At 33.7% G+C, this 62,575-nt stretch overlaps 5 protein-coding genes, 2 non-coding genes and 1 pseudogene across 11 annotated transcripts; 6 read left to right on the top strand and 2 right to left on the bottom strand.

Annotated features, from left to right (window-relative positions):
• Positions 1-2,068: 2,068 nt before the first annotated feature.
• On the bottom strand, positions 2,069-8,971 carry LOC146923521 (ATP-dependent zinc metalloprotease FTSH 4, mitochondrial-like). Of its 2 annotated transcripts, XM_085708676.1 has the most exons (8): positions 8,879-8,971; positions 8,678-8,758; positions 7,443-7,539; positions 6,959-7,210; positions 5,967-6,209; positions 5,729-5,835; positions 4,396-4,872; positions 2,069-4,057 (listed from the first exon to the last, which is right to left on the bottom strand). In XM_085708676.1, exons 2-8 carry the CDS (start codon positions 8,741-8,743, stop codon positions 2,468-2,470), a joined length of 2,832 nt encoding a protein of 943 aa, XP_085564802.1. In that variant the 5' UTR covers positions 8,744-8,758; positions 8,879-8,971; the 3' UTR covers positions 2,069-2,467. The 2 variants fall into 2 exon arrangements, with proteins under 2 accessions (XP_085564802.1, XP_085564801.1); XM_085708675.1 differs by having other exon boundaries at positions 8,678-8,957.
• Positions 8,972-11,169: 2,198 nt separating this feature from the next.
• LOC146923520 (uncharacterized) lies at positions 11,170-14,084 on the top strand. 2 transcript variants are annotated; one of them, XM_085708672.1, is made up of 4 exons: positions 11,170-11,293; positions 11,939-12,029; positions 12,690-12,858; positions 13,751-14,084. In XM_085708672.1, exons 2-4 carry the CDS (start codon positions 11,970-11,972, stop codon positions 13,945-13,947), a joined length of 426 nt encoding a protein of 141 aa, XP_085564798.1. In that variant the 5' UTR covers positions 11,170-11,293; positions 11,939-11,969; the 3' UTR covers positions 13,948-14,084. The 2 variants fall into 2 exon arrangements, with proteins under 2 accessions (XP_085564798.1, XP_085564799.1); XM_085708673.1 differs by having other exon boundaries at positions 11,173-11,293; positions 11,948-12,029.
• A 4,634-nt stretch (positions 14,085-18,718) lies between these two features.
• Positions 18,719-21,443, top strand: LOC146923519 (expansin-A8-like). The gene is made up of 3 exons (XM_085708671.1): positions 18,719-19,086; positions 19,791-20,103; positions 20,785-21,443. Exons 1-3 carry the CDS (start codon positions 18,948-18,950, stop codon positions 21,086-21,088), a joined length of 756 nt encoding a protein of 251 aa, XP_085564797.1. The 5' UTR covers positions 18,719-18,947; the 3' UTR covers positions 21,089-21,443.
• A 253-nt stretch (positions 21,444-21,696) lies between these two features.
• Positions 21,697-26,085, bottom strand: LOC146923518 (pre-mRNA-splicing factor ATP-dependent RNA helicase DEAH1-like; annotated as a pseudogene). Its single transcript, XR_015009740.1, has 4 exons — positions 23,472-26,085; positions 22,964-22,996; positions 22,395-22,588; positions 21,697-21,969 (listed from the first exon to the last, which is right to left on the bottom strand). The product of XR_015009740.1 is annotated as a pre-mRNA-splicing factor ATP-dependent RNA helicase DEAH1-like (transcript).
• Positions 26,086-32,671: 6,586 nt separating this feature from the next.
• On the top strand, positions 32,672-35,612 carry LOC146923517 (putative polyol transporter 6). The gene is made up of 2 exons (XM_085708670.1): positions 32,672-33,364; positions 33,992-35,612. The coding sequence occupies exons 1-2, from the start codon at positions 33,259-33,261 to the stop codon at positions 35,386-35,388; spliced, it is 1,503 nt and encodes a 500-aa protein (XP_085564796.1). The 5' UTR covers positions 32,672-33,258; the 3' UTR covers positions 35,389-35,612.
• Positions 35,613-43,662: 8,050 nt separating this feature from the next.
• On the top strand, positions 43,663-55,184 carry LOC146923516 (PAP/OAS1 substrate-binding domain superfamily). Of its 2 annotated transcripts, none has more exons than XM_085708669.1 (9): positions 43,663-44,087; positions 46,694-46,879; positions 47,540-47,632; positions 47,899-48,081; positions 48,210-48,312; positions 48,388-48,570; positions 52,298-53,241; positions 53,347-53,783; positions 54,991-55,184. In XM_085708669.1, the coding sequence occupies exons 1-9, from the start codon at positions 43,839-43,841 to the stop codon at positions 55,031-55,033; spliced, it is 2,421 nt and encodes an 806-aa protein (XP_085564795.1). In that variant the 5' UTR covers positions 43,663-43,838; the 3' UTR covers positions 55,034-55,184. The 2 variants fall into 2 exon arrangements, with proteins under 2 accessions (XP_085564795.1, XP_085564794.1); XM_085708668.1 differs by lacking the exon at positions 54,991-55,184 and adding an exon at positions 53,943-54,595.
• A 4,695-nt stretch (positions 55,185-59,879) lies between these two features.
• TRNAG-GCC (transfer RNA glycine (anticodon GCC)) lies at positions 59,880-59,950 on the top strand. Its single transcript has one exon. It is a non-coding gene; the product is annotated as a tRNA-Gly (tRNA).
• Positions 59,951-59,957: 7 nt separating this feature from the next.
• Positions 59,958-60,049, top strand: LOC146923514 (small nucleolar RNA snoR114). Its single transcript, XR_015013081.1, has one exon. It is a non-coding gene; the product is annotated as a small nucleolar RNA snoR114 (small nucleolar RNA).
• The last annotated feature ends 2,526 nt before the right edge of the window (positions 60,050-62,575 follow it).

Below are 62,575 nucleotides of genomic sequence, written 5' to 3'. Positions count from 1 at the left end.
CTCTTAATCTTACTAATTCGCGTATAAAAAATAATAATAGAAACAATACATGCTTTTCACGGATAACTACAAAATCAATTTATTTGTTTTTAAAAAATGACTTAAAAACAACTACTATGGAACTATCAACGGATATAACAAATTTTCACGCATATTTGTTTTTTGGGATGCAAAATTAACAAGTCTTTGGAATACTTTTAAAACATTTTTCGTTTTTTTTTGGTAGTGGCCGCGGTTTGAACCCGGGACCTTACATATTTTTATGCACTGTCCAACCAACTGAGCTAAGCTCACGAGGACACATTTTTCGTTTTTTAATTAAAAACAAAAAGGTGTAGCCAATTTTTTCTCTACAAAAAAATTGTAACTAATTTGCACTTCCACTAATAGGTGGATATAACAATTTTATTTGTTTTTTGGATGCAACATTAATAAGGTTTTGGAATACTTTTAATTTTAAAATATTTTTTTTAATCTACTAAGAATACATAAAAAAATTATTTAAAAAAAAAACAATATATGAAAATCGAAATCCAATCAAATTTCATAATTTTTCTTTTTAAAAGTCAATATATTATCATGATAATTACGGACGACTATCTTATATTACACCGAAAAATAACTAAACCATCAAAAACCTCATTCTTCGCGTGAAAAAAGAAAAATTGATTCTAACAAATTCGATTTTCCGACATGGAAATTTATAATATGGATTGCATTTATAAGTGGTCCGCCATGGATTACTACATCAAAAATATTTAAAATACAATGACGTGACATATTTCATTTCATTGAAGTAGAAGTTAGAAGCCTCCTCATTTTTACGATTGAGATAGTGAGTTAATTGATATAAGTTTGATTAAAACAAAAAATAAATACATAATTTGTATTAAATTGACAACAGTTAGCTAACTATCTTAACTACAAAGACGATGAGGTTCATATGTTCTTACTTGTGGAGAGTACCATCAACCGTCGTTAGAATATATGATAATTTGCACTGGTGTGAGAGTAAAAGATACTTAGATTAGACTGACATACGGACAAAGTCAAGCTATATTACGAGCGACTCTATTAACTTGGCTACAAAGTGAAACTAGCATCTGCCTAGAAGGGTACAATCAGAGACTAAAAAAAAAAAAAGAAGGGTACAATCAGAGACTAAAGTGCCATGTTCTCTCTAGCATGAAATAGTTATTTGATTTACATGTGTCCTAAGCTATTCCAATTTCGTTGATTGCTTATTTGATACCACAAGAAGTTTTGTTATTCTTTGGGCGTTGATATGTTGATACAAAGTTATTAAATAGTGATCATTCTTTTGTTGACGAGAAAAATGCCGTTTTAATGCAAACAGAAAAAAGTAACGGTTGTTGAGAAATCAGTTCTATTGCTCTGGATAATAATTCTAAACAAATTGAATATACATAGCACATTCATCATCATAGTTACAAACATAAGTATCGCATTTGCAACCAAATAGTTGTCACTTTCAAAATTAGCAAACTAAGCCCATGTCTAACAGAAGGGAAGAGGACAGTGAGCGCTTGAACAAACAATGCTAAGATATCACGAAAATCTGTTAACTTCACAATTGTTGGAGGCAGTGCAGTTTTCCTTTATTCTACCCTAAGACTGTGATTAAGCTTAATGTATGTTCGGTGAAGTAAAAGTACTGTGTTAAAAATACCTAGAAAGATATTCACAAAATGATTAAGCTTAATTGGTTAAGTATTCAAACCATTTTAACAAAGGTCAATGAGCAAAATATCTAACCAGATCAACACCAATGATTAGCTCAATCCAAATAGGAAATAACAGAAACCATAAGAATATGCATCCTTCACACTCTGATGCAAATATAATGTAACAAGTCCTGTTATTGATCTCTGTATCTAGTGCAGAAGCTCAACTCTGCTCATAAAAGTCTTGTTAAGTCCTGTTATATTATACTTAAGTGTTTATTAAAATTGCTGGTCATTTTTCTAATTGTTTTTAGTCAGTAAAAAATTTGTAGATTTTCACTTGTCAAACACAAGAATAAATGAGAAAGAATGAAAATCCCATATTAAAGTAACAAAGGAATTTACTTGATCCTATGAACAAGGTAATTACTATCTTTCTCTAATGTTCTAACATGATCCCATTCCAAACCTTACATTAATTCATAACATGAACTTCGAACTCCAACACATCTAAAACGTCCTATTCAGTCCAGATTTATTAGTGGAATTCTTTTTCCTTTCTCAAGAGAGTTGAATTTTTTCATTTGAATCATTTTAACTGGTGTCAATTCGTTTCTATTTCCAATTCTTTTTCTAAAAGGTGAATGGTAATGGTTTGCATACAAACAAATGAGATGGTGTTTGCAACTATAAATGATTCTGTGTATTGTTACTTTACTGTTGAAGAACATTGCCACTCCACTCATACCTAAAGTATTATGTATTGGGGGTAAATTCATTTCTTAAGAAGGCTGGAGGGGAGGGAGTCCCTGCTGGTCACTGTGTACCTCCTCCCCTGCTACAGTGGCAATTCCTTGAGCCTTTGCAGAAGCAGAAGGTGCACCTGCATTGGTGGCGGCATCCGAAGCTGCAGCTGCATTGGTAGCGGCATCCGCAGCAGCAGAAGGTGCAGCTGCATTGGTTGCGGCATTTGCAGCGGCAGAAGGTGCAGCTGCTTTGCTCGCGGAATCCAAAGGTGCAGCTGCATTGGTTGCGGCATTTGCAGCGGCAGAAGGTGCAGATGCTTTGCTCGCGGCATCCGAAGGTGCAGCTACATTGGTAGCGGCATCCGCAGCAGCAGAAGGTGCAGCTGCATTGGTCGCGGCATCCGAAGCTGCAGCTGCATTGGTAGTGGCATCCGTAGTAGCAGAAGGTGCAGCTGCATTGGTCGCGGCATCCGAAGCTGCAACTGCATTGGTAGTGGCATCCGTAGCAGCAGAAGGTGCACCTGCATTGGTAGCAGCATCCGCAGAAGCACAAGGTGCAGCTGCATTGGTTGTGGCATTTGCAGTGGCAGAAGGTGCAGCTGCATTGGTTGCAGCATTTGCAGTGGCTGAAGGTGCAGATGCTTTGCTTGCATCATCCGAAGGTGCAGCTACATTGGTAGCGGCATCCGCAGCAGCAGAAGGTGCAACTGCATTGGTCGCGGCATCCAAAGCTGCATCTGCATTGGTAGTGGCATCCGTAGCAGCAGAACGTGCAGCTGCAGCTGCATTGGTCATGGGATCCGCAGCCTTATCAGTAGCTGGATTGGACCGAGAACTTCCCTGAGGACGTGACTGCTGTTGTTTCTGCTGGGATTTGACCTTTGCAAGTAAATCTTTAATCTGTCTTCCTGTAAGTGTCTCATGCTTTAAAAGAGCTTTTGCAAGCACATGAAGCTCCTTTTGATGGGTGGTTAGAATAGTTTTTGCATTGTTGTAAGCTCTCTCAAGCAAATTCTTCACTTCTTTCTCAATAAGCAGCCTAGTTTCTGAGCTCATACTTCTCCCGTTATCAAAGTAATTGTGACTGACGGGTCCAACTTCAGTACTCATACCATATCTAGTAACCATTTGCCTGGCCAGAGAAGTTGCCTTAAAAAGATCTGAGGATGCACCGGAAGTAACTCCACTTTGTCCGAAAATTAGCTCTTCAGCAACCCGACCTCCCATGCAAATATCAAGCCTGGCAAGCATCTGTTTACGAGAGAGACTGGTCTGATCGTTGTGGGGAGGCAGTTGAGAAACCATGCCAAGAGCCATCCCACGAGGAACAATGGTTGCCTTGTGAACAGGATTCGCACCATCAGTATAAATTGCAACTAAGGCATGGCCACACTCATGGAAAGCAGTCTTTTTTCTTGACTCCTCAGATATAACAGCTGACTTGCGCTGACTTCCCATTATAATCTTCTCCCGAGCAAACTCTAAATCATGTGTGCTCACGGCTTTGGCACCATCCTTTGCAGCCCTCAGGGCAGCAACATCAACCAAGTTTGCAAGGTCAGCACCAGAGAACCCAGGTGTACACCGAGCAATGATCATCAGATCAACATTGTCTGCCTTCAGAACCTGTATTGTATTGGAGTAAGAAACACACACGTTCAGAGATTCCTTCTAAGTTCTAACATTTCTATATTACACAACCTTACTACATCTCAAAATTGTGCATAATCACAATTAAATTAAAAAACTTGAATATAAATACACATAATTCAAAAACTATCGCAGGTGTTAGGCAGTTAGCTCGTGTGAAGTATCCAGCACACACCTGAACATAGCTGAAGGAAATCATACTACACAATGTTTTGGACCAATACAGTGCAAGCAGTGAACACGTGCCTCAAAAAAATTTTAAGCCATCCAATCCAAGATACAAAATAAAATATTTTTCAAGAGTAAAAGCATACCTTTGACATGTGAGATTCCAAAATCTCTCGCCGTCCTTTTACATCTGGATTGGGAACAACAACATGGCGATCAAATCGCCCATGTCTCAACAAAGCCTTATCTATTGACTCGGGAGAGTTAGTAGCACCAATCACAATTATGCCTTCATTTTGTTTGAAACCATCTAACTCAACAAGCAACTGATTTAAAGTCAACTTCGTGAACATTTGGTCATTTGAATTTGGTTTTCCGCCAATAGCATCAATCTCATCAATAAAGATTATACAAGGCGCACGCTTTTTTGCAGCAGCAAAAAGATCTCTCACCCTTTGTGCACCAACACCAACAATCGTCTCTTCAAATTCACGTCCATTGCTTGAGAAGAAAGGAACCCCAGCCTCTCCAGCAATAGCGCTCGCCAACATTGTTTTACCGGTGCCAGGCGGGCCATAAAGCAAAACGCCTTTTGGGAGTTTGCCACCAAGACAAGTAAGGCGCTGTGACAAGGGAAAAGTGTTATCTTAAGATAGTACAGAACTAAACAGGCCAGAATGTGGTCTTGAAAAAAAGTATATATAATATAACTTGAAAAGTAGGAAAGAAAATAAATACATCATAGATTTCAAAGGTGATTAATATACAGCATTAGCAAAAGAGAGAGAAAATAACAGCATAAAAAATAAAAAGGAGAGCAGAACATATTATTGTGAAATAAAGATATAAACAAAAGAATTAAAAGAAAAGAGAACAGAAAAAAAATAAGGAAAAATAAATACATATAAAAAAAAGAATTAATTAACATACTACGTGAGAAGAAATAGAGAACAGAAGCAGCATTTGAAAGTTTGAAGGAAAAAAAAAGAGAAAAAGAAATGAGAGTCCGGCAGAATTTGTTTTGGGTTTTAAGTTTTTACCACTTTTCTGTCACAGCCGCCACTACACTCTCCTTACGTTTATTAGCAATAAGCTTTATTTCTGCTTACTTATTCAGTCCAACTAAGGTAAAATGACAAGGAGACATATAGAAAACCTAAGGATAAGTGTCTGTGCTATATATATTCAATTTGTTTAGAAATTATTATCCAGAGCAATAGAACTGATTACCCAACAACTTTTACTTATTTCTGTTTGGATTAAAACTTCATTTTTCTCGTCAACAAAGAATGAACACTATTTCATAACTTTGGATCAACATCTCCACGCCCAAAGAATAATAAAACTTCTCGTGGCATCAAATAAGTAATCAACGAGATTGGAATAGCTTAGGACACATGTAAATCAAGTAACTATTTCATGCAAGAGTGCGAGAAATACACGCAAGAGAGAGCATGGATTAATGCTGGAAAAGTCTACCTTAGGATCTTTTAGGTAATCAACAATTTCTTCAAGTTCAGCCTTCGCCTCATCTACACCTTTCACATCGCTAAATTTAGTACTTGTCTCTACACTGGGCTGCAGTTCTTCGTACATAAAGTATTATAGAAAGAAAAAAAAAGGTGAAAAACAAAACAGAGAATGTGCAAATCAAACTCAGATTGAATATTGAATTAAACTCAGCGATTTGTAAGTTACAATGAGACAGTAATAATACCTGTGTTAATTCCTTTATACACGATGTGAGCTCCTACACCACATATCAAGAGGAAGGCCCCTGCAACAAACCAAATTGTATGCCATAGTTGCTCTTTGAAATTTTCACCTTCTAATGCAGCAACCTTATCGACAGGAGCACTTGTAGTTCCAAGAATCCCATCTTTTGTTGGTTCTCCGACATTTATAAGAGCTGCAACACCACTTATACTACTCTCTTCCTTTCTCGCTGAATGAGAAATAGCTGAAAATTCATATGCCTCAGGTTATAACTTGAGATCGGTAAAATGTGCAAAAGAAATGAATGTTCAAAAAGCTGATTGAAAAGAAGAAGAATAACAAATTTTGACAAGTGCACAGTTGCAATGCCAAGTTTTGAATTCTGCAGACTCCAACTTAGATCTATATAAGATTATGGATTTCGCACATCCATCATTTAATTATCCCATCCTTGAAATGCAAGTTTTATGATTAAAAGTGTAAGATTTTAATCAAACTTCATAATCCCCAACAAAATATTACGATCAATGCTACCACATAAATGGCCTGTAGCCATTTGGCAATATGCAAATGAAATAATTTACCATATACCCAGAGACTTCCACTGGTTTTTGGGAAATGAGAGAAGATAGCAAAGTATTAATATTCAAATCATTATAAAAAAGACTATGTTAATTACATTTTGTAGAAATGTTGAACCTCAAATAATAACACTCAGCATGTAAGATTCTAAATGTAATGCAAATAGATCCGTGCCTTCAGTCTTTTTACTTGGGGCACAACCATGATTAGGCAGAGTAGCAATTACCTCAGCTTTCTAATCAAATCAAATTATAAACAATTCAAGCATGTGTCTAGTTTCCTGATCAGGGGGGAAAATCTTAATTCCTTGAACAGAATTAGAATGTCCGCAAAATATGGTCAAACAGAGCAAAGCACAATCACATGCAAACACAGTCAAGAGAAAACGAGCTATTCTAGCAAGATAATTACCTCTTAGTAGAGTGTTCAGAAATTCACTTTCAGAAAGCCTGCCAACTTTTACTAATGCTTTAACATATTCAGAAAATGCCACAGAATTCTTATGCAGAGATGGGTTGCTTTCATATGCTCTAATCACGGCTTCAGGATCAATTTCATCGTAAAGTTCTTTAAGAGAAGAGGCTTCCTCTGCTTCAGATGAATCGCGTAGTGGTCGTGCCAGATTTCCTAGATATCTGGACTGGGAGAATAAAAGCCTATTCCCTACATAAATTTGAGAGTAAGTGCCACAAGAAATATCTAAAATCAATAATAGTTTGCTAGGTACATGAAACACATGGTGAAAATAGGCATAATTAATTCAAAACAAAGTATATCTATAGAATTGAAATAATTCAGAAAGACAGTATTGACAAACAAGAGAAACAAAAACAAAGGCTTATATTTCAGAAACATAACATGCAGTAAATGCGGTAAGGGAACAAAAGTTTCGTACTTGTACAGCCTTCAAACTTTTCAAACTTATGACGAGATACATAGTTTCTACTCAATAATTCTTTGACCTTCACAAATTCAGATTGACGCCTTTCAACCTGCGAAAATAACTTATAAGATCATATGACAAATAAAAAGAATACAAGATACAACGCAGAGATAGAAATTGGCAAAATATAAAAAGAGAATTTGCAGTCCAATTATGATACCAGTACCGAAATGTCGAGTTAACATGCCTGCCTGATTAGTATACCAAGAATATTCAAAATTGACGCAAAAGATTAAACTCTGTTTAATATGATACCGAAACAATTGATACTATTTAATAGTCAATTCCACTATGGTCCTGTTTGGATTGACTTATTTGAGTTTATCTAGTGACATAAGTTTTGTAAGACTGTTTGGGAGAACTTATGAAAACAGCTTGTGATAATTTTCACCAGCTTTTTTCAGCTTATTTTCATAAGCTCTCCAATATAGCTTATAAAAACAACTTATAGCCAATGAAGCACGGACACTCCTCGGATTAGGCGTGTCCCGGTGTCGGACATGTGTCGTGTCCGACACCAACACTTGTAATTACACTGAAGTATGTGATTTTTTCAAATTATTAGCTGTGTCGGCGTGTCAGTGTCCGTGTCAGTGTTCGTGTCCGTATCCGTGCTTCATAGCTTATAGCATATACAAAAAACAGTTTGAGGTTCTTTTATCTTTTTCTATAAAAAATAGTTCATGCAAGCCTATGCATAAGTGTTTATCATGATAAGCACTTGTACTATATAAGCTTGAAATAAGCTATTTATCCAAATAGGCCATATATATGGTTTGTTTGGATTGACTTATATGAGTTTATCTACTGACATATGTTAGTTTTCCGAGACTATTTGAAAAAACATATGAAAACAGTTTATGACAATTTCCACAAAACTTTTTTCAACTTATTTTCATAATATACAAAAACAATTCAACTTCATTTTATCTTTTTCTATAAAAATAAGCCGTATGAGCTTATAAGCCGCAAATAAGTTGTTTATCAAAACAGAACAGACCCTATATGTATTGAAATTTGCTCATTACAACCAGAAACTGAAACAGTAGTGATGCATGGTCGTTGATGAAAGAAATTGTAATCTACAATAGACATACTAAGTCACTAAATATTATTCGAACAAAAGTTTTCCTTAGTGCATGATCGAATTCAAGAAAAAAGAAAAGAAAATGTAATGAAGTACAAACCTGCATTCGAGCTTGATGGATTGAAGAAGTGAGGTGGTGTGTAATGAAACGCCTCCAAGCAGCCATGAAAGAATGTGGTGACTGGCGTTGTTGAAATGAAAATGAATATGGAAGAAGATGAAATGAGAAATATTATGTATATAAAGGAAATAGCCAATCCTAACAGAAATGAATTTCAGTCTAACTGACTAACAAACTCACTGCGAAACAAACAAAGGACTCCCGTACATGTCTTTGGGATACCTCCTTCGCCACCTTCACACTGCCTTTTTACATGACCAAAGTTGTTGACTTATTTTTATTATTAGTATTAGAGAAGACTAAAAGGAAGTTTTGTCTGGCATTCAACATATTAAAAATTTTAAAATTAATTTTTTTAACATAAAATTTATAAATTATTCATTTTTTTTTTATTTTTAATAAATGTTCTTAAGGCAGTTGTTAGTAATATTCTTATTATTATAAAAATAAGGTGAGACTCTTCTTTTTGGGCTTTGACTCTATTTTGTAAAAAAAAAAAAATATTGGTGAGACTCTTTTTAAACTTTTATAATACTCGCTCTTTTATTAAATGATATTGTTTGGGTCCCTGTGAGCTTAGCTCAGTTGGTAAGGACAATGCATAATATATGCAAGGTCGGGGGTTCGAACTCCAGACACCTCAAAAAAAAGATATTGTTTGGATGAAATTTGTGTAGGTCTTATACTTTATAGAGGAATCCAATGTAAAGTGAAACCGTGAATGTTTTTTTGAACAAGTCCAAGTAGATTGAATGTTAATCGTATGTTTATCTAGTATCAATTATAAGTAACTAAGTTTATTGAATAAATGGTGTATCAGATCTATATTATATACCACATGCATCATTTATTCAATTAATCTAAAAAGTTAAAGGCCTAAATGCACTTTTCACCCCCTATGTTTCAGAAAGTTGCGATTTTGGCCCCCTATAAAAAAATGGATATTTTGACCCTCTAACTTTTGGCCCTCTTTTGATTAGCTGATTTTATGTCAATTTCTTAGTCTCTGATGGTGTAAAATGACATGGGGATAGAAGGATGCTGATAAGTGGAGTCCAAACTTGCATGGTGTCCAAACTGACATGATAAGTGGAGTCCAAACTGATAAGTAAATCCTTCTTTAGGGGGGCCAAATGTTACACCATGCAAGTTTGGACTCCACTTATCAGCATCATTCTATCCCCATGCCACTTTACACCATCAGAGACTGAGAAATTGTCATAATCTCCATCAAAATCAACTAATCAAAAGAGGGCCAAAAGTTTGGGGGTCAAAATATTCATTTTTTTTTATAGGGGGCTAAAATCGCAACTTTTTGAAACATAGGGGGTGAAAAGTGCATTTAAGCCAAAGTTAAAAGTTATTTATAATTGAGACGAGGGAGTAAGGAGAAAATCTTGTGTGGACCAGGACCAAGAATTTTGGTTTGGTCACACACACAAGAATTTGTCTTCTCTCTCTTCTCTTCTCTCTTCTCTCTTCTCCATTTTCTCTCTCTTCTCTCTTCTCTCTCTTCTCTATTCTCTCTTTGTGTGTGACCAAACCAAAATTTTTGGTCCTGGTCCACACAAGTGTTTCTCGGGAGTAAGAGATTAGACAACTTTTTTGTATGCAGTTTGATTTATAATCATGAGATTGTTAGACCATAAAAAACATGAATTCGTGTCATTAACTAAACCATGAAACAACTTTTTGTCTACTAAAATACCATTTTTCTTCAACATAGAAATATTATATACGTACCTCTCTGGTAAAGTTTTGTTTGTCTCGTTGTTTTCATGATGAACTTAAAAGAGCAATCTAGAACTCAAGTTACACTTTAGAAATTCAAAAAATTTATACACTTATTATTTAGGGTTAATTATGTTTTTGGTCCTTACAAAATTGCGACCTTGTAAGTTTAGTCCTTACTTAATTTTAATAGCATTTTTATGCAGTATTATTGTTTAACGTATGAGTTAATTTGAATTTGTATTGGAATTAGCTTGAAGTTGAATTGTGCTGCAGTTAAGAAATTAACTTACAGTTGTGAATACAAATTTTTTAATGTACGAACTTTAAATATAAAAAAATGATAGGATATTTTTTATCAAAATTTCATCATAATGTAATTTTTGGTCATAAATATTTTTATATAGACCGGGTCAATAGTCATGCGGTCCGACCAGTGACCCACTAATTCGACCAGTAGCCCAGTGACCTAGTGCCTTGACCGGGTCGGTCACCGGTCCGAGTTTTAAAACATTTGGATCTAATGGTTGGTTTGAGATTTTAGAGTTTCCTCATCTCAAGGTTTGATTCCCCTAATGTCAATTTTAATGGACAAATTTGCTCTGACTTTAAATGAGATTTTCACAAATGGACTATCAAATTAGTCGATTATGGGATCGGATAGAGTCTTTTTTTTTTTTTTTTAAATACATATAAGAAAAAACCGGTCAAAATGTACATAATAGATTAAATTCATTGATATTTTTTCCTTAAAAAAAAACCTCTTTCCCGTATAACCAAAGTTCTCTTGGGGGGTATTACAACACAACAGGAGGACAATAGAAACGAGATTCATTGACAGGGAAGCCGATTGAAGTTTGGCTGGTAATCATCCTTCTTTCTCTCTTCTAACAATTTCGTTCATTCTATTCTAAATTGCAATCATACTTCGATGCATTTCTTCGTTTTTATTCGCATCTCTGATTCCCAAATGCTGCTGCGTTTTCATAGAAGCTCAGGTTCCTAATTGCATTTAGTTGTGCTAATTTTATCTTTATTTTACTTAGTGTGATTGAAAATTGTATTCATTGTCTTCTCGAAGGTGTAGTCCAGTTATATGAGTTGGGACACTGAAAGAGTATTATGTAGGTGGTTCAGTATCCGATCCGATCCATGTAATGTTGTCAATTAGTCGTTATAGCGGCGATGTACTGCTATAGCGTGGTGGAATTTGAACATTTAGTACAAAGTGTTGTTAAATGGTGATTATTCAACCAGTTTAGATCTGTAGCATAGTGGAATATGAACAAATTGAAATCCCTATTTTGCAATTAACTACATTTTTGGGTAGTAATCATCAGAGTATCTTTTTCTTGCTTGCATCTATAAATGTGATGTAGCTGAAGCAGGGCCAAATGTTCTCTAAGTTGTCAATATTATTACACATGATGTTTTCAACTCAAGTTTTTCTTGCTTTGTCTCATCAAGTTTTGCACCAGAGTTTTAATGAAGTTCAATTGTTTAAACTAGGGTTTTCAGATTCTGGCAAAAGGCTTTTGGAATGGCAGCGATTTACAGTCTTTACATTATCAATAAGTCTGGTGGATTGATCTACTATAAGGTTACATTACTCGTTACTGTCAGCTTGTAATTCTTTTTATTTTGTTTTCTAAAAGATATATTCTACTCTAAATTGGTATCTTCGCTTCATGAGCATGTTGGGTTGTTAATTGGAGTGAGTTTCGGCTGATCAGTTTTATTAAAGATGACCATGATTCAATCTAAAAAAATTTACGTGCCTTTGTATTTTATCCCGTTGTTTTTTAGTATATAAGTTTTGTTAAGTTAGGTGCCTTTTTTTGAGATTTCAGTATATGTAAGAAATTTTTTGAATCATAGTATGATAATTAGGATATGACTTCAGTTGGCAAGGTGGAAATAATAATGATTCAATCTTCCTAAATTTTGTATTGAACATTATAACAGTAATTTTAGATTTTTAGTTATATGCGCAGATTTGCAGCAATTTTTTGAGTTGTATTTGCGAAGCTTAGGGAAGATTTGAAAAAATTCTACTAAGGATCATTAAATGAAACCTTGAAATCTTGATTAATATTAGCAGTTTAAGAAACCACAATGGCATCATTTAATCCATATCTGTTAGAACCAGTATCATCTAATACAAAAAATAGTTTGCTGCTGTTGCACTATTGAGTTAGAGCAATGTGTTTTGGTAAATGAAAACTATGATTTAGAATTTGTTAAACTTTTTGATATTCAGGATTATGGGTCGGCTGGACGAATGGATACAAATGATACCTTACGAGTGGCTAGCTTATGGCATTCAATGCATGCCATCTCTCAGCAGTTATCACCTGTTTCAGGTTGTTCAGGAATTGAACTACTCCAAGCTGACACATTTGATCTTCATTGCTTCCAATCGCTAACAGGTATTACTTTAAATTAAATAACCCATCGTTAAGTTAGGCTTTCAGACTCACATGGTGAATAAAATGAAGAATTAACGCCAAACATCATGTGCATACTGATGATTGATATATCATATGTCTAATACCATCATTTGATTTTCATCCACACTGGTAGATATGAAGCCCTGCGAGTACTTGGTCTGGCCAGGTTTTAATGAAAGATGGTTTAGAATATAATTTTTTTTGAAAGATGGGACATAAAACTTAAGAATGAAAAGTTTTATTTGATTATGTACTAGGAAGGAGGCTTGAGATTGTTGGAAATTCTACCTTTATTGTGGTCCGCCCCTAGTCGCGTAATTGTGGCATTTGGGTTGCCTTCATTTGCAGCCTCCAACACCTTCATTGTTGGCTTTGAGGGGGTGGATTTAGTCCCACATCAGATAGATAAGACTCTTGATAAGAGTTTATAAAGACGGGGCACTCCTCATCTTACAAGCCGGTTTTGCAAGGATGAGTTAGGCCCAATAGAAAATCTAAGAGAAATAAATAATTTTCTATTGACTGTTATTTATTGGATATTAAGCACCCACTGCTCAGTATAAATTTTTTGAATTCCTTTTTGAGGCAAAGGAAAATAATTTTTTTTACATAATATATGACTTTCCTAATGTATGTAAAGGTTGCAGGCATATGCTTCTTTTGATTTAATTGATGATGAACTTGATAGTTTAGATATTTCTGGATGCTGTCATCTACTCATCTTAGTTGCCACTTTGCATTCATTGTGTGGATGTATTTGGTTTAATATCTGTGGAAAATTGAAGCGCTGTTTAATAATTTCCTACCCATACCCTTGTTTAAATTTTAGGTTTTGATATAACATCAGGTCATTAATTCTTCTCTGCAACAGGGACAAAGTTCTTTGCAGTGTGTGAGCCTGGCACTCAACAAATAGAAAGTTTATTGAAATACGTATATGAATTGTATACGGATTACGTTTTGAAGAACCCTTTCTATGAGATAGAGATGCCTATTCGATGTGAGCTCTTTGATATCAATCTAACTCAGTCAGTACAAAAGGATCGTGTTGCATTGTTGGGTCAATAAGTTGCTGACCAAGGCCAAGTTTTGTTAATCACTGTCTTGTAAGAGGTGCTGCTACTATGTTTTATTGTACCTGGTCTATGTATTTGCTCACAGAAAAACAATTTAAGATTCAAATATATGAGAGTCTTCATTTTCTACCATGTTTTTCCAATTCAAATGAGATATGTCTCTATATCTAGTTCGTTACTTACTTGGCCATATTTTTCTAACCCATATGCAATTTGTTGTAGATATGATGGTAATGATACATATTAGGAGAATAGTAGTTTGTTAGTCAGTTAGTTAATTACAAGTTTGTAATAGGTGGTTAGATTGTTGTTCTCTATAGTGAATTAAGTTGGTAAATGTTGTAGATATGATGGTAATGATACATATTAGGAGAATAGTAGTTTGTTAGTCAGTTAGTTAATTACAAATTTGTAATAGGTGGTTAGATTGTTGTTCTCTATAGTGAATTAAGTTGGTAAAAGTAGTTTGGCAGTCAATTAGTTAGTAATTGAACCCAAAGATTATTAGGAGTGTGAATTAAGTTCCAAACATCCGTACCAAGAAGAGAAATATTGGTGGCTCTAGCAGAATGAATACAAAGACCACCCTGATTTCTACGAGTAATTATTTACCGATTCTCCCAATGGCTAGACTTGCTACCCGAAATAAACTGTCTCACACTTCTGTCAATCTGATCACAGACACATGTTGGCAGCCATAATTTCTGCATAGGATATACTGGCATAGAGGTGATGATAGACTTAGCAAGGGCGACTCTGTCAGCTGTATTAAGAAGTTCACTCTTCCAACCTGCAAGTCAGCCATTAACTGTATCGAGAATGTAGGCAAGATCATGTTTCTTAACCTGGTTAGACAGAAAAGGAAAGCCTAAATACTTGTCTAGTTTGTAAGTATGATGGAATTCAACAATAGAAGCATATTTAGCAACCTTAACATTAGTTAAATTTGAGGAGGGAAGAAACCTGGATTTATGCAGAAGTGTTGGAGAATCTAGACAAAAGTGTTGGAGAATCTCCTTGACACGCTTGGCTTGCAAAGCTTTAGCCTTAGTAAAGAAGGCAATCATTTGCAAAAATAACTGAGACTTTTATTCAAAATAAAAGCTTACAAAAATTAAAATCATAAACTATTGAAAAACTAACAAAATGAATGCAATTTTATTATTTCAAAATGATAAATCTGGTAGTCTATGAAGTCTATTCTGAGATGGTTCGAATTGGTCTCTGGGCTTAGAGTTAACTTATCTAAGAGTAGTCTTATTACGGTGAACGTGGATGACTCATCCCTCACTATGTCATTTACTTTTCTGAACCGAAAGATAGGTGACCTGCCTTTCAAGTACTCAGGAGACCTAGTTGGTGTTAATTCACAGAAGGGATCTACTTGGAAGCCAATGCTAGATGTTCTCCTATCAAAGCTGGATTCATGGCATAATCGGTATGTTAGTCACTTAGTCTTGGGGGGAGAATAGTCTTAACTTAATTCTGTCACTAATTATCTACATATCTTCTTTTGTCAAAAAAAAAAAAAAAATTATCTACATATCTTCTGCCTTTGTTTGTTCAAATTGTTGGATGAGGTTCTCAAAATGATATTTCATATCCAAAGGGGGTTCTTCTTGGGATCGAAGGGGGGGGAAAATGTTGTGTGGGTTTAAGTGGTATGTGGTGTGTAAGTAAAAAAGAGATTGGGATCTTGGTGTGAGAGATCTCAAGGTATTTAACCTTAGGCCTATTAGCTAAGTAAGGTGGCGAGTTTTGGTAGATACGTCTTCCTTATGAAAGGACGTGTTGATGGTCAATCATGGTTTAGGGATTGCAGGTGAGAGTTATCACTGTTTAGGCATTTCTATATCTCCTCTGTTTGATGGGAATTTTTTTTGGGTTGGGATTGGCTCTATGTGGGGAGGCGGGTTGGTTATCTGGGCATATATCCAAGAAGGTTTGAAATGGTGACTATTTCTTTTCGGCAAGATGTGTGATCGGGTGGCAGCCCACTAAAAGTTGCTCTCCGAAGATTAAATATTTGTGCTTTATGAGCAGGGGGATTGTTTGGTGGTGCCTCTCTGTTTGCGAATATGCGCTAGTTGACAGTTTCCTCCTTTTGTTGTCTTCGACCCATATATCTTGAGTAGAGGATGTCTGGTGTCGTTGTTGTAAGGTTGAGAATGTTTTTAAGTTAAATATATGTTCGTCATCCTGTTTGATAAACTCCCTGGTTTGAGGGTCACACCCTTTTATGGGATAGTTTTGCTCCCTCAAAGGTGATTGCCTTTTGCTAAAAACTATTATCGAAGAGATTACCTACTCGTTTTAATTTGGTATGAAGAAAGGCAATCTTTGCCTGTCATTGTGCGGGGTCACCAAGAATCAGAAATCCATTTGTTTGCCTAGTGCAATTTATCTTCCTTTTTCTTGTCTAAGAAACAATCTACTATCTAGATCGTTTAGTGTGCATATGCAGAAAGAAGTTTTGGGTGTCCTTTATTAGGGGTATTGTTTAATTTTTTTGGATACTTATAATCTGGTTGTAGCTCTTATACTTGAGTTATGGTATCTCTTTTTTTTTTTTTTTTTTTTTGACGGTATGAGTTATAGCGATATATATATTTTGTTATCTTAGAAGTAAATATCCCCTGTTTAAATTATCTTAAAAGTAACTTGCTGGATTTTTGTAACAGAATGAATACAAATTTCGATAATTCTCAGCTTAAAGTGGTATGGGAATACAATTTACTAACTTTTTGGTTACTGAAATACAAGTTTTTTATTTTTTGACAGTTACTAAAATACATGTTACTAACTACTAATATATATTTATTGTACTAGCTTATGAAAAAGCGGATTCGGATTGGCTGACTTTGTCGGCGAAAGGCACGGTACCTTTGGTTCAGCCTAGTCCGTTGGATAAATCCTATGTCTCAGATCAAGCACTCACACACACGAGAACTGAACCATCTTGCCATTCAACTTCTGCACGCCATCGAATCTCAGCACACCGTCGAAGATCTACACGTTGTCGACCCGCCACTGTGAACCTACAGCTTGTTGCTTTTTCAAGGGTTGAAACGTGAAAAACTGAAAATTGACTATTGGTAGTCTAGCACCTAGACACAGGAGAAGAAATAAAAAAGAGCAATGTGGTTGTCAATGAAAGTGCACCCAAGTCCATGAGAGTGATTTTTGGGTTTGATGATTTCATTATATCCTTATTTTCTGGTGCTGTTTCAGCCTGGTCAATATAGTTATTGGTGCTGGAACTATTGCCTTGACTGCAACCTTGAAACAATTACGGTTGGTTCTTGGTCTTGCTGCTTTTGTTTTCATTTCATGGTCTTACAGACCTCTATGGCAAGGTTACAGTGTCAAAACATTTGAACGGTGAGTCTGCAGCGTTGGTAGGGTGACACAGGCAGTGCTCGATGACCGGCGCAACACCAACGGAGAGGTGGAAAAAGGTTGTCGCCATGCATGCCTTTTATTTTTGCGATCACTGATACAACAAGTGGCTTGATCCGAGACATAGGATTTATCCATTATCCAACATACTAGACTGACCCAAAGACACCATGCCTTTCGTGCGCGGTCAAAGTTAGACAATCCGAATCCAAAAATAGTTATTTTACCCTCTTTGTTTAGCATATGTAATAATTTATTTCAAGGTTTATGTATTATATTTCTAAGACAACAAATTATATGACCCCATTCCATTATGATCCACACGCATTCTGGTTGTCAAATACATGAGTAGCAATCGAGTGTGATATCATGCAACAACTAATTTCCACATTATCTAATTAACAAAAAGATTAGTTAATAAGCAATGATTAATTTTTCACACGCGTGGTAAAACCATAGGGCCACAGTGCCAAATTCATCTTTTCAACATACACAGTCTGGATGCATTAAATTATTATTATGATTCCCCAGCACTTTACTTATATCCAAAAATCAAACACATAGTTAATAAGCATGCTCTTGGAATCTTGTCTACGTGCCAAATTGGAGAAGACATAAAAGATATTATGCTCCTTTACATTACGTGTTGAAAAAGTTGAGCATATGTGACGCAAATGCTGCTCCTGTTTTGATTGCACAGATAGATATAGATACTCTTTTAGAAAAGATATTTTGATATCAAATATCGTATTCTTTGTTTTTTATGTGTCTGCGTATTTCAAATGTGTATAAATTATAGAAGATGGACATGAGATAGATATAAACATATATGGTGTCTTATTTTGATGTTTAAATAACATAACTCTAAATTTATATATCATTTTATTAATTAAGACATTCTCAAATACAATATTGAGCACAATTTTAAAATAACCAGCACCGGATTTGGATTCAAATCATTCACACAATCTTGCAAGGGTCGCTCAAGATTGTCGGATTAACAGTTCGAACATATGTTTCACCTTTGTATTTTACCTTTTTGCCAAAACGAGAATGTGAACAATTTCATATTGATTAGCGCAATTCTTCAGATGCTTATCATGATCCTCGAATTAAGATTTCACAACTCATGTTCTGACTTTGTACAATTTACTCATTAACCAAAATAAAAATGTCAGCCGTGTGATTTTGATTCAACGGGTCTAGATCGTCAAATGCATCAAAATCCCACCTAATGATACCTAGGTTCTTAACAAAAAAATATGAAGAAAAAGAAGATAGAGATAAGATAAGATAAACTCCTAAAGTAGAGATTACCCAAATATGCTTTTATTTAAGAAGTTGGTATGTCTATAAAGTAAACGAACAATGATGGTTGTATACGCATGTGCAAGGGTCTAGACTAAAAGATTTTCGGTTAGGAATCCCAACAAAAACCAGTGCATGTGCAGTTTGATTTGTCACTTGTTCTGTTCCTTTAAGGAAAAAAGCCCCACCAATGTATGTCCATGTTAGTCATTAAACAATGCTTATAAATAGAGACACTTCAATTGCATTCAACATCACATCAGAGCAAACAAAACTGCACATTCAATGGCATCTTCTACTTTGATAGCTATTATGTTCTTTCTCGTCATTGAAATACATTTCCATGGTGTCATTGCTAACTATGGCGGTTGGCAGAGTGGTCATGCCACTTTCTATGGTGGTGGTGATGCTGCTGCCACAATGGGTGAGTTTAGCTTCTATCTTAGTTAACAAAAAGTAAAGATTTTAATCACATGGTGTAGTAGTAATAGCAATAGTGTCACCATAGTTTAAAATTGGGGTCCCCAAGTGCGATTGTGTATGTCTTGATTCTTAAAACAGTTTTAGAGGTTTCTGCTATCGGAAACCATAATTCTAGCCGCATTTTACTGTAATATAAATGTTTGCATCGTAACCACAGTAACAAATTAAAACCATGTGTGTCATGATCCGTGATATTTTGAAGAATTTATGTTAACTGCGATTTAGACAATCAGTTGTTGTCTCAAATACAAAAAAAAACCTTAATATTGTGGTCTAGATTGATGTTATGGACCTTTTTTCAATGTTAGTTTGTTTATTAGAGAATAGGGTTATTGAGTAAGCATCGGGGGTGATGAAATTGAGGGTGATGCAGTAGACGAAATTGAAGATTTTCCTATCACGCTGTCGGATAATGACACCAATTTTCTAGTTAAAGGTCATTCTGGATTCACACCGATTAGATCAAAAAGTCAAAAGTATCCCTTGAGATTAAATAGAAAACATAACTTAGATGCGCCGACTTTTTACTCGGGTTTTGGTTCTTGTCCTCCCATAATTTTAATTTTTTTTAATTTATTTTTGCTTTAAAAAAAAAGAAAGTAGATGATTGTGTTTAATTATAGTAGTTTTGTTTGATGCATGTAGGAGGTGCATGTGGTTATGGAAATTTGTACAATCAAGGATATGGAACAAACACTGCAGCACTAAGCACAGCTTTGTTCAACAATGGTTTGAGCTGCGGGGCTTGTTATGAAATGAGGTGTGTTGGTGATCCAAGATGGTGCAAGCATAGCACCATTGTTGTTACTGCCACGAACTTTTGTCCACCAAATTCTGCTTTGCCAAACAACAATGGTGGTTGGTGTAATCCTCCTCTACAACACTTTGATATGGCACAACCAGCTTTCCTTCAAATTGCTCAATATAAAGCTGGAATTGTTCCTGTATCATTTAGAAGGTATGTAAAAGCCATCAATTTGGTATGTTTCCAAGCTTTAAAAGGTTATAAAAAGTTTAAATAACGACAGAAATTAGAGACGGAAAATAAAACTGATCACCAAATTTGACGTCTCTAAGACTTAGAGACAGACCTCTAAAAAAAGACTTAGAGACAGATTTTAGCTTTTAACGTCTCTAAATTTCCTTCTCTATTTCAACTTTTTCTGTAGTTTATACGCTTATAAATGATCAATCCTATCATATTTTAGTTCTGCATAACATGACTTGGAGACGGATCAGTCATGTTATGCAGAACTAATCTCTTTCCTTTTAATAAATAATAAAATGTCTCATCCTTTATGATAGCTTTCTATAAACTCTTAAACTGGAGTATTGATAGTAAGGTAGTATATGGTAGACTGCAGATTGAAAATATATAATATATTTTTTTACGATTACGAGTGAAACTCGGTATTCCAAGGTCTATAATCACACACGTTGTACATCAACTACTTGCGCTAGACCTTGGTGGTGAAAGAATTATACGTTATTATGCATTTGATTAGTTGTTATATCCTTGTGTCCAATGCTAATTAAATCATCAAATTATAATCTTAGCATAGCAGAAACATTTAACTATTACTATAACTTTTTTGCAAACTTACTGAGTTTTATTTTTCTTTTTTGGTGATGATTGAAGAGTGTCATGTATAAAAAAGGGAGGAATAAGGTTCACAATCAATGGACACTCTTACTTCAACTTGATTTTGATCACCAACGTCGCGGGTGCAGGAGATGCCCATGCAGTGTCAATCAAAGGGTCAAAAACTAGCTGGCAACCCATGTCAAGAAATTGGGGTCAAAATTGGCAGAGCAATTCCTACCTTAATGGTCAAAGCCTCTCTTTTAAAGTTACCACTGGTGACGGTAGAACTGTGACAAGCTACAACGTCGCACCAGCTAATTGGCAATTTGGTCAGACCTTTCAAGGGGGTCAGTTTTAGACTTTTGTAAAATGCGGGGTAGGTTAGTGATGAAGTTCGTAGTTTGTAGGTATTTAAAAAAATCGTTTTGCGGCTTTGGAATGGATTGTGGAGTTGAGTTTCGATCATGTAATTCTTTTCACGGACTCAAGTTGGTTGTAGACCAGGTTAATAGACATCCGCGATAACACAAAAGTAGGCACTATTTTTGTTATATGTAGGATCCTAATTGGTTTTTGTAACAACTCTTATGTGGAGTTTTCTAGGAGAGTGGTTATTATGATCGCTCATTGTCTAGCATAGGTGGTCATTCATCATATGTCATTTCTCATCTTTATTATGACCTTTCAACATGTATTAATCATTTGATTTTCAATTATATGAATTAGTTTTTCGTCTTGTAAAACAAACATATTTAAAAATCGTCTAAAATTCTAATGACAATCGAAGTTATCCGCTAGAAGTAGAAACTCCCATCATCCTCATGGTTGAGATAGTGACATGGTCTATCCTGTGACAGTTAGACAAAACAAAACAAATAGCATATATTAGTGTCTCAAAATCTGATATTTATTTCTTTTTGTTTTAATCAAGCAGCGACAACACATATTATATCAACATCTTAGTTGTGTAATCAAAGAGACCTGAGAATACAATGTACCACAGATTCTAGCAATTCCTACAAAACTATGAGCAGCTCTATTGTTACATCTCTTAACATAAATTAAACTAACATTAGACATACTGAACAACAATTCAAGACAGTCAGACACCACAATATCCTTGTATTCCAGCTTAGTTTTCCCAAGCACGCAGTTCACAAGCATTTTGGGTAGACATCCACTGGAGACACCAAGGCAGTCCCATAATCTCCGGCAAAACTGGAGCCCTCTTTGCTGCAGCTGCAGAAAGCATCCATTCATGGTTCCACGCTTTCAACCCAGCAAAAGAAATGATCCTCAAAACAGCCTGCATCAATATTGATTTTAAGGATACCAAATGGCGAAGCACACCCATTTGTAGTATTCACTCGAACGTGATCAAATATACTCTTGCTGCAGGCTCGGATTTTGCAAACTTGATTGAAGTGCTCAGCAAAAGTAGACACTTCTTGATTTTAAAGCATGGATCCGACCTTTGTTAAAAGACTGATAAAAAAAAATTAACAGTTGATTGACAGTGTTGTCTCCAATTAATGTAGTATTTCTCAATTGTCCAATAGGTAAGAAACTAATTACTGCAAAGTAAAATAAGTAATAAAAGACTGATAAAAAAAAAAAATTAAAATCTGAGTCTTATGCAGAGCCAGAAAGAATTAGTGAATTACAAATATACACAAACGAACTGTAACCAAGAAATTGAGCAGGTAATATACTTCCCTCCAGAGGCACATTTTCCCCCCAGCAAGACTACCTCCTACCATACAAGTCCACGTCTACGAGGCATTTTCTTGGAACTCGAGTCTCCTATGTCCTTGGGATCGTATCAATTATAATCAAATGAAATGACAGAGCATGCATCCTTAAAAACTCATGGAGTACAGCAATCAAAGTAAATCGAAAAATAAAAGGACACTCAAATAACATAACAATAGAGGTGGAGAGTAAATACGCAAAGAGCTCATAGTGGATGTATAAGGCACTGAAACGGACACAATATTGACACGGGAATGTTGACAGCGGTAGTAATTTGAGACCAATTGAGTAAGGATGAGAAATGATTTGGATGGGATGCAATTGCGTGTAGAAAGAAATCAGGAGTCTGAATATTATGAAGTGGACAAAGAAGAGATCAAATTAAAGCCATACAAAATATATCATACAAAAACAATAACTTAAAAATTAAGCGAAATAAACAGTTCAATTTAAAGCTAGGATACATGATCATCAGTTTCACTTCCAGGTATGCACCTTCTCCAAGAGAAGCATCCTGTCAAAACGAAAATGATCAAAGAGACGTCTTGATATTTTTAAAGTTCTCCCATAATGAAAACATAACTCTAGCAAAAAAAATAACAACATATCAAGATCAGAGAGATTTGAGAATATAAGAAATAATATACAGAAAATAGTTTGCAAAAAATAGTCATTGTAAAACAATATATGTAGCTTCACCCTTTGATCAAACAAAACAATTAAAAGTATCACATCCTCCTTCAAACCTGCAAGCAGCAAGCAAAACATTCAAAAGAAGAAAAAGGCCAGAAAAAATCATGACACAAGACTCCAAATATAATAAAGCCTCCAATATATTTCTCAATTGTTGAATAGGTATGAAATTACTCACAAATAACAAAGGTAAAAAAGGAATTTTATAAACAAATTTAAAATTCAAGTCTTTTACAGAACCAGAAAGAACAACCAATATTTCTCAAATAATGTGCCAGCTACATGCCCTACGGTGCAAGTCCAGGTCCACGAGGCATTTTCTTGGAACTCGGGTCTCCAACGTCCTTGGGATCGTAACAGTGGGGGGCTATCTCCAGCAACCACTCTGGCTTTATCTCTGTGACCTGTCTCATATATTCCTTGGTTGTGAGTACTAGTTCATGGTACAAAACCAATCTGGGAATAACCTCTGCCATCCCCGAACTAGGATGTATGTGAACAGTTTGTAGATGTTTGAACCTTCGATAAGTACCATCCTTTTGCAGCTTTGCAGAGTTTGGGAAAAATCCAGATAATATGGATTTCCTGATGGCATCTAAATCATTGGGATTGGAAGTTAGTTCGATCTCAACCCTTTCCAATAGACCTGCCAGTTGATCGCGGATATCCCTGGCACGTTTCATACTTCTTACCTGTACATAATTCTCATAACACCATTGCGTTGAATAATTGGCCTCTTTCCATGAATTGTAGACCTTTAGATGAGCAAGGTGATCACCGACATCTCCAGTGTGAAAATTCATTCTTGCATTGTCTGCATGTACTTGTTTATCTCTCGGACGGTAGAATATTGAGTTTCCAACAGAAAGCATAGCAGCAATGGAGATTATCTCGTCAGAACACTTGTATTTTTCTGAAGCAACTATCATCTTTGACAACATAGGATCAAGTGGAAACTCTGCCATCCGTTTACCTACCTTAGTTAACTTGCCATTCCGATTTAAAGCACCCAGATTATATAAAAGCTCCATGGCATCCTTTATGGCCTCAGCTGGTGGCGGATCCATAAATTCGAAACGCAACAACTTGTCATACTCAATACCAAGACTATTTAAAGTTAAGACTACATTTGCAAGGTTAGTCCTTTGTATTTCCGGTGTAGTGTTATCATCCAAATCATTTTGAAAACTGTATGCAGTATACAGTCGGAAGCACTTACCGGGACCTGTTCTTCCAGACCGACCAGCTCTTTGCATTGCTGAAGCTTTTGAGATGGGAGTTACCAGTAAAGACTCCATTCCAGTCCTTGGATTATAACATTTCATCTTAAAGAACCCTGGATCAATCACATACTTGATCCCATCGATTGTCAATGACGTTTCTGCAATATTGGTGGCAAGAACTACCTTTCTAGCCCCTTTAGGTGTGGGTTCAAATATTCTAGCCTGTAGTTCTGTTGGCAGGTTGGCATATATAGGGCATATAATTAACTCGTCTAATTTAGTCCCCAAACCTTTCATCTTATACTTCAGGTTTTCTTCTACGCTTTCGATTTCTTCTTGACCAGCAAGGAATACCAATATATCTCCGGGAGGTTGAGTCGCATGGATTTGAAGCGTCGTGTCAATAGCAGCATCCATGTAGTTAGATACTGCTGTATTGGAGTAGTGTATTTCAACAGGATACCGTCTCCCAGGAATTTTGAATATCGGAGCAAGATCAAAGTAGTTGCTGAACTTCTCTGCATCAAGAGTGGCGCTTGATATCAGCAACTTAAGATCAGGTCGAGCACGAGCAACATCCTTAACTAATCCAAACAAAATATCAGTTGAAAGTGTTCTTTCATGAGCCTCATCCACCATCACAACACTATAACTGTCCAGCTCAGGCTGAGTAAGGAATTCCCTCAACAGCATTCCATCCGTCATATATTTAACAATAGTTTTCTCTGACGTGCAATCCTCAAAGCGGATGGAGTAGCCAACCTCATGTCCTAGTTTAACACCCATTTCTTGAGAAACTCGAGCAGCAACACTCATAGCAGCAACACGTCGTGGCTGAGTACATGCAATCATTCTTCCATCCTTCGTGTAACCAGCTTCGTGAAGATATTGGGGAATCTGTGTAGTTTTTCCAGAACCAGTTTCACCAACAATGACAAGTACTTGGTGATCGTGAACAGCTTGGAGAAATTCATCCCGAAAAGGATAGATAGGTAGCTTTTTCCTCTCCTCGTTAAGTCTCTCATAAACCAACCTCTTTGCTCGAGATTTTTCAGATGCAATCTCTTCTTTACAATCAAACTTATCTCCATCCATCACTGATGCTTTGATAACATCAACCTGGTCCTCAAACACAAACTGATAATCATCAGAAACACTTGTTTTATTTTTCGAACCAAATTTCATCGTCGCCTTTCTAATTTGATGTTCCTCCCAAGCCTCTTCTTTCTCAGCAGTACTGTAACGCTGCGTAGCAACAGAAAACCTCTTTTCCTGATTAACGCCGCCACTTTGTTGATGATCATCATAAGATTCTGGCATCACGTACTCCTTATAATCCTCAACGCTCTCTAAGCCTCTCTTCTTCGAAACCACATCGTATATATCTTTCTTGTGCATGAGATCACGGTATTCAGCTTTTGAAACCCTAACTCCTTCAAATAGATATTGCTCATCTTCAATTTCATGTTTAAGTTGTTGTAGTTTCTGTTCCTCCCTTCTTTTCAAATACTCTTGCCTTGAAAACTTTCTTAGTGTTTGAATATCTTCTTCGGCTTTAGATCTCTTGAATTCCCTCTCAACTTCAACTTCTCTTTTACTTCTTTTTCTCGAATCCATATGTTCCACAAGGGTTGTGGTATCGATGAATACCCTAACTTTTTCTCGATGCCAATATTCAAGCGATTGGTTTTTTTGAAGGAAGCGAGCGATTATTATTATATTAAAGTTGGGATGGGATGGGTATATATAATGTGAATGTGAGTGCGTAGCATATTACTTGAGATATGTCGGCTTAAAAACCCTAACGAATTCCCTAAACTTTCTCATAACTAATTCCCCAAATCTCTCTAATTAAAAACTGACAAAATATGTTTTGTTATTTAATTTAATTAAACCGTTGATTTTTACAAAGGCGTTAATCAATTTTTTTTTAAAGGAACCAAATCAATCAATCAATAAAGTATATTTACTTTTAAGTATTTATTTATTTTCTTAACATAATATATTTTTCAATAATTTTAGTTATTTAACCTTAATTTAAAAAAATTATATTTTTTTTTTTTTTGTATGCATGTGGCTTCTCCATGTGGCGTTCATTGTTTGCAAGTTTTTTTTATTGCGCTAATGTATATAAATCATGAATAAGTGTTTATGAAATTTTGAATAAAATTATCTTGATTTTGATAAAAAATTATAGGTATAGTTAATAGATATTTTGTAGGATACTATTTCAGATGTGTGGCAGTGGCATCTGGACCTGACAGGGGTTATTCTGTTCGTGGGGTGTATGAAATGCTGACATCTAATGAGCATGTCCATGTTCCTCCTAAGTTGGATTTAATTTGGCATAAGCAGGTTTTCTTGAAGGTCTCTGTTTTTGCTTGGCGAATGCTTCATGATAGATTACCAACAAAAACAAATCTGCCAAATTGCAGTGTCATCTCTCCAGAAGCTCGATTTTGTGTGGCTAGATGTGGCCACCCTAAAGACGCACAACACATGTTTCTCTTGTGTCCTCACTTCGGTTCCCTTTGGCCGCTGGTGCGAGCGTGGATCGGGTTTGATGGTGTCGACACTCAGGTTATCCAGGATCACCTTAACCAGTTTATTTATTATACAAGTGGCCTGAAAGCGCGGCGTAATTTTCTACATCTCATATGGCTTTTGTGCTCCTGGATCCTGTGGATGAAAGAAATAATCGTTTGTTTAAAAATCACGAATGCAATAGTTATCAGCTACTTGAAAAAGTAAAATATTATTCTTTGTGGTGGCTGAAAGCTAAGCAGGTTACTTTTGTTTTTGGTACCCAAATGTGGAGGCCGGTCAAATCCCCTAATTTGTTTGGGTATCGGCTAACACTGTTTTGTTGTTTCTCATTGCTTGTGTTTTTCGTAGTCTCTTTGACACGCCTTGTGTTGAAGGGATTGTTGTGGTTTTTTTAATATAATTCATTTTGACTTGTTAAAAAAAAGTTAATAGATATTTGCAATTTCATATTGAAACACTATACTTATTTTTTTCAATTATGCCAAAAATATAACTAATATATTTCTCAAAAAAAAATATAACTAATATAATATCTTTCAAAAAAAATAACAAAAACAATATAAATTCCTTAAAAAAACAAAAATATTGTAAATTTTTATCTTTGACTTTTTGAATGACTTCAACAAAATTTTATTCTTATGATCAAATTTGCTTATGTGTATAATTGGAAGGAGAAAAAATCAACCCAAAATGATCTAGTTTCTTTATGATCAAATTTGCTTATGTGTATAATTGGAAGGAGAAAAAATCAACCCAAAATGATCTAGTTTCTTTATATAGAGTATAGATTAAACATTTTTTAGGGGAGAATTTAAATCACCTACATATCTCAAGATATTATTTTGGGATCCAAATTTTTAAATAGGTTTTAATTAGTTTTTTTTTTACAAAATTAGTTTTTTTTTTATTATCTATACTATATATAAAGATCTATACTATATATAAAGAAAACTACCCCTTTCAGCACTTTTGGGTTGGACTTTTCTTTCCAAAAATACCTTTAATTTTAAAATACAAATAACACATGTAACAAATAAATAAAAAATAAATTTAATTTAAGGAGAAAACTTACACACGGTTCCTTATGAACTGTTTTTATTGTTAGCTAATTATAAAATAACACATGAATTACTAATCCATGTCACTAATCGTCCCCGTTAACCCTCTCTTACCTCCGTTAACCACAAATCAAACTCACAAAAAACTAGCACAAAACAAAAAATCATGTTGCCTTTTTATCAACCGCTTTATGTTGTGTTACTCCCCTCAATACAACCGACAAAGATTACCAAGTATTTTCATATCCCTTCCACAAAACACAATATTTCCATATGATTTTATTATTTTATTAATATAAGTTACTCTTCCTTATAAATTGTAACAAACGTGAACAAAAAATAATGGTATAGATATGACTATAAATCCTCTAAAAAAATATTAGTAACAAACGTGAGCAAAAAATAATGTTAAAGACTGGACTTTAAATCCTTTAAAAAAAGATTAGTAACAAATGTGAGTAAAAAATATTGTTAAAGATTGGACTTTAAATCCTCTAAAAAAAAGATTAGTAACAAACGTGAGCAAAAAATAATTTTAAAGATTAGACTTTAAATCCTCTAAAAAAAGATTAGTAACAAACGTGAGCAAAAAATAATGTTAAAGATTGAACTTTAAATACTATAAAAAAAGATTAGTAACAAACATGAGAAAAAAATAATGTTAAATATTGGACTTTAAATTAAATCCTTTGGAAAAAAGATTAGTAACAAATGTGAGCAAAATATAATGTTAAAGATTGGACTTTAAATCCTCTAAAAAAAAAAAATTAGTAACAAACGTGAGGAAAAAATATTGTTAAAGATTGGACTTTAAATCCTCTAAAAAAAAATATTAGGACTCAAAATATTTTAGAAAAAGATTTGTTAGCACTATATTAAATATTAGTAAGTAGGGTTCTCACAGTTCATACTTCGTTCACGCATTGTCTAGTTTTTCTCAACCTCTCTTAGCCCTCTATGTCAGAATTAACAATATTTAGTAGAAAATAGTTTCCCGTTAGACTAAGTTTTGCTATTAGCATAAATAAGTCACAAGGGCAGACCATTCCCAATGTCGGAGTCTATCTTCCACGACTTGTTTTCAGCCATGATCAATTATATGTAGCTTTATCAAGAGGAGTTTCTCAAAATTCAACAAAAGTTCTCATTAAATAAGGGAAAATAGAAGGAAAAGCTGGAGACTTTACGAAAAATATTGTTTTTAAAGATAACATGTCATTTATACATAACATGTCATTTATACATTTATGTTATGATCTTATTAATTTCTATTAGAATAAACAATAAAAGATAATTATTTAATCTTTATATGCAGGCAAACTAAAATATGTTGAGTTCATAAATAATTTTGTTATATGTCTTGACAATATTTTATTTATAAATCAATATATCAATAATTTCCATTAATATTTAAAAATTTAAATCAAAAATATACAAACAAACATAATAAAATAATCACAAGCGAAAGCGCAGTAGAAAGAGCGGATAAACGGGCACGACAGTGCTCATCTTTTCGCTATTGTAAATAGGGTTTAATCAATTTTTTAGGCAATAGGGTTTAATTAGTTATCAATTTTTTATCTTTTAGCAACATAACTGGATTCAAATTTCATCTATAAACATTTTGATTTAGTAAATTTAACTTCAATTTTAATATTTTTTGAACTATTATTTAATTTTGTATTTAAGAAGGTGGAAAGCATTCCGAGGGTTGAAGAGGTAAAAATGAAAGTTTGTGGGACTATAGAGTGTAGTTGGATGCAAGGTCAAATAACAATGTAATTGATGGTTAAAGTGACATCATCATCGATTTTAAGACAAGGTGGAAATTTGTTTAAAAGTGTCTTAAAATCTTTTCTTTTCCTTTGTGATTATGCTATTTTGCGCTCAGGCGTAGAAGACCTGTTGAAGGTGTGTTTGAGTTGTTGTTTTGCGCTCATGTCTAACACGTTTTTGCCCAGACGCAAATGTGCAATCAGGTCTATAGAAAGACAGTTTCAACATAGTTTTGAGAGTGAAAATATGTGAATTTTGGGAAATCAAAAGAAGGGACTCTTTGAAAAGGGTTGGTGCCTTCTGGAGAAGGATGGGGTGGAACCACATGAGAGGTGAGATTGAAACAAACTAGAGTTTACCAAAAGAGGAGATCTTAGGAAATCAAAGGCTAAAGACCAGTTCTTTTTTTGGATAGGAACTAGGGTTGAGAAACAATTGCAATACCTTGGGTACACGGGAAGGGATTCGGAAAATGGTAGAAATTAGACTTTGCTCTTAGAGAACTAGTTGGAGACTAATTTCTTGTAACCCTTGTATCTATTTGTAAAGAACTCTTTGATGGTGAATTGGAGAGCTACTCTCTCCCTCATAGTCATAGTAGATCAATTTGGTCGAACTGGGTAAACAATTGTGTGTCGTTCCTCTCTTCAACTACTCTTTTATTTGTTGTTCTTTGATTCAATTGTGGTTTACACTATGGTATTGCTTGCGATCTATTTGATTATTTGTTGTCGTTGATCCTTGCTCCACACATAAAAGTATTGGTGTGAGTTTTTTTAACCGAATCAACAACAAAATCAATATTTAAAAATTGTCTAAATTCTAACGATGACTAAGGCCATACTTTGGAAGTAAAAACTCTCTTCCTCGTTCTTATGGTTGAGACAATGACGAGAAAATAGAATGAAATATGAAGTGGAAAGAATGTCTCACTCATGATGAATCCACCACATGAATTAGGATGTTCTTGATTAAGATCAAAAATCCAAAAGACAAAATTCTTATTTACCCAACTTTTTATTATTGATAATGTAGTTGTCACCCATCCAAAAACTTAGAGAAACAAAACTAACTCCCAATTAATCTAAGATTGAATGTCTAAACTCATGCGATAACTAAATGAAAAATGATCAACATCCTTATTTATTAATTTTGTTAAGTCTGCAGCAACTTAACCTAATTTTTTCCAGCTCATTTGCAAATTAGGTTTGCAATTATTTAACCTAACAAATTCCATCTAAAAAAAATGCATCGCACCAATTTCATTCCTATCCTCTTGCCTTTTTTTTTTTTGAAGAAAATATTTTCTACACTTATTTGATGCTGCACGTTTGTTCTAGAAACTATGAGCATATCAATGATCGCGTTTGATGCCTTCTATTTTATACTTTTTTTCGGCTACCCTAATTTCCATGTAAACTTGGTTATATATACCTGAATTATTGATAGGATTACCGAATTTTCTTTTATAATATTTTCAGATGTCATACATTTTATGAAGTGTTTTATTTTGTCTACTATGGATTATCACGTGTTATTTTTTCACCGTTACCTATTATATATTGCATTTTATTATTCGTATGTCAATCACTTTACAATAAATCCGAGCGGAGCACGGGTCAAAAATCTAGTTAATTTTGTTAAGTCTGCAGCAATTTAACCTAATATTTTCCCTCTCATTTGCTGTATTAGGTTAGCAGTAATTTAACCTAACAAATTCCATCTAAAAAAATGCATCGCACCAATTTCATTCTTATCCTCTTGCCTCTTTTTTTTTTTACAATATTTTGTACACTTATTTAATGCTAAAAAAATGCATCGTACCAATTTCATGCCTTTTTTTTTACAAGATTTTGTACATTTTTTTGAAGAAAATATTTTGTACACTTATTTAATACTAAAAAAAATGCATCGCGCCAATTTCATGTCTTTTTTTTGACAATATTTTCTACATTTATTTAATACGTTTGCAAACAGAATACCCTAATTTCCATGCAAACTCGGCTACCCTAATTTCCATGTAAATTTGGCTATATATACCAAGCCCTTCCTTATTTATTAATCCTTATTTATTAATTTTATTAGGTCTGCAGCAACTTAACCTAATAATTTTCCTCCAAAATGTTGTGTTAGGTTAGCAGCAATTTAACCTAACAAATTCTACCTAAAATGCAGCGAACCAATTTAACTTAACAAATTCCTTCTAAAATGTAGCCATCCCTAATATTTCTCCTCACTATACCCTAATTTCCATGCAAACTCGGCTAAGAATGTTATATCACACATTTTCACTTTGACAACAAATTACTAATCAAACAAAAATCATTAATTAGGAAATTCATTGTATTTAATTTCATGACGAATTTTGTTATATTTAAGTTATACAACAATTGTATAATTTTGCTAATTTAATAATGGGTACGAATTCCTACGTGTCTGGGTATTTATTTTATGTGTCTTAATAATTTTACAAAATCCAGTTAATTTCATCCGCTTATGCATATATTGATTTACATGTACTTAAAATATGTTTTTTATTCTATTTGTGTGTACCTATTAAGATATTCGTCCCGTACTGGTCAATGGTCAATTTTATTTGCGCATACCACACATACCGAATTTTACTCATCTTTAGTTATACGTCTAACCCGGGCAACGCCGGGTAAATAAACTAGTTTATTATTTTATTTATACCTACAAAGGACATGACTCATCTCACTATAAAGTGGTCACACACTAAAAAAAATAAGAAACATTATATACATGCAAAAGACAATAATCTAAACTTCCAGCCAAACATTATTAACATTTGTTATTGTTAAATGAGCCACCGTATTTTTATCGACCCTTCAAATATAGTTAGCTCTAGATTTTTTCACCATATTATCACACTTTACAATTGCTAAAGTTTTATTTTCTTTTTTGTCTCCAACTACAATAAAACTACTTCAATCTTTCAATGTAATTTTAGTTTTTTTGGTTCAACTTAGTTCCCTATTTATCGACGAGATGAGGACTAAGTGCCACTAAACAACAACAACCCAACAATCATCCCGGAGGAGTGGTATACAAGTTTGACAACATCAAAACTTAATTACTTTCCTTAGAAATTTTCAATGTGATGATAATTAATTTCAACGCCTATTTTTACATTTTCAGATAAGTAAGTAACGTGCCTCCTAGTCAGCGGAAAATCTGTCCGGTTAGAAATTCCAAACCAATGTTTTGTGCTCAATGTATGTATATCATATATAACAAACCACTTTTGGTTCCTATATATGCATGTAGATTAATATAATCATCAGAAACAAATAGAAGAAATCACGTTACTGGCATTTCTAGCAATAGTCCTATAAGCTATTCCATTGGGATCTAGGGTTGAAATACTGGTAATAGATATAGAAGAAATCACGTTGAGGGGTTTGGAAATTTGTAGCTAGAGAGAAAGAAAAAGAATTCAACAATATCTCATTCTCATCATGATAGATAATCAAGGTGACATAGAAAACCAAGTGACCAAGGTCAACAAATATGCTTTTGCATGTGCCATTGTTGCTTCAATGGTATCCATCGTGTCTGGTTATGGTAAATATTACTATTGCATTCTCTATTCTCTCTCACTTTTACTTTTATTTAATGAGAAATGATAATTTGTGCCTTAAGACACATGTTAAGAAGCTAAAGATAAAAAATTTCTTGAAAAATATGTATAAAATTTTACAAAAGCTTAAACAATATATTTTTGATGCAAAATTTCTTTCTTATTTCCCTTAGGACACAAGTTATTACGACCCTTATTTAATATACTTTTGATTCTAATCTATCTATCAAAAATACATATGAAGGTCTCTAAAGCATTCTAAAGCATTCTCACAAAAAAAAAATTGCTTGTGCGGTATCATTTTAGAGCTTCCAAAAAAGTATTATTTGTGTGAACATCTACAAAAGGAAAATATTAATAATCGTGAAAACAAGAAATACCATAATAAAAGACACTAAATATATTTTTAGTACTTTCAAAATTGTCAATTTTTAACAATAGGCATGGTTTGTATATATAATTTATCTCATAAAATTAAATTTTTTGTAAATTTGTAAAAAAAAATACTTATGAAGGTCTACACACTAGTTAGTAGCACTGTATAAATAAATACACATTTGGTAAATATTTTTAACCCTAACTATTCTACATATATACATGATTAATTTCAGATACCGGTGTTATGAGTGGAGCAATGATATTCATACAAGAAGATTTGGGAATAAGTGACACACAACAAGAGGTTCTAGCAGGAATCTTAAACCTATGTGCATTAGTAGGATCCTTAACAGCAGGAAGATGTTCCGATTACATCGGTCGTCGCTACACAATCTTCTTAGCCTCTGTACTCTTCATCATTGGTGCAATTCTAATGGGGTATGGTCCAAATTACGCAATTTTAATGATCGGACGATGTATTTGTGGTATAGGTGTTGGTTTTGCTCTTATGGTAGCACCAGTTTATTCAGCAGAAATTTCATCTGCACATTCAAGAGGTCTTTTAGCCTCTTTACCTGAGCTTTGTATTGGTATTGGAATTTTTTTGGGTTATCTATCAAACTATTTTTTGGGAAAATATTTGAGTTTGAAGCTTGGTTGGAGATTAATGCTTGCTATTGCAGCTATTCCTTCATTTGCATTAGCTTATGGCATTTTAACAATGCCAGAATCACCAAGGTGGTTGGTTATGCAAGGTCAATTAGGAAAAGCCAAAAAAGTTTTACTTCAAGTTTCAAATACAACACAAGAAGCCGAACTTCGTTTTAACGATATAAAACTTGCAGCTGGTTTAGACGAGAATTGCAACGACGAAATTGTGAAATTACCTCAAAAGTCTCATCAAGGTGAAGGTGTTTGGAAAGAGTTGATTTTAAGACCAACACCAGCTGTACGTTGGATGTTAATTGCTTCAATTGGAATACATTTTTTCGAGCATGCAACTGGAATTGAAGCTGTTATGTTATATAGTCATAAAATATTTAAAAAAGCTGGTATTAAAAGTAAAGAAAATCTTTTGCTTGCAACAATTGGTGTTGGATTAACAAAGATTATTTTTCTTGTAATTGCTTTATTTTTGCTTGATAAAGTTGGTAGAAGAAGATTATTGCAAGTCAGCACTGGAGGAATGATTATTGGACTTACCGTCTTAGGGTTCAGCTTGACAATGGTGGAGCATGCCAATGAAGAAGTTTTATGGGCCTTAACACTTAGTATTATAGCAACATATTTCTATGTTGCTTTCTTTAATATAGGGCTTGCACCTGTTACTTGGCTCTATAGTTCTGAGATATTTCCTTTGAAGTTAAGGGCACAAGGTGTTAGTATTGGAGTTGCGGTGAATAGGTCCATGAATGCTGCTGTTTCCATGAGTTTTATTTCAATCTATAAAGCACTGACAATAGGTGGTGCATTTTTCATGTTTGCTGGTATATCTGTAATAGCTTGGGTTTTTTTCTATTTTCTTGTTCCTGAAACTAAAGGTAAGACCTTGGAGGAAATGGAGACTCTTTTTACCAAAAAAAACAAAAGTGGTAAAAGTGTTGCCATGGAAACATATCCAACACAATAGACCTTATTAAGTTCAAAAATGTAAAAAATCTTTACATGATTAGTGTATATGCAATGAATCCATTTAGTTTTGCAAGCAGGTTTGTCCAACCATTGAATGCTACTGATACTATATGTTATATCATTCATTGTATGTTATTATGTTTGCTAAAACTCTTGTCACATTGTAAAGAACATCTTGAAGAATATAATTTAGAGACTTTAATATTCTCTTTTTCTCCTTCATCTCTATTCTTTAATTTTTTAGTTTTTTGACAAAACTTTTTTTATATATATTTCTGTAGTTTTGGTTAATTTCATGACATTATGTTCTTTTTCCCTAAAATGCATTTGATCTATTTTTATTGTTGTTTGCGAAGTAATTTAATCACTAGGTGTGTTTATCATTTTAGACTTCTTTCAACGTTGGTTTTACTTTTCTTATTAACAAAACTAGATTGCGTATACGAGTGACGTACGAATGGAGATATTCTTCTATGGTCACAAAACCAAATAAATAATGTTTATCACACACATAAAAAATTGTCCTCAAAATATTCAATCTTTTTTTTTTATCAATTTCCTTTTTATTACTAACAAAAAACTTATTTTTGTGTATGCCCAAATGTTATTTATTTAGTCTTGTGACCATATTAGAATTCCTCATACTAAGAAATCACGTATCTAATATGAATTGGTTTAGATTTTTTTTTGGACATCTAGTAAAATTTCATTAACACACTTGACAAAAACGAAAATTCATTAACACAAATCCAAGCTAAAGAGGTATATCCGAATCCGGACAAAAATTATAGGGCATTTGCAATAGCAGGTGCTGAAATACATTGAAAAAATTACAATCAATACACACTAACACATAGGGGTGGGAATAGACTAGGCTTTGTAAAGTCTGAGTCTGACCTCTCAATTTTTTTGAAGGTCTAAGTCTGGTCCGCGATCTGTCATGGGCTTTTCAGCCTGTTTAAAAGCCTCTTTTACATGAACATTTTTAAATAAGCAATGTGATCTAAGTTTGAATAGACTAGCAAACTGATATATCAATTAGATTAAACTCTCTTTTACTAATCAACATGAGTTTTTATGGAATTTGACTATATATTGTATCATATTTCAATTCTAGTTTATAATGATACATTTACACATGCAAAAAAAATTAATGTATACTAATAAGCTTAAATTACTGAAAAAAGTTAACAAATTTTTATTTTAATTCAAAGTACAAAATGTAATATAATAATAAATAATATTATTCATATTTACTTAAATAAGTCGGCCTAATAAGCTTAAAAGGCTTTTTGAATGGACTGTGGCATGACATTTTAAGCTAAATAGGCTTTTAAAAAAGCTTAGACCTTCTCCATTTAAGAAAAAAGTCTGGCCTGGTCTGGTCTGTATTAGGCTACGCCGTAGGCCCTCTAGGTCGGTCTGACCTATTTCCATCCCTACTAACACACATAAAAAATAAAGTTTGTTTTATTCCACGCGTTGCTTTTACTTTTATTTTCAACTTATTTTTGTATTTAATTTCTTAAAGTTATTTTTATCTAACATAAATATCTCAACAAATTGTGTATATTTACTTTAATTCCACGACTAAATATTATTTTTATTAATTTTATTGATTTCTAATTTTATTTTATTTTTGGTTGAGTTTATAATTTTATTTTAACATCATTTTAATAAATTTTATTTTATTTTAAGAAAAAGAATTTAAATTAACGATTTAATAAAATATTTTGGCTACTAGATTGTTGACCCGTGCGCCGCACGGGTCGAATAGACTGTAATATATAAAAGTAAAGTATAAGAGATGAAATAATTGGTATCCCGTGGTATAAATATTACTTTTGTTTCTTTAAATTTGTTCCAATCAAAATAATCTTTCTTTACCATAGCCTATCTTTATGCCCGTGAGGACTAAAAAAGCAAAAATAACAAATGTAATAAACACTAATGTTTTGGATATATTCAATTTCTTCTATAGATTCTATCTGAATGCTATAAGATTTGTTCATGAATGTAAAAAAAGTATTGAACATGAACTTAGATTAGAGATTTATGGTTTATGTAAAAAAAAAAAAAGAATAGAGATTTATGCTACTTGGAGAAATTGAATTGTTTTTCTAGGCAAGCAAACTTACCATTTCATTAAGAATAAAATCATGAATACAACTTGTACCAAAAAAAATTCATGAACCTCGAGAAAAATCATGGATAGGTAAAGAAAAAAAAGAGGAAAATATTAGGGTTTTTGTTGAGGTAGCATGGATAATCGCAAACTAATGATGCAAATTTAGAGCCAAAATTTTAAGGTTGAGGACTAGCATTTAACGGTGCAAATTTAGAGTCAAAATTTTAGGATTGAGTTGTTGCAAACCTAATAAGGGATTAGTGGAGGGAAAAAATTAGGTTAAGTTGCTGCAGACTTAACAAAATTAATAAATAAGGATAAATTGCAAACCTAATAAGGGATTAGTGGAGGGAAATAATTAGGTTAAGTTGCTGCAGACTTACCAAAATTAATAAATAAGGATAAATAGGGTATTCTGTTTGTAAACGTATTAAATAACTGTACAACAACTTATCAATCAATAGTACATATATAAAGTAAGGTTTTTTATGCCACGTGTCACTTTCACGTTTATTCGCAATATTTTTATTATTTTTCTAATTTTTCAAAACCAATATTTAATTTGGCATAAATATCCCAACAAACTTTTGATTTTATCTATTAAATATTTTACTTATTTTTTTTATTGAATTCCTAATATTTTATGTAACAAAAATATCTCAACAAATCAATACTATCATCAATGGTATCAATCAATCAATCAATAGTATATATATAAAATAAGGTTTTTTATGCCACATGTCAGTTCCACATTCATTCTCAATATTTTTATTATTTTTTCTATTTTTAAAAACCAATATTTTATTTAAAATAAATATCTCAACAACATTTTGATTTTATATACTCAATATTTTCTTTAAATTTTTATTGAATTTCTAATATTTTATGTAGCAGAAATATCTCATCAAACTACACATAACACTTTCAACAAAGTTTACATATGTTGTCAAAAAAAAAAGTTTACATATATGATCTTATTTTATAATTTAAATACTCCAATTTGTTTATTTGTTTTTAGGAAAAGAAGCTTCAATTAGTTATTACTAATCTTTTAGCACTGTATCATTCAATTAGTTTTTATGTTTGAGGAAAAAAGGGTTCGATTAGGTTTTATTTTTGATAAATAAATAGAGTTCGATTAGTTATTATGTTATCTTTTAGCAGCATATTCTAATGCAAATGTTAACTATAAATAATTAAATTTTCGTTAATCACATATTTACATATTTTGAGCACAAGCAGAAACCCCAAACCTTCTTTTCATTTTTTCTCTCATACATATGGGTCACGAAACAAACCTATGACCACATGTTTAAAGGGACCCAAAACTCTTACCACTTGGACTAATTCATTATTGATTTTGTTACACTTTTTACTCTTGCATTGGACATTCATCTCATCATTTATATTTATTTTTAAGATATTGCTGTTATAATTGTAAATTTAAATAAATTCAATCTAATATACTTACACGTGTATTCGTGCACACAAACTTATAAAACTTATTTAATATCTAACCCGGGCAACGCCGGGCCTCTAAACTAGTTTAAAAAAAATCTACAGAAACAGTAGGTTAAGTTGCTGCAGACATAATAAAATTAATAAAAAATTAATAAATAATAAGGATATATGATGCAAATTTAGAGCCAAAATTTTAGGATAGAGTTGTTGCAAACCTAATAAGTGATTAGTGGAGGGAAAAAATTAGGTTAAGTTGTTGCAGACTTAACAAAATTAATAAATAAAGATAAATAGGGTATTCTGTTTGTAAACATAGTAAATAAGTGTACAACAGTTTGTTTAAATTTTTTTTACAGAAACAGTAGGTTAAGCTGCTGCAGACCTAATAAAATTAATAAATAATTAATAAATAATAAGGATATATGATGCAAATTTAGAGCCAAAATTTTAGGATAGAGTTGTTGCAAACCTAATAAGTGATTAGTGGAGGGAAAAAAATTAGATTAAGTTACTGCATACTTAACAAAATTAATAAATAAGGATAATAAATAAGGATAATTTCTGCACATGAGTCACTCACACATTAATAATTTTTTCTTTTACAAAGCAAAATTTGTTATCGGCAAAAATTATACCTCAATAAACAACACATATCAACTTTTATTCTATCCACGAAATATTAGGCTTATTTTATTTAGTAGTTTTTAATTTTATTTTAACATAATTTAGTTCAATGAACATAATATCCGGTATAAAGATCGGCTAATTCAAAAGATCATTTAAACCATATATGTTAAAGATTAAGTATGGCCTCCGACTTTTCATAGGCTTATTTTTTGGTCTGAGGCCGGAGTATGACCTTTTGAAAGTCTGATATGACATGTTAGCTTGTTTAAAAGTATAGTTGATATGAACATCTTTGAATAAATAACGTGATCTAAGTTTAATTTGACTAGCAAGTTAATAGATCAATGAGATTAAACTTCCTTATGACGTTGAACATGAGTTTTTAGAGAATTTCACTATATACTGTATCATTTTTTTTTTGAAGAAACTAAAAATACATATGCATTTTTTTTTTAAGATTTTCAAAGTTGATTATGCTTATTTGGACAATGCAAATGAGAAGTTGACCGTTAAATATCAACACAAAACACAAGATACCAGAAAAGCGAAAACCAAATGAATTAATAAAATTAAATGATAGAGGAAATAACTGGATTTGAAGTGATAAGGTAAAAACAGATAATCACTTATTTGAAAAATAACTTAACTTGTTAAAACTTATTTTAAGCTAAATTTAATTATTAACCAAGTAAATGCAAACAACGCAAGATTAATTAAATTTGGGTAAACAGTATAATGGATTCTAATAACCTTTTCTTGGTGTTATTGATCCATAACAACAAATCAATACTCAATTGGGCCCTCAATTGGATTTCTTCCAAATCGATTAAAATTAGGGTTCTAAAATCAATTTTCAAAACCCACAATTGAATCAATAAAAAAAACAGAAATTTAAAGAGTTAAGAGATAAAGAGAAAAAACACGACAACTGATAGAGGTTCACCCACACTCCCCTAAATAGTGGACTAATAATCTCCCAAAGACCTAAATCAATGGTATTTTGTTGCACAAAATCTAATCTATCAGCCATTCTTGATGTAGCCCTTGAACCTTGAGACTCAGGATTCAAACCTCCAAATCTCCTCAATAACCGTATGACGAGCCTATCAATCTGAGAGTCTCCTCAATCTTCACATGAACTACTATCAAATTCTTGGGTCTCCTTCAATCTAAATCACTCAACCGTCAATTACATACAAGTCGTCAAATGATCTTGAGATGTTGGATAAAAAAAAAAACAATTACCCAATCAGAGGTGAAAGATCCTCTATTTCCTTTAGGTTTAAATTGCCCTCAATTGCAAAAACCAAAAATATCACAATCTGACGTACAAAGAATCCATATCTAAGTAACTCACATTTTCTCAACTTCATAATCAATGCCAAAGAGTTTTTAAAGAGTAGAAGGTAGAAGAATAAAGTTTGCGAGAAAAGATCGTGAGAAATTCATGCTTTTAGAAGTGGTGAGGTGTTTCACCTATTAATGTTTTGACATTAATTTTTTTTTAATAAATTTTTACTACAATAAAACATACATTAGTAAAATCTTTATTTAGTTGTGGTATATTTCAAAAATTTAAAACAAATGCCAAAGAGTTTTTAAAGAGTAGAAGGTAGAAGAATAAAGTTTGCGAGAAAAGATTGTGAGAAATTCATGCTTTTAGAAGTGGTGAGGTGTTTCACCTATTAATGTTTTGACATTAATTTTTTTTTGAATAAATTTTTACTACAATAAAACATACATTAGTTAAATCTTTATTTAGTTGTGGTATATTTCAAAAATTTAAAACAAGGTACAATAAAATGAATATACAATTAAATAAAATCCCGTTATTATCTTGACACGTAGTAATGATATTAAAAAAAAGGGAAATGCTAACTGGTGCCCCTGGGGCACTGATTAAGGTTATGAAAAAAGAAATTATATAGTAGTTAATGCATTGAAATTGTGTAATTAATTTATAATAAAGTCAAAAACAGTTTTCTTTTATGGTAATAATTTCCTTTTATGGTATGCTTAACCAGTGCCCGGGGGCACCAGTTAGCAGCACCCTAAAAAAAAACTAAAATGCAATTTTGGTCCTTAGTTGTGTGTGTGTTATATATATGTATGTATATATATAAGATAGGATTCGTTGACACCAGATGTAAATCTAAAGACTTACACAAAATCTTAACCATTTAATTAAATTAATCTAATGGCTCTCATATGTTAAATTACGCGAGACTCACAAATTTATGAGATTGATCTAATTAAGATTAAGATGAAGTATTATCGAGACTCACAAATTTTCACTTGATTAATGGGTCAACAAACCTGGTAAACGATTAAAGCAAAAAAAAAAAAGGCAAATGATATGAGTTAATTTACTCCAATATATGCATCAAAATCTAAAGGTCGATGTTTCTAGTGCAAAATCATAAATGGGTACTTTGATAAAGAGGACTTCAAGGAAGAATACAATCGATGATCATGGGAGAAGAAATGACTCAGCAAAAGTTTTCTTTAAAATTGGGAAGCGCTTGCGAGAAGAGAAGGGAGTAGGAGAAGGAATTGCATGTGAGAGCAATTAGATTAACTTAATTTAATGGTTATGATTTGATCAAATTGAGATAATACTATTTCAATAGATTAATAAAATATCTGCTTATATATTGATGGTTGATTTTTATGATCTGAGAAGTGAGATACTAATAGAAGAACTAAATTAAAGACTTATAAATGAGTTATTAACCGAAAATTAGCTTAAACAATTAGTACTTTACATCAATAATTAATTTTCATCAAAATCTACATTATTTATACCATCATGAATTCTCCCCTAATTTTTCCATACCTGACCATCATGTATCTTTGATCACTTTCTGTCAAAAAAAACAAAAGTATCTTTGATCACTTGTTTAAGAAGTTTAAATATTTATACCATTAATTGAGTTGCTACATTGATATTTCACTTGCAAGATCATCAAAATGTATATATATAAATGTAATGTGATAAAGTGAATTATTTAAACATCCTTAGACCATGTACAATGGTTTTTTCTTTCAACACTATTCAACACTCCACATCATTTTCTCTCTCTTATTCAACACTCATTCAACTTTTACCCTCTCCAATGGTTTTTTATTCAACACTCTACCCCACAACTTTTTATTTCTTATTCTTATTTAATTTTTGTTTTTATAATTACATAAAATTATCGATTATAATTATCGATTTTTATATTTAAATTAAAATAATAAAATTAACAATTTATTTTTTAGTTTTTTTGGTAAAATAAAATTTTGTAAAATAATTTATTTTTATTTTCTTAACTTAAAATGCAATACAACAAACTAAGTTTAAAACTTCACTTAGTTTGCTAATAGAAAGATAGTAATAAGATTAAGATAGTGAAAAACTTGGTTTTTTTTTCTGTGTCCAAATCAAATGAGCCAAGTCTCTATTTATAGAGAAAAAAAATATGAATTTTGGTATTTTTAAAAAAAAAATTAATTTACAACGAAATAATTGAAGTCCAAATATTAAAATGATAAGAATCCGGACAACCAATCAGAACTGAACACGTGTCACTGCGTGTCAGATTAAACAATGTTGAAACCATTCAACCTCTCTTTCATCCACATCATCATTCAACACAACCATTGGAGCATTTCACATGTTTAATTTATAAAGCGAACAAAATTGCAAATAAAATTAATTCAAATTCATTACTATATTTTTCTGACTCAACTTTATTTAGTAAAAAAGTTAATTAATAATTCATTATTATTATTATTATTTGTAAGATCCTTTTTATAATATCAAAATCTGAAACAAGAGAATTTGAGTCATAAAAAGAAAAATCAGAAACAGAAGCCACCGTTTGTGTTTGACTCGGTGAGCACTACTAAAAAACAAAAAAACAGCCCTACTTCCAATTCATAATCTCTCTCTCTTTCTCATTTTACTATACACGCCCCTTTATTTTATTTACACTTCGCCCCCCTGATATTTCCCATTTTACCCTTTCCACCACCACCGTCTTCAAACAAAAACAAAAAAAATCAACCTTCACCTCTTTCCCTTTCATCTCTCTCATCCCTCCCTCACGCGCCACCACCAATCTCTCTCTCTAAAACATTTTTTCTTCCAATTTTACCCCGGGCTCCGATTCCGGGGTTGTGGTCCCCATCAAAACGACATCGTTTCCCTCCTTTACTTCACCTTCATCGTTATCGTTATAATCATTATGGGCGATCTTCATCTAAACGGCGTCGTTTTCGCGGAGGATCGCCCTTACTCTTCTTCACCGCCGTCGCCGCCGCTTCCTGTTTTCAATCCCGATCCTTCTTCCGTCACCGATGAAGCTTCATCAGCTGCCGAACAAACCACCGCTGAGATTCTGCGCCGAATTCAACCTACTCTCGCCGCTGATAGACGTAGGAGAGAAGTTGTTGATTACGTTCAGAGACTTGTTCGTTATGGTGCTCGCTGTGAGGTGATTGATTTTGCGATTTCTTCCATTTTTAGGTTAATTCATTTTTTGTTGCTTTGGTTGATATTATTGAATTGATTATATTATATATATGATTAAGATTTTTCGAAGATGCTAGTTTTTTTTTTTTTTTTTTGGTGTGAATTTTATGATGATTAATTGATTATGAAGATTTTGATGGAATTTGGAGTTGTGATGGTGTTTGATTATGTTATTTTAGTGTGTGACATTGGTGATTAACTTTGCTGTTTAGAGTGTGTGTGTTGTTCAATAATTTGATTATGAGCTAGAAGAATAATGTGATACGGGATGTATTCACCGTGTTTACAGTCTTATAGCTTGATGATGGAAATTAGGTTTAGCTGAATAAATGTGAAAGAAAGTATGGTATTGTTGGTTGTGCGATTTGTATGGTTGAGAAAATCATGGTGGAATGATTGGAGGTATATGGTGAGTTCGAATGAATCAGTGATCCAATGAGGGGATTAGTTCTTGAAGGGTGCTTCTCGTGGTATCAATCTTGTTTTTCGAATCTGTATAAGGCGGACGTGGTATAACCCTAAACCATTGCTCTCAACTATTGAATGTAGTAAAATTTATTAAATTATTAGTACTTCTAAGAGTTGTGAGGAGTGAAACGGAATTGGATTCTCATCCCTTTAAACTGTGAATATAAGATACTATTGCAAACCAATTCCTATTAATTTTCTATGTAATTTACTGAAGAGATGAACTGGTGGTGAGTATTGAAGCTTGTTAGAGATGTCGGTCATGATTTTACTTTGGTGGGAGCTAGATATGTGAATCTGAGTGTTGGATGGGTAGATAGATGGTAGGAGCCTGATGAAATGAATGAAGAAAGCTTGATTTTGAAGTGATAGTTTTTGAGAATTGGGAAGATAACGACATGTGAAGTGTTTCTATTTAAGTGGGAGAGAGAAAGCGATCATTAAAGGGTTGCTCTTTTAGTGTTAACCCCTCATGAAAAACAACAAAAGTGCAAAAGCCATTGCCAAATGTTTGAAGAAAGCTTGAATGGAGAAAGCTTGATTTTGAAGTGAGAATTTTTGAGAATTGGGAAGGTAATGGAAGATGAAGTGTTTCTATTTAAGTGGTAGAGGGAAAGTAGTGATTAAAGGGCTGTTCTGTTAGTGTTTACTCCTTGAGGGAAACAACAACATTGAAAAAGCTGTTGCCAATTGTTGTGAAGAAATATTATCTCCAGATGAGTCTTTTTGTTTAGGTAAATTAAAGCGGAGTTTGATGGAATTAGTATTTTCCATTACCTTTCCATGTTTTTATTTTTTATTTCACATTATATTATTAAAAGATTAATATAGCAGAGCATTATTGGTAGCATGCTTATTAATATAGCAGAACATGTCAAGAACCTTGTACATGGGGGTCGACATAGTTCGTATGTAATTTAATAGTTTTTGATTAGATAGAAAATTATTGGCAGCACACTTATTAGTATAGCAGAACATGTCATGAACATAAACATATGAACTATGTACCCAATACTCATACCGCATACCCATGGCACTTGGCACACACTGAAGAATATTGTAAGCCCAAATTCTAGGAGGCACCGTAACAACTGCTGTTCTTGAATCAACGTATATTCGGTGACAATATATGCATGTTGTTTAAGGATTTTGCACAAGGATAGAGAGACATTACGAACTAGCCTTAGTTGAAGAAAATTACTGTATTTGACTAAATGACCCTCTTTTAAAATAGTCTAAATGTTAACATTCCATCAATGTTCCCTGGCATTCCATTTAACTCACTTTTATTGGTGTTTTGTGTTCGTAACAACTACTATTGCTGGATGATTAGAATCAAATATTTTATGAATTTTTTTGATCCATAAAAGATTGGAAATGGTCTGGTGGTTCGGTCTGTTAATATGAAGTTTATGTAAGGGGTTCGAATCCCAGGTTCTCCAAATTCTATTTTAGCCAGCCCCACTTAGTGGAATAAGGCTTGATTGTTGTTTGTTTGTTTGATTCATAAAAGAAGATCCATCTTTGGAAGTTGTTTTTATTGTGTAATATTTGTTTCAGAAAGTTATATTATAGCAATTGACTTCGATTTGTGAAAACTTATGATTTTAGTTGTGTCCAAATAAAAGTCATTCAAAATTTTATAAATTTGAGTAGGTTCAATTTGATCTAAGTTTTATTGTTCAGAATTTTCTACCCTCATTAGCATCATATTAATTAGCTAGAAAATGGCTGGGCTTTTTTGGGTTATTTTATTTTATAATTATCAATAAAGTGCTAACAGCATGCCTCACTAGAACTAGAAAGGCATTCCTAGCACGAGATTGGCTTGTACTTCATCTGCCTTCTATATTGCATATTGTGGTTTCTTGTTTCTGTATCAATCCCTTTGACTACTATGTCTATAGCTTGGCCTTATAACTGAGGCAGATTGTTTATGCCGCACAGACATAAACAATCTGATATGCCTTTATTATTATTATTGACTTATTTCTCTGAAAGTGCTTGTTCAATTTAGTGCTTATTTCTCCGAAGGTACTGATGTTAGGATTGTTTCTAAGGAGGTATTATTTAACCAATTTTACATTTTCTCTATTTCAGGTCTTTCCATATGGGTCAGTTCCGTTAAAAACATATCTTCCGGATGGAGATATTGATCTGACTGCACTTAGTCCTCAAAACATTGAGGATGGCTTGGTATCTGATGTTCATGCTGTTCTTCGGGGAGAGGAAAACAATGAAGCTGCTGAATATGAAGTAAAGGATGTTCGTTTCATTGATGCAGAGGTTCTTTCTATCCCCTTCCTCGATATCTTATGTATGGACAGATGACTGTCTCTTCTATTACCATCTGTTCCTATTTTCCTAAGCAGGCAGTGTTAAGAGTGTTTCAATTGTGGTTCTGGAGTGGCAGGACTTTATTATGTGAACTTTTTTGGCCTATGTCATTAAGTTTTACAAATTTTGATATGACCCCTTTCTATTTAATGTGTATCAAAATTCAACATTAAGATAGACCCAAACTTTACACGCAAGCACACATTTCCTCATGATGATTTATGCTTATTAAGTTACAGAAATATCTTCCCCCCCCACCTTGTATGTGTGGGTAGTGAACTTTATTTTGGTAGATCGATCCACCTAGAATCTGTAGTACTTCCCGGGAATTCTTGTTGATTTTAAATCTAACTTTATTTTCCCTTTATTCTATATGGACTGGAAATTTCTTCATCTGTGCAGACTTTCCTAAACTGATGTTGTAGGCTGATTCTGTTAGCCAGTATATTGCTGAATTAACTTGACTTTTATATTTCTTATACTTGAAAATATTGAAACAATGTATTTACTGAAAATGCTAAATGCTTTTTTTTGGCGGGTTCTTTCCATAGCAGTTTTCTGTTTTGATTTTATCCACTGGTTCATATTTTGGTGGTTCTTTTTCTGCAGGTTAAGCTTGTAAAATGTCTTGTACAGAATATTGTTGTAGACATCTCTTTCAATCAGTTAGGAGGACTCAGTACATTATGTTTTCTTGAGAAGGTATTATTGAAGTGGCCTCTTAAGACCCATGATAATTTTTTGTGACAAACTGTTTCAAATGTACTTTTCTCCATCTTTACTCAACACTTTTTTTTGGACAAGATCTTTACTCAACACTTCCAAAGGATGATTCATCTTCTTAATATTTTCTTCGCTTTATACTATTCTCAAGACTTCTGAAGCAAGTGTTATGAATTTCATTATGTTGTATAATACTGTTTCCATTGTATCTTCTGCTAACTGAATTCTGAATTTATATTTTGTAGGTTGACCGTCTTGTAGCCAAGGATCATATCTTCAAACGTAGTATCATCCTGATTAAAGCTTGGTGCTACTATGAGAGTCGTATTCTTGGTGCCCACCATGGGCTGATCTCTACATATGCTTTGGAAACACTAGTTCTGTATATTTTCCATCGATTTCATGTGTCCTTAGATGGTCCTCTAGCAGTAAGTTCTGCATTGAATCTACTTGAATCATACTTTTTAAGGAAAAAGAAAGAAAAAGAAATCTGAATCACATGATGTTGGTGATGCATCCTTTCAATAAGCATTTTATGCACCCTGCCCTTTTCCAGGTTCTCTACAGATTTTTGGACTACTTCAGCAAATTTGATTGGGACAATTATTGTGTAAGTTTGAAGGGACCAGTTGCCAAATCATCTCCGCCTGATGTAGTAGGTATGCAATATATTTTTGGTATCATCAAGTAGCTTTAGCTCGGTTGGTTTTTTGATTCTCTGTTGTTGTGTGAAGCCGAGGCACTGGAAAATGGGGGAAATACTCTGCTGACTGATGAATTCATTAGAAGCTGCGTGGAATCATTCTCGGTACCTCCAAGGGGGCTCGATATAAATTTGCGTGCATTTCCCCATAAGCACCTTAACATCATTGATCCACTAAAGGAAAACAACAACCTTGGCCGTAGTGTCAACAAAGGTATGAAGTGCTTTTCCTTTTAGTCGGAGCAACTCTTGAACTGCGCTTGTAATGTTTTGTGGCTGTGTTGCAATATGTGATACGACCTGGATCAGATTGGAATAAAAGATGCATAATTCTTATTAGAATGTTATAATTCTAACGATTATTATTGAATGAACATCAAGAACATACAAGTTCCTAGTATTTGTGAGCGCCAGACTCTCCCAATCATAATTTCACTAATTTCCTAATTCTCCACTTGACCCCTATTTCTATTTATAGGCAACATGCCTTATTTGGTCTAACCAACTCACTAATTAAGTGGTTTTTCATAGTGTGTTTTTGTAGTTGTTCCGGACCGGATACGTGTCCTGTTCATGGTCCAACTAGTCAAACCGAATGGGCCGGTTTTAGTTACCTTGCCACTAATAATTTCCTGAGAGGAATCACCTGTGACAATGATGTTATCTACATTATTAGAAATGTTGAGATAACAGCCATTCTGATGAAGAATGGGAAGACAGGACTGGCGCTTACTTTGGTCAAATCTAAAACTGACAAAAGTCGTAAGCCTGTTCTGCCAGGCTCTTGGGGCCTGCATGAGCCCATAAACGGCTTTATGCAATTTGCAGATCGCCCTCTTATCTGCTGATTCAAACCCAGGGGGCTGAGTCATGTAGACATCCTTTTCCAAAATCGTGTGGAGGAAATCATTGTTCACGTCAATTTGTTGGAGAGACCACATTTTGGAGAGGGCAATGGTGAACACAATCTGGACTGTAATAGGCTTAATTACATGGGGTGAATTTTGAACAAACACAACCACGCTGATGTTGAAAGCCTTTGGCTACCGAGTGGGCTTTATACTTAGAAATCATGGCTAGGCCTAACACAACCATACAAAACCGGCTTGTGAGGTGAGGACTGCCCCCATTTATAAACACTTCTTCAGGCCATCTCTCAACCAATGTGACCTCTTTAACACACCCCTCACACCCAACACTATTGGGCTTGGTGTGTGGATATAAATGGTGGATGGCCTGATAGCTGAAATCTGTTAGCAGGTGGCCTAATGGATCTTAGAGGAGACTCTGATACCATCTTAGAAATCGTGGTTGGGCCTAACACAACCCCACAAAACTGGCTTGTGCGGTGAGGACTGCCCCCCACTTATAAATGCTTGTTCAGGCCATCTCTCAACCAATGTGGGACCCTTTTAGGGGCATGCATTAAAACCGGTTCACATCAACCATAACTTAAAATCTAGTGAACCAATTTGATATGATGCGGAAGGTTCAAAACATGTAGTCTTTAACAATACTTATTAAATGTACCATCAGGATTTAGATATGATGGTTATTAAATGTACCATCAGGATTTAGATATGATGTGAAATACCCACTTACATCCAAATGCAGATGTGCCTGTCGGAAGTGGCACTAAACATGTAGTCTGATAGGCCAGTACTTTTTCCACCCATGGGAGGACAAGGCCTGTTTTGTAGAGGAAGATTGAAAAACTGTTGGTAGGAGTATGGGCTATAGCTGATGTCGGACAATACCAGGTTTTAATCTGGTTTGAATGGGATGATCATTTTGAGGAGGACGATGACGAGAGGAAGACTAAAAAATATTGGAAGAACCATCAGGATTTATGGTGCTGGATGCAGTTGAAGATGGGGAGTCTGGAAAACGATGCCAGAAAATGGTTAACAGAATGGACATGGATTATGTGTCGTGTGAATAGAGAGGGGAGAACACCAAGAGGGAAAGTAGCAGGGGAGGTTGTTGGAAATTCCGCCTTCCTCGCGATCCGCCCCTAGCCGCCTAATTGAGGCATTTGAGTTGCCTTTGTTGCAGCATCCAACTCCTTCATTGTGTTAGGTGTGAAAGGGTGGATTTAGTCCCACATTGTCTAGAGATATGGCCTATGTAGTGTTTATAAAGTTTGGGCAGCCCTCACCTTACACGCTGGTTTTGTAAGGTTTATGCCCAACCCAAATTCTAAGATGGTATCAGAGTCTATACTAGATTTGTTGTTGTGTTTCCGCACTGTCCACACTTCTGGCTCATTGGGCCCGAGCGTGAGGGAGTGTGTTGGAAATTCTGCCTTCATTGCAGTCCGCCCCCAGCCGCGTAATTGCGGCATTTGGGTTTCCTTCATTGAAATCTCCAACACCTTCGTTGTGTTGGGTCTGAAGGGGTGGATTTTGTCCCTCATTGCCTAGAGATATGGCCTATGTAGCCCTCACCTTACATGCCGGTTTTGTAAGGTTCAGTTAGGCCCAACCTAAATTCTAAGAGATGTGAACTAAGGAAATAAGATGGTTTAACTCACATAGAGGGAAAACTTGGACCCATGGATATCCTTGGAAACGAGTCTATCCTTGGAAATATAGAGGCCAAACACTTTTACAATGTTTGTGGTGCTAGAAGAGACTACTTAAAAGCTGGAAAAACAATAGACAACAAAACATAATGAACAGTGGAATTGGAGGATTCAGTTGTTGGCTTGGCAGAGAAGAGCGACGGAAGGTTCAGAAATGAATACAGCCCATTAGATCCCACAAATACCCTGCATTAAGTAGGATGAATTTCAAAATAAACAGTAACAAGATTCTTATTTATAGAAGGAACTAGAAGCTAATTATGGAGATAAATTAAACATCAAACTCTATAGGAGAAGAAAATGTGCCCTAGGTAGAGCGACGATTATTGGAGGTGGACACGTCAGAATAGAATGAAGACAAAACCTCCATAGGAGTTTTCGCCGCCTCCCCACAAATCATAGAGACTTGGATACCATGTGATGGACTACCTATACTTGGAAATATCTATATCTCTATGATCTGTGGTGACTCCTTTAGGGCACAGTTTACTGCTTCAACACTTGATACTTAATCTCAATCCCATCTGTGACCTAGTCATTTTTGATATCTAACTTTATGACAGTTCACCACTCATTTTTGGTCAGAAAGGCTATCTAAACGCCCCCCACCAAGTCGATATATGGACAAAGGCATCATACTTAGAATGTACGTTTTTCCCTTGTATATTGCCTCAGAAAATTACAACTATAGACAATAATCCTCACAACTCACACCGGCACGGTTTGTAATGGATGTACTTTGTAGTTCTTGAAAGGAAACGGCGGTTGGTAAAGTTCAGTACGTTGAAGATGTTACTTTAGATTGTCTTAGAAATTGATAAAAGCAAGGAAGCTTACAATTGTCATTCTTCATCTTGATGATCCTATATTGCAGTGTGTCTTCTTTATGCGCTTGTATTTATATTTCTCTTTCATTTTTTGTTTTCCATGAACAGTAGGGCTTAGAACAGTTATGGGTGAAATTGTTATGTATGTTTTTCTTGTTTTGAATTCATAATGTCCTTAGCTTTTTGCTGAGCTATGCTTAGATCAAAGACATAATAACTAAACCACCATTTATTTATCTGTAAAAACGCCGCAGTGTGGATTGGTTACTTTCTTTCCGTTCCTTCCCTGCATGATTGCGCCTACATAAATTCAGTAGACAATCGTGTCTACTCTTACTACAACTAGTAACATTTGTCTACTACCTTTACATACACTCCCACTTTAGCACTGCTGCTGATTTGCATAATTTGTTTTGATTTTGTACGGAGGGCATAAAAGAATTAGTCATAGGTACCTTGCTTTTGTCTAATGATCCATTCATGTCGTCTAATGTCATATTACAATGGTGGTATTCATTTATTTCTTTCAGGTAATTTCTATCGAATACGCAGTGCATTTAAGTATGGTGCCCGTAAACTTGGCTGGATTCTTATGTTACCGGAAGATAGAATAGCAGATGAGCTTAATAGGTTTTTTGCAAACACTTTGGATAGGCATGGAAGCAATCAAGGGAATGAAGACAATTCATTTTTGTGTTTATCTACTGGATCCAAGGATATGATAACTGGAAATCAACATAATTATGAAATTAGAAGTGAGAGAGAAAGATATGTAGGAAAAGATATCTGTTCTTTGGAAGGGCCATCATTCGACTCCTCTGGAGATGGAAATACAGTTGCAATTTACAAACTTGGTGAAGATTCTAAACATGTTGCAACGTCCGGAGTCTTGGGCATTGCAAGCACTAATGGTTTTTCACATTGTTCAAATGGGAAAGCTGAAAGCAGGAGTTGTAGCGAAACTGATGTAAACTCTATATTTGATGATGAGAAAGAGAAGCATGGTATGGTAAGCAATTCTCCCAGATCACACACTGATGAAAAGAATATGGCATCTAATGGTTCAACAGTTTTACGAGATGCTGCTAATAATGTTGAAAATGATTTCTTTCATAGTGATAGATACAATAATAGTGTTTCTGGGGGGACTGAAGCTTCAAAATCATTGTTGGACCTTGCTGGGGATTATGACAGTCACATTGCAAACCTACATTATGGCCATATGTGCAATGGTTATCCTGTCTCTCCTGTTGTGGTACCTAGTCCTCCTAGGTCTCCCAAGTTTCATAATAGGAATTCGTGGGAAACTGTTCGTCAATGTCTACAGATGAACCACAGCATTCATCCCCAGACAAACTCAAATGGTGTTGTGGGATCACTTTACCTCGTAAACCATCCTACTCTACCAATGGCCTCTTTCGGCGCAGAAGAAAAGAGAAAGCCACGAGGAACAGGCGCATACTTCCCTAATATGGTATCTATATAGTTATTAAAACTGAACACACACACACTCACACATATTTAACGCGCTTCCCAATAATTCAGTTGTCACTTAAGTGTTAATCTCATAATTTTGCAGACTTCTCGTCCATTCAGGGATAATAGGCCAATGCTGGGTAGGGGAAGGGGTCTTGCACCCGGTACCCATGGGCATTTGCAGAGATACACTCATAGCAATGGGTTCGCTCTAGCTTCACAAGAGGTCAATTTGTCTGTGGAAGGTAGTTTTGAACCTGCGCTAGAAGTATATCCTGGTCTTAGTAATGGTAGACCCAGATCTTCAGAAACCTATTTCTCTCAACCTTCCACATGGGGAGCACGCCATGCTAATGGTTTCCCTCACTCGTCTGATAAACATGAGTCTGGCTCTGGTAGCCCTCAGCTTCGTGGATCCCCAAGAACTGAAGTGAGCAATCACCCAGACCAAGGCATTTCTACTTCTGGGGTATCTGTACCTAACACGGAGATAGCGACAGAGGAAAAGTCTAATTCATTATCTGTAGCGGATCCCAAAAGGTAAAATAATTTTTTCCTTTGATGCTTATTCATTGCTGCAGAGATTCCTTATGATGTTAAATCATTGGCAACTTTGTTTAGAGCTTAAACCACTACGATTGTAGTTTGTACTCCTAGTTTTCCTTTGCTTTAAGGGGGTGTCTATGGTTTGAGATTCAGGATTGAAGTGCAAGGTTATCATTTGAAGAATGAAGATGACTTTCCTCCGCTTTCCAACTGAGTGCCAATGAAGGAGGATGGTGAATATGTAATAGCACTAACGATAATGGTCAATACATGGAAAATATTATGACTTGCCTACCTTTCAGCTGGTGCTACCAAAGGATGGCGATTTTGTAAGAATTAAGAAGTAAGATCAATGTGCATTCGTCTCAAAATGAAGATGCCTTCCATCAACTCTGGGTTTCTTCTAGAGATTGATGAACGATAGAAATGAGAGTACCAAATAAGTAGGAAAATGTTGGTAGTAGCCATAGATGCTAACGAACTAGACTAAACTAGGTTGAGTGTTGTGTTATCATTGTTTCGGTGTTTCTTGCTCAAGTTGGTATTTTGTACAAAAGTGCATGTATATTCTGGTAACTTTTTTCTTCTCCTACATGCGTTTTTATTGTTCAATATTTAGGGATGTATATATATCAGGTGATTTCCTGAGGTTGAGTTTATACTTCTGTTCTGTTTGTAGCTTTGAAGTGTAAAATAGAAAGAATTTAGACATCTTACAGGAATGGATACCTATAAGTTTGTGACATTGAATAACGTAATCGATTGGGTGTTGAATTATGAATTTATTGAATGTGGTTTAGTTGGCATATTGAATGTTTTTTATTTTTCATTGTCGTTAGCCTGAGTTAACATTTTGGGCATAGGAGGGTGCAGGTATATGATGACCCTAGCGTTTTATAAGATCAGGCAGTAGTTATTAAGGAAAGTTTGATTGAATCTTGCTTTAGACTCATAAATTTAATTTGTCAAAAGTACGCAATAACATGGCTTGGTTCCTGTTGTCATCATGATAGTGAGATTTGATTTTAGTTTGTCTGAAATACTGATGTTTGAAGTGTGAAGGGAAAAATTGATTAATGTTTCATGCTTGACTGTTCTTTTATCAAGCAATGTTAATCCCCTTTTTATTTAAATTAAAAATTGAAAATTAGGTAACTTTGTTCCTTTTATGTGATGTTTTACCTATTTTTCTTAATTACAGCAGTATCTTTAGTGGAGTCCATGGCTATTCAAAATTGCCTTGATGATGCCCCCAGAAACATGTATGGAAAAACATGCTTCATTCTTTGATTATTTGATAGCATAGACTTTGTATCATATATTACTAATGAAGAACTAGTCATTGTACACAGATAAAGGGACTTGTCAATAGAACTATTTTCCTTGTTTGAGTCACAGGCAGTGATTAGAGCACTAGACAAATTAGATGGGTTGATTATTTTTTTTCTTCTTGTTTCACTTTTTTTTTTTGGTGGTGTTAACCCTGTGGTTCTCAAGGGATCTTGTTTCACATTTTTATCATAACTAAACTTTTATTTTTTGAACTTATTCTGGTTGAGAGCACCTGCTTTTTAGATTAATAAAAGCACTCGTCTTTTTCTTTACTTTTATTTTTAAAAAATCAGTTTTGTTCATTTTAGGGTTATTAATTTTTATAAAAATATAAGGGGAGAAACTTGAGTGGTTATAAGATTTTGGGTACAAGAATTGGACACTTACAAAAATGGAAAAAAAATAGAAAGAAAAGAATTAAATAATATGTATTTTTCAAATAATTAATTAAATGATGCGTACTTTTATGTGAGTGTTCAAATCCCATGTCTAAAATTTTGTGACCATACAAGTATTTTTCATGTTTGTGTTAGTTATACCTTTATTTTTTTAATTTTTTTTTTAAGAATTGTGTGATTTGGTATTACAATTGTGTGATTTAGTTTCTACATCTCCCTTGTGCGAATTCAATCTCAATTGTCACAATTAGTTGGCCTTTTCAAAAAATACAATATTTAGTTATTTTATTATTCGCTCTCTTTCATTCGTTATTTTAGAAAGATGAGTTGGTTAAAAATTTTAGCAAGTAGGATATGATTTTTTTAAAGGGGATGATAGGAATTTTTTCGTTTTTACTTTGTGTTCGACTTTTTTATCTAGTCCATTTAAAATATAGAATAAGATATAACTTGATTTAGCTAGTGATTTATTAGAAAGATGATGAGTTTGTTTAAATTAAGCATGTAGGATATGATTTTTTTTTAAGGGGAGGGGAAATTTTTGTTGTTTTTACCTTGTGTTCGACTTTTTTATTTGGACCATTTAAAATATGGAATAGGATATAACTTAATCTATATGGTGATTTATGTGGTCCACCGTTGACCAATATCTAAGTATTTAATCTTTTATGAGGAATATATCTATTTTTTTTATAAAAAATATACAATTATACAAATACAATTTCAAAGTTTTTTTTTTCCGACAAAATATACACTTTTAAAGTTATTTAACACGCTAATTACTTTTTTGTTCGACTTTTTTATTTGGACCATTTAAAATATGGAATAGGATATAACTTAATCTATATGGTGATTTATGTGGTCCACCGTTGACCAATATCTAAGTATTTAATCTTTTATGAGGAATATATCTATTTTTTTTTAAAAAAAATATACAATTATACAAATACAATTTCAAAGTTTTTTTTTTCCGACAAAATATACACTTTTAAAGTTATTTAACACGCTAATTACTTTTTTGTCAGAGCTTTTTTAGACCAATTTATCCTTTCATGAATCAATATTTTTATAAAAACTAGAAAAAAGACGGGTACTGAAGTGTTCGTCTTTTCGCTCTTTTTATTGTGTTAACGTGTGTAGATTATCAACAATAGTTTTTTAAAAACGTTACATGTGTTTTCAAAATAAAATTGTAAAAGAAGATGATGAGGAAAATAAAGTCCTATGCTTATTAGTTGAAGTAAAAATGTTCCCGTGAGCTTAACTCAGTTGGTAAGAACAATGCATAATATATGCAAGGTCCAGAGTTCGAACCCCGAACGCCACAAAAAAAAATAGTTGAAGTGAAGTAAAAACAAAATAAAAACAAAAGATAAAAAGTAAAATGTTTTGCGGCCTTTTTGGTAATGTTTGGCAGCTAGTTCATAATTGGTTGGGTGTTCATTCGGCAGACCCCTCAACCATGGTGGACCACTTTATTCAGTTTGATACATCTTCAGGTCTTGCAAAGTCGCGTTGTTCTTTTATGCATCTATTCTGGTTTGCTAGTTCTTGGATGATTTGGTTGGAACAGAATGACAAACTTTTTTGTGCAAAAGAAAACACACCTTCTGGTTAACATCAAACTTCTTTCTTATTGGTGGTATAAAGCTCAATTTGTTGTTTATCATTATAAGTGTTATGATTGGTGCCAGAACCCTTTCTTATGTTTGGGTGTTGGCTAACCTTTGTTATTACTGTTGAAACATTACTTTAATTATTAGCTATCTCATTTGACACACCTTGTGCTGAGGGATAGTTTAATATATTCCATTTTGATTTTTTAAAAAAACAAAACAAATCAAATAAAAAATGAAACTTTTGACGTTAAATAGCTGGTTCATTTATAAAGAATTAATGAAACTAAAGTAATTTTGTAAACTATATTATAAATGGTATTCAAATGCAAAAGATAACTTTGTGGACATATATATTAAAAAAGGAATTACAAGTTACAACAGTATTTCTATTTTGTAAAAAAAAAAAAAAAACAGTGTGCTCCATCTAGATGACAATGATAACACAATATTTGACATGGGTGCAAATGCTTTCAAAAGAAGAGAGTTAAGACTTAAGAGCACAAAGATTCACATTGCAATTTATCCCTAATCTCAAAACACAATATGCCCTCTCCCTGTGTGACATTAAGATTTGTCTATTTTAACTTTAAATTAGTGATAGAATAGTACCTGCCACAATAAAATAGAAGCAATTATACCAAATCAATGTTAAAAATAGAAGCAATTATACCAAATCAAAGTTAGGTCTAGCGAAATGACTAGCCTTCACGTCTCGAAAAAGATTATCTTTGGAGAACGAAATTTATGAAAAATGAAATAAAAAGGTAAAACATTTTTTTATTACAGAATCTGTTCCGTTATAACTTATAACTATAATAAACTTATTTATGAGTATTAAAAAATTATACTCGTATTTAACATTTGACACATCTCTGAAGGTGAGAAAAACACAAGAAGGAGGGTTGAATTGTGTTTTAGAAAAATTCTTCGTTTCTCCTAAAAACTGAACACACTGATCAGAAGCTAAGCGAGACAGCTTCTGAAGTGATAATCAGAATCTAAATGCAGCGGAATAAAACAGAGAGAGAGAAGAAGAACGACACAGAGCAATTATACTGGTTCCTTCCACAATCCGGAAGTAGTCCAGTCCCCCTTGCACTTCCAAGGAGATTTCACTAAGAGTAATATCTGATTACAATTGCTCAAGCACACAAACAAGAGACTTCCTTTGCTCAAGCACACAAGCTAGAGACTTCCTGCTCAAGAACACAATCAAGAGACTTCCTGCTCAAGCACAATTGCAAGAGACTTCCTAACTAAACAAAATTACACAGAAAATTGTTTAAGGTTGAACACTTGATATACAATCAGAGGTGCTCACAATACAAATCAGATACAGACTCAATGGACTTAAGAATTTCTAAGATATGACTTTAAGACACAGAAATTCTAAGTGAATGCAGAACAATTTCAGCAGAGGTTTGGCACTTGTAAAAATGTTGTGAGTCTTTAGTTCAGCGTTCTTGCATTACCAAAACTCTAGGTCTTCACTCCTTTATATAGAGGTGTGAAAGAGACGTTGTGAAATTGCCAGCACACCAAAGAGTCGTTAGTTGAAGCTTGATCTTTCACCAATGATCTTTTGCCTGATTTGGTTGTTGTCCTATGAAGAACCAATTTGAAATCCATTCCTTATCCAAAGGAACATATATGCAGGCGAGACCGTATTCTGGAGCTGTTTTCTTGTCTTGAAGCGTGGACACAAAACAGAGTAGTGGAGAACGTGGTTGTACAATTCGTACAAAGTACAATGTCAACGCTTTCGTCCAAAATGCAAGCACAAGCCTTCAAACACCTTTGAAATGACCGTTGCAAAATTCCACTAATCCTTTGTTTGTGTTTTCGAATCCAATGGACAGCTTTTGCATTGATAATTCTTCAATTCTTGAATCTTTTGCAAATCCAGTTGAGATTCAGCTTCTGGTGAAATAGCTTCTGATGAGGCAGCTTCTGATGATGCAGCTTCTGATGATATGACTTCTGCAGCTTCTGATGACGCAGCTTCTGATGATGTGGCTTCTGGACCTCTTGTCTTCAGAAGCATTATTCTTCAGGAGCAGCTTTACTTCAGGAGCGGTATTTCTTCAGGAGCAGCTTGACTTCATGAGCGCTTTGCCTTCAGAATCATCTAAGCTTCATTTTCTTTTGCTCTTTATTTGCTCATTCAGAACCAATGATGATGTAACTTTATAAATATGGTCCTGTACACTTGAACAAATATTAGCTAGTCCAATTTACAATTTTTAATACCTTGTTATCATCAAAACTCTTTAAGGTTCATTGTTAAACACATTTTGTTCCAACAATCTCGAATAAGATTATCTTTAGAGAACGAAACCTATAAAAGATGAAATAAAAAGGCATAACCTTTTTTTATTACAGAATCCATTATTTGTTCGGTTATAACTATGATAAACTTTCATCCGAAAAAACTATAATAAAAACACTTTTATATTTTAAAAAATACAGTTAATTAACTAGCATTTTTTTGAAGGAATTAACTACCATTTCTTATAAACCACACTCTTCCATATATATTTTTACAATTATTCCATCTATAGTTCAAGCAATATAAAAAGTTTTTTTTTTTTTTTTGAAAGGGCGCAATATAAAAGTTTTAAATACAACTTTTAATATGATAATGGTGTTTGTACAACAAAAAACAAAACAATTGAAATCAACGAACATCAATTTACGAAGAAACCTATATATATTCAAACGCGTAGGAAACAAACACCAAAGCACCAGTGGTCTAGTGGTAGAATAGTACCCTGCCACGGTACAGACCCGGGTTCGATTCCCGGCTGGTGCAACTTTATGAGCTGTGATGACAGGCCAGTGCTTAATGTGGTGACGGGTTCATCACTCTCGCTAACTTACTTCGGTTGCGAAAATTTGCACTTCTGAGCTCATTTTTTTTTTCTTTCTTTCTTTCTTTTTCATCACTTCTTTTTAATTCTTTTGGAAACGAACAATAATAGTACACAACCTATATTCTGTAAGAACAGTGAGTAATTGGAAAATTTGCACTTCTGAGCTCATTTTATCACTTCTTTTTTATTCTTTAGCTATTATCATGATCATCATTGACAACAACAATAATAATAGTACAACCTATATTCTTCATCATCATTGGTATATTACAGTTACCTCAATAATTGAACAAATTTTCCACAACCCACCACATTTCTTTTGTTGGGTGTCCCTCTCACTAAATGTGCATGCATGGTTGTCCTGGCCCTAATACGATTACATTCATAGTATATTTTGATATCTTTTCTTTGTTTGCCACTGCTATTTTTAGAAACCTTATTTTCAAATATTTGGTTTTTTGTCAATAGCAAAATAAAGTTTTAGTTTCAGTACTATGTTTTGGTCAAAAGACGGAAGGGTGTATAATTAAGAATGATAATATTAGAAAGAAAGACACGGTAGCACCTATCATATAAAAGATTAAATAAAAAACAATCAAATTTCTGGACGTAGGGGAAGACCCGAAGACCTAGAAACAATATAAGAAAAACTGTTAAAAAAGGCATCGAGATAATGAGTTCGAAAAATATGCAATATAGACAGAATATCTTGACATCATTGGATCAACGATGGTGTTGGGGATGTTGTTGTCGTCGTTTCATCAAAAGCACACCACCTACACACCTAAGAGAGAGGATTTTTTTTTTTTTTTTGAATAAAGACTTGCATTAAAAGGAGGGGAAAATTACAAAATCATATCTTTTGGATATGAGAAAATATGGGCCTAGGGAACATAGAAGTCCAACAGCTATCTGACTCAATAGCAGCCCACCGAGCTATCTCATGAGCTACATGGTTTGTATTCCTATTGGTCCATTTGATTTCCACCTTATCCAAGCACTCACATAAGCTGATACAAGCTCGGATTGTCCTTCCCCAGTAAGAACGAGCGCAGCAATTTGAGAAGACAGCATTAACACAATCCTGCGAATCTGATTCTACAATCACCTCTTTCAATCCCAGTTTTTGAATGAATTGCAAGACCTCCAGAATGCCAAGAGCTTCAGCGGTTTTTACATCTTCACCACTTGGTGATGGTGTTTAGTGGCAGAGCCAGAAAAAAAGTTTGGGTGGGCCATAAATAGTGATGGAGCTTAATTTTCTTATAAGTACATTTTATCATTGGTTAGTTCGAATAGCTATAGACTTGTTATTTGTTGAATATAGTTCAAGCTAGCATTTTAAAATGAACCGATTATCAACTCAGACAAAGTACAAGATAATTAATCGAACAATTAGGTCATCGATTGAACCTCACGACTGAATGGAATGACTCGACTTCTATAAACATATGTACTAGTATTAAATCAAATTGAATCAAACGACAGAGTCAAAAAAAAAAAAAACTCATGGCATATAGTAATGTAAAAAAGATCATTACATAAGAAAATATACTTATAATCAAGTACAATAATGAAATATATTTTAATTTAATGAAGAATATAGTATTTTTTACCTAAAAAATAGTGTTTATACAATTAAATATTTTTATGATATCATATTTTTTTTAAGGATGTTTTAATGTTTATGTTATGTGTTTTAAAAGTTACTTGAGGTCCTCTTTCTTATAAAAAATATGCTATGTGTTTTAAAAAAGAATTTTTTTTGAAAAAAAAAAAAGAGAGTTGAAGTCCCCTTTGTATATATAAAAAAAAGAGTGAAGAGACAATTGTACCAAAAAATAAAAAATAAGAGTAAGTAAGGAAAGAAAGATAAAAAAAAAAAAAGAGAGTTGAAGTCCCCTTTGTATATATAAAAAAAAGAGTGAAGAGACAATTGTACCAAAAAATAAAAAATAAGAGTAAGTAAGGAAAGAAAGATAAAAAAAAAAAAAGAGAGTTGAAGTCCCCTTTGTATATATAAAAAAAAGAGTGAAGAGACAATTGTACCAAAAAATAAAAAATAAGAGTAAGTAAGGAAAGAAAGATAAGATTTTTTTTTTTTTTTTTTGGTGGGCGGGGTTCGAACCCCGGGACTTTTCGTATTGTTTTTTTTTTTTTGGTGGTGGGCGGGGTTCGAACCTCGGGACCTTTGGTGGTGGGCGGGGTTCGAACCCCGGGACCTTTCGTATTGTTTTTTTTTTTTGTGATGGGCGGGGTTCGAACCCCGGACCTTTGCATACATTATGCATTGTTCATACCAACTGAGCTAAGCTCACGAGGACGAAAGATTGTTTTAAATAGAATAAAGGAGTTATGTTTTATCAACAATTATGAATTTTAAGTTTAGACTTTGCAATTTCCAACCTGCAGGATCACCGATGATGATTTTTTAAAAAATAAAACAAAGAATAAAAATTTCCAACCTGCAGGATCACCGATGATGATTTTTTAAAAAATAAAACAAAGAATAAATGAAAATGGTTTGGGCAGGAGTTGAAGAAGAAAATGGTTTGGGCAGGAGT

Source organism: Medicago sativa, chromosome 5 (genome assembly GCF_051527215.1).
Source record: "Medicago sativa cultivar Bolivia chromosome 5, Bolivia_mono, whole genome shotgun sequence".
NCBI classification, from domain to species: domain Eukaryota; kingdom Viridiplantae; phylum Streptophyta; class Magnoliopsida; order Fabales; family Fabaceae; genus Medicago; species Medicago sativa.
Note: the sequence above shows the minus strand (reverse complement) of the source record. Positions and strands in the feature narration are given on the sequence as shown.

Coding starts and splice junctions, on each gene's coding strand:
- LOC146923520 (XM_085708672.1), top strand. CDS start 11,970: ATGGCAGCGATTTACAGTCTTTACATTATCAATAAGTCTGGTGGATTG. Junction 12,030..12,689: donor GTGGATTGATCTACTATAAG/GTTACATTACTC, acceptor TTTGATATTCAG/GATTATGGGTCGGCTGGACG. Junction 12,859..13,750: donor TTGCTTCCAATCGCTAACAG/GTATTACTTTAA, acceptor TCTCTGCAACAG/GGACAAAGTTCTTTGCAGTG.
- LOC146923516 (XM_085708668.1), top strand. CDS start 43,839: ATGGGCGATCTTCATCTAAACGGCGTCGTTTTCGCGGAGGATCGCCCT. Junction 44,088..46,693: donor GTTATGGTGCTCGCTGTGAG/GTGATTGATTTT, acceptor TCTCTATTTCAG/GTCTTTCCATATGGGTCAGT. Junction 53,242..53,346: donor GCGCATACTTCCCTAATATG/GTATCTATATAG, acceptor ATAATTTTGCAG/ACTTCTCGTCCATTCAGGGA.
- LOC146923521 (XM_085708676.1), bottom strand. CDS start 8,743: ATGGCTGCTTGGAGGCGTTTCATTACACACCACCTCACTTCTTCAATC. Junction 7,540..8,677: donor TCCATCAAGCTCGAATGCAG/GTTTGTACTTCA, acceptor TTATTTTCGCAG/GTTGAAAGGCGTCAATCTGA. Junction 5,836..5,966: donor GTATAAAGGAATTAACACAG/GTATTATTACTG, acceptor TTATGTACGAAG/AACTGCAGCCCAGTGTAGAG.
- LOC146923517 (XM_085708670.1), top strand. CDS start 33,259: ATGATAGATAATCAAGGTGACATAGAAAACCAAGTGACCAAGGTCAAC. Junction 33,365..33,991: donor ATCCATCGTGTCTGGTTATG/GTAAATATTACT, acceptor GATTAATTTCAG/ATACCGGTGTTATGAGTGGA.
- LOC146923519 (XM_085708671.1), top strand. CDS start 18,948: ATGGCATCTTCTACTTTGATAGCTATTATGTTCTTTCTCGTCATTGAA. Junction 19,087..19,790: donor TGATGCTGCTGCCACAATGG/GTGAGTTTAGCT, acceptor TGATGCATGTAG/GAGGTGCATGTGGTTATGGA. Junction 20,104..20,784: donor GTTCCTGTATCATTTAGAAG/GTATGTAAAAGC, acceptor TGATGATTGAAG/AGTGTCATGTATAAAAAAGG.